At 43.4% G+C, this 58,418-nt stretch overlaps 1 protein-coding gene across 2 annotated transcripts; it reads left to right on the top strand.

The window, feature by feature from the left end:
- The first annotated feature begins 22,877 nt into the window (after positions 1-22,877).
- Positions 22,878-54,356, top strand: AGPAT3 (1-acylglycerol-3-phosphate O-acyltransferase 3). 2 transcript variants are annotated; one of them, XM_078878155.1, is made up of 9 exons: positions 22,878-22,904; positions 23,426-23,479; positions 24,830-24,999; positions 28,089-28,250; positions 29,197-29,350; positions 43,014-43,116; positions 45,057-45,132; positions 46,566-46,764; positions 47,304-54,356. In XM_078878155.1, exons 3-9 carry the CDS (start codon positions 24,838-24,840, stop codon positions 47,390-47,392), a joined length of 945 nt encoding a protein of 314 aa, XP_078734281.1. In that variant the 5' UTR covers positions 22,878-22,904; positions 23,426-23,479; positions 24,830-24,837; the 3' UTR covers positions 47,393-54,356. The 2 variants fall into 2 exon arrangements, with proteins under 2 accessions (XP_078734281.1, XP_078734280.1); XM_078878154.1 differs by having other exon boundaries at positions 22,887-22,904; positions 23,202-23,479.
- The last annotated feature ends 4,062 nt before the right edge of the window (positions 54,357-58,418 follow it).

Genomic DNA, 58,418 nt, shown 5'->3' on the forward strand with positions numbered 1-58,418 from the left:
ACCCCAGGTGCAGCAACTTTTTTGCGTGAACCTCCCACGTCAACTTGCCTCATACGGATGTGGATACAACCAGACATCGTCGTTGAGCGATCGCATCCCACCAAATCAATAATCCGTTGTGCAACACTAAGTGAGACCATGTTTGGGAGTTTGACTCGGACAGTTTAGCCTTTACTTGGCGGCGCAAGGGTATCAGGCTAGCATCGTCGGCCTGCAGCTGTCCCCATTCTGTAAAGATCAGGCCCAGCGCGTAGTCCCTGCACAGTTCCCTTGATGGTGGCTCCGTGGCCTGAACCATCGTTATCGTTGCTGGAATTTCCGGGACAGTTGTCTTATTTCAGCCCGTCCCCGATGTACACGCACACAGGTCCTCTGGATGTAGCCTTGACAATGCATCGGCATTTCCATGTTTTAGGCCTTTCAGATGTACAATTTGGTATGAGTACTCCTGCAATTTCTCTAGCGAGCACGCCAGCTGACCCGACGGCTGGTCTATGCGCAAGGAGTACTGTAGGGCGGTGTGATCAGTACGGACTGTAAATTTTCTTCTGTATAGGTAGAGTCTGTACAGCTGAATGACATACACAATCTCCAGCAATTTTGGCGAGTTACGCAATAACGTTGCTCCGCCGGCGAAAGAACGAGACAACCGTAAGCAATTACCACTTCAACCCTGTCCTTCACCTGAGAGAGGACAGCCCCCATCCACAGATCACTGGCGTCCGTGTCCAAGATGAAGGTCGGGAAAAAGTCTGGCTATGCTATGGGCGGAGCATCCGTGAGCCGATCGCGCAGCGTGACAAAGGCCGTTTATTCCTCTACCTCCAAATGAAACTTATGGATTTTGGCTGTCAACGCGTCCAGGAGCATTGCGTTTGTGGCAAAATTTGCAACAAATCGTCGATAATATGACGTGAACCCGACAAAACTGCGCACATCACCCACAGATTTGGGGGTTGGCCAATTTTGCACACACGTAGTTTTCTCGGGATCCGTGGCAACATCCGACTCAACACGTGACCCAAATATCTCACCGACGTTTGCATTAAATGGCATTTAGATGGCTTTAGTTTTAAGTTGGCTAAGCGTACCCTAGATAACACCGTGCGTTAAACCAGTTCCATTAGCCTTTGAAATGGTGCGGGACAGTTTGTTAGCCCATCAGAAGACAATTAAATTCATCCAAGCTTTGAGGTGTACAGAACACTGTTTTGGGCCTCGAGGTCTCATCTAAGGGAAGTTGCCAAAGTCCCGAAAGAAAATCCGAAGTCGAGAAAAATTTCACCCCTGACAATGCGTCTAATGAGTCGTCAATGCGCGGGAGCAGATACGCATCAGTCAACGTATCCTTATTTAGGCAGCGAAGATCGACACTAAACTTCAAACTGCCGTCTGGTTTTTTAACGAGTATCACAGGAGCCCGCCAAGGGCTGGTGGATGGTGAAATGATCTCCGCCACGTACATCTCATCCACCGCCTGCTGTACGTGTAATGTTTCAACGGGGCTCATGCAATACGAATTTTGGGAATCTCCTGTGTCGATGTGATGTTTAGCCAGTCGTCCATCCTATGTCATACTGCTTGTTGGCTTCTCTGCACTCCTGACAACTCTGCGTTCTCGTCACACAGTTAGGTGGTTTAGCCTACTTTCCTCCGTTGACGGAACATCGTTAGCAACTCCCGCTAGTATCGTTTCTGTCGCTTCCTCCATATCGATAGATACCGGTCTCGCATGTGCCATTTTACAGTCCCTGCCTGTACAGCGATCGGTCGCTCTCTGACATTTAATACTTGTGTGGTGACAACTCAGAGACTATACGACTTGGAGGCACTTCTTTATTAACAAGCATCAATTGTCGGTGACGCTACTCAGCCAGGACAGTTGGTAGGCTGCTTGACTAGCGGCGCCCCGAGATGGTGAAGATGGAGACGGTGACGAGAAGAATGGTGACGAGAAGAATGGTGAAGATGACGAGAAGAACGGTGACGAAGGACTTCAGCAGCACGACGGGGATCCCACTCCAACAACAGCCCCGAGGTCCCCCACAGGGGCCCATCTTATACTGTCAGCGTGGCCTCGCTCGCCCTCGGCCACGCCCCCTTTCTGGAACCTACTAGCGGGATCCTGGTGTGCCCCTTCTGTGGCCTTTCCCCTAGATCCCCCTCTCGCGTATATCCTGGCCTGCTGACATCAGGACTACCGTACGCCGCAGATCCCCTTTTCTGCCAGCAGCCAGCGCTATGCCACTACACTTGTATGATAGGAGCCTCTTCATTATGGACACAGCAACAACACTAGGCCTTGGCTTCGTTCTTGGTCTTGAAGCTCGTCCCTTCCCTCGAATGTCCCCTCTCCTCGCGCTCTTCCCTTTTATCCGTCTTGAGCCTGGTTTCTTGAACTTTCCCTCACTGTTTTTACGGCAGTCAATCCCACTCTTCCAACGGTTCCCAACCATCCCCTCCGGGTTCAACTCTGTTTCACGCTTTTTCCCGTTTGAATCTTTCCTACAATCTTTTCAAACCCTGCCTCCTGACCAATCATCGTGCAAGATAGTTTGGCTGCACACTGGGTTGGGGTGAGTGCTTTTTAATTTCAGTCATTACACGAGTACGCCATAAGGTAGGTGAATCTAGATAACTCGCCTTTTTCCCGTCCAAGGACGGGTGAATTGCAGTAAATCTGAAACTTGCAAGCGAAAAGCAGACCACGACGTGATATTCATTGCATCCATTCGTGTGCAATTTGTAAGTCCGCTGTGACACAGATTTATTTCATTTAAAGGTTATAAGCTCTTGTTCATCATGACGTCCATTGTACTTCTATGTCTCAATAGCGTTACGGAGATCGCGTGACGTGAGGGTTCTGCCTTTGTAGTGAGAGTTGTAAGTGGACGCTGAGGAGGGTGGAGGAGGCGCCCCCTTCCCTACCACCATGTTGAGCGGCGTTACCCGCTCATGATTATTGATGCGGGGGGGGTCTATTTGGAGGACATCACCTGGTCATGATTATTAATGAGGGAGGCTGTTTGATGCGGTATGATGTCACCCGACATGATTATTAATAACGGGGGGGGGGGGGGGGGTCCATGTGACGTCACGCGCGTGACACTGACATTCTTGGGTAAATATAGTAGTCAATCCGGTTTTACACAATATTCGGTGGGTGTGTAAATCCATTTAAATCGATAATTATATATAATCTGACGAATAGTTATTGCCAATGCAACAATATCAGCTTCCAAATTGCAATGTAGATTTTCACAAAAGACAGTTATTGCAAAATCAGTTTCTACTAACTTAGCAATCCTTATACTTTTTAGTGTATCATTTTTGTGCTCCGTTGTATTTCTTCAACAGCATTTCACTTGGCATAAGCCTACGATACACCTTCCAGTCAATGCATCCTTGTATGTATGTGTAGTGTTCTTCGGTGCATGTGTGTAGCACACAGTCGGAGACAAGGTAGTTGCAGGAGGCACCTTCTCGTTTATTTCCATTACACCACTCCGGCTGTTCACACTCACAGGCTCGCCTCCTCTCTCGACCACGTTGCCGTACAGCCCGGCCTAGATACAACCCTGACCGCGTTGCACCAACGGCGTCGACCGAGACAGCCAGCTACTGTCCGGCCACGCAATTATTGGGCGAAGGCGGCAACGACGGAAGGCGGCGAAGACGACAGCGACGACGAGACGAGTCCCAGAACCGGCAGCCCGGAGCTCTCCACTGCTTTTATTCTCCTCGGCTCGGCCTGGCTGCCTTGGCCGTGCCTCCCTTCTCGAACCTACCAGAGGGTTCCAGGGGCCTCCCGATGAGGTCTTCTGTGACCCTTGCCCCAGTTCCTCCGCCCTGCCGGCACACACACCGATGGCGTGTGCGCTAACTGTCCACCGCAGTTGCCGCTGCTGGACAGCAGTCGGCACTGTGTCACTACACATAACTTCTTTCGCACCATATGTAGCCAACCATGCTAATCGGAGGGGGAAGGACAACAAACTTGGAGGCAGCCCTTCCATATAGGTGAACGAGGTGATCGCCTAGGGCGCCAAGTTAAGTGGGGCGTCAAATTCGAGGAAAAAATACATAAAACAATACAAATTAAATAACGAAGATGTCTTTATTTAAATTCCCGTGCGCGTACAGAGGGTATATGAAATATAATAAATTTCTCAACATTTCTGAGTTTATTGGTTGGACAGACTGAATAATTATGCTTCTGGTTAAAATAAATACGCTTAGAAAACATTAAACGGAAAATAGAGACAAAACGTTTCCTAGTTTACCAAAAACCTCAGCCTAGATCTGCCCTTGGGGTTTGAGGGTGGTGGCACCGATTGCATGGTTTGCCTAGGGCGCCAGTTGCTGGCAGCTAGTCCAGGACTGCCCCTGAACAAACTGAAGACAAAAAAGCAGTTATAAAGAAATTAAATTATATTCATTATTAATACTATTAATAATGCAACTTGTAGCGTGTACAGATTCGCTAACAGACTAAAGTTAGTGTGACTCGGGAGGTACCTAATCCAGCTCAGAATTACTTAAGCTTTATAATCTGTCATACTTAAAATGAACAACAATTAATTAAATAATGATATGAACTAGAAAAACACAATGATGTATGTAATATGTCTGTCACACTATCAATTACTAAAGAAACTGTTTTCCAAAGCACGAATGTGTTGGGTATTATGATTGTATTAATACAATATATTTAAAGAATTGTTTATAATTTCCTATCTATGTTTATCAGTAAATACAATATGTTTATGTATAAAATTGGCAACTTTTATCACGATGTAATGATATTTAGAAAAACGGACAATTACATTATCCTGGAACCTTTAGCCATAATTGTTACCTTGTTGGTTCAAAATTCACAGATCGTTTTCTGTAATATTCTCAAGGTAGCATAGACTTGAGCCCTTGTGTTCCACTTTGTTGTGCTTTCTTAAGCGTTTGAACCATTTTTGTTTTGGCAAGTACCGTGTTTCCTACACTACAGTGCCATTTATTTAATGTATGCCATACTTTAAAATATCTAATCATAGCTGACACTTCAATATTCATGTAATAAATTGTAATTTATTTATCTGCAGTTTACAGTGCTGTAATCAATGTGCATTTATCTATTTGAAGTTTCAAATGCGGCCAGTGATCTCTGGCACATAGTTGAAAATAACTACTCTAACAATAGTAATAAAAGTGCACTTTGTTAACCCAGGAAATACTCTCTGTGTTAATGCTTCTTTTTCAGGAGGAACCTGAAATGCGATGATTGGTCAATTGCATTGTTTATTGTTTGGCTTGTGACTTTTGTGATTAAACCAATGCCTGAGAGGCAGTAACACTTATTATTCTGCACGGAATCAAGAATCTGTTGCTGTACTGCCATCTTCTGGTCACCACACATCCCGCACCTCCAATTAGCACGATAGGCTACGTATGGTGCAAAAGAAGTTCTACATACATACAAAGCCGACAACACCTCCTGGTATTCCCAGGCATTGTCTGATCTAGGTACGAACCAGGCTCCAACTTGGTAGGCTTCAGATATCTAATGGGATTGGGTGCATTCAGGGTGATTGGGTATTAGGCAGTCTTATGGGATTATTCACTGCTTTATGTGCAGCATATTGAAAGGATTTTAACATGGTATTGTGGTAATAACAAATATCCCATACAAAATTCATATTCAATAGTTTTTTCCAAGATGAAAATGTGAATAATAAATATTATTTGTAAAAAAAGAAACATTCATAAAGCTCTAGACTAACATGTAATAGAACCTTGAGATTTGCATATTATCATGCAGCCCATTATTGTATTTGACATACTTATGCAATCAATATTTATCCTGGAGGGTGTCATTATGTATTGGTGAAGGTTAATTATAATGGGGTGGCTGTCCCTTAACCTCTGCCCTGGAGGTATTTTCTTTTCTTATTTTCAAATGCTTTACTTTCACATTACAATTCTAATTTAATACATCTTGAATAATTCCATGTTTTCTTTAGTTCAACGTTTCAAAATAGTTTGGTTTCACACCAGCATGTGGTGTCTTATAAAATAACATGTTCTGTCTCTGTTTTCATTCATGTCTGCAGACAGTGAGGATGTCTGGTTAGCGAGTTATGTATTGGCGCCTTTGTTTTTGCGGTTCATTGGGTCTCCCCAATCACTCACTCACTAATTGAAGGGAAAGAGGCTTCTTTTGGCTCATTTCCGTGGTAACGCGCATTGCCGGTCGTGTTCCAGACTGGCCTCTTTACAGGGCCTGCTGAGCACAAGCCTGTGCCTGCTTTGCCGCTGGAATTTCTCGTCCTTAGCAAGGCGCACATGCGCGCGTCTGTAAGTATGTTGAACTTCTGTCGCACCGTAGGTAGCCAACCGTGCTTATTTGTACGAGGGAAGAGTGGATGATCGCAGTAAGTGCCACGTGGACGTGTATTACATGCCTCTTAGCAGCTGTCTTTTTGTATCGAGCCTCCAGATCGATCCGCACATCTTATTATCGGCGATTAGCGTGGATAAGAGGAGTTACATGGAATGGTGACAAATACATCCCTTTATCTGTGCTTGTATGCGGATCAGAAGAAATAGCTTATCACAGATAAGAGGAGATAACAGGTAAATGCGTGAATTGGAAATAAGAACATCCCTGGGCATGTCACGTGTTTTTATATGATGGCATTGCTGGTGCTGGTGGTGGATTTCACCTTGCCACAACTGACTTGAAAGTGGTGTTGTGAAAGTAGGTCATACGGCATTAATTCATGCTGGTGCGTGCTTACTTTTGGCCATATAAGAGGGAAATGTGTGGATATACACGGATAACAGGGTCCACCAACAGTACCCCCATAGCATTGCAGAAAAAAGTTATAATGTAGTGTGAAAGGGAGTGGCACGTTGGGTATTGCAATATGCTATGATCCTGGTGACTTAGTTGAATTCCTGACCCTGGTGAAGCAAGCTAATGACAATTTGTTTTTTAACTTTGTTAGGGCGTCTTTTACGTTCACTGAAAAAGTAGTGTATTTTCTACCGTATATTGCAGTAGTACTGTATTGTTATAGGAATTACTAACTATCATTAATTTTTGCACTCTATGATAGTGCATAACAGTAAATTACAATATCACAGTAGCAGTTAATTCAAATGATACTGCAGTAATTAATTAATGTTGCGATTGTAATCATTGTTGTGGGAGTTACATGATATAGTAGCTGTCATTGTCACTCTACTAAACTATAATTTGAGTGCTACCTGGGTGATAATGGAGAGTTTCCTGTTTCAGGTATTAAACTAAAACTATTTTTATTTACCAGGTAAGGCCCACTGAGCTACATAGATGATTTTCAGAAGTGATCTGGCCACAAATGATAGCTCAACGAAGTGGTTTATCATTTGTAAATGTATAGCAGCCAAATACTGTAAACGCGTGTTTCTAAATGTGGACGGAAAAACTGGAGGACCCAGAGAATAATCCATGCGACCATGGGGAGAACATGCAAACTCCAAGTATACAGGCGTCAGTGTCAGGATCGAACCCAAAATCTTCTGTCTACCAGGCGAGGTAGTTAATGTCTTGCTATGAACCCGTGGTTGATGGTGACAACCTGGGTAGGCCTTCATCTAGCAGGGTATATATCATTGCTGATGATGAACACAGGGGACACAGAGATGGCTAATCACATCTGGCGTTGTCTACGCCGCCATGGCATGTGCCCTGCCGGCCCTAACAGGTAATCAATTAGAGTCATTGCCCCAACAGTCCGAAAGACAAACTTGTAATACAGTGCACCATATATTTTTGTTTCATATACTGTACACATGTCAATGTAACTTTGTTTGAACAAAACTTTGTTTGAAGCAGATAAGAGCCCAGTGAAAAAAATACGTTATTATGTCGGCTTTTATGACCGAATATTATGATTCATAATTTATTTGTTGGTCAGATTGTATGAGGCAATGCCAATGTGTGTCGTGCACCCTCCTGTGTCGTTCCAAATTGGTGAATGTTGTGGATTGCTCTGCAGTGTACTAGTGTCATTAAGCAATGCGAATTGCCGCTGTTTGTTCACTTGACAAATTTATTTAGTTGATTGCGTCAGGAGGAGGAGGGTGAATGACACACATTGGCACTTGCTCACATGATCTGACCCAAAAACTATTTAGAATCATAAAACATTATTTTACAACAGAGACCTGGATCAATGGAGAAAACAGTATAGCCGTAAAGGCGAACAGAAAAAATTGATACAATATTATTTGAGATTGAGTTAACTCAGCGGAGGGAAGTCCAGATTTACTTTGATAAGCAAACATTTACGACAACCTTCAAGGCCATTAATTGAACCTTGACCACCCAGTAGATGTGTTCATCCGCCGTTCCATTTTTACACACGGCGGTTAAAGCTGGCAGCTGTTGGATGGACGATGGCGTTTTGGTGATGATGAAATGCGGTTTCCTTGTTTTGTTTTGCTGCCTAGGCTGAGAGAACGGTATTAGTTACTGCACGCTGCCATTGTGTGACTGTAACGTACACCTGCAAGAGCGAACTCGCCCATGTCATGACCAGGGCCCCACTGTAAGCGAGATCCCCGTCGCTTGTGCGCATCGCAGTTGCTCTATTTAAGCAAATAAGTTCCACTGCTTGAGCTTAGACGTAAAAAGCTCGGCATTGGACTTGGTGAGACCAAGATCTCTGATCAAGTCATTGAGGTCTTTTTGGTTGGGGTAGTATGGGTTTCTCTCCTCAGCTCCACCTCTGAAATTGTCATCTGGATCTACAACATCTTCCTTTTCTAAAGACGGCTGCTCTCTCTCCGGAGGAGTCGGTACGGTGAGCTCATGGCAGTGTGGCACTGGGGCGATGGATGAAGGAAGGTCCGAATACGTGATAGCAGGTGCATTCTTGCCAGTCTGATGTTTGGAAGGGTCCACCATGCAGAAGTAGCATTTGCTTGAGTGGTCAGTGGGCCTCGCACATCTTAGCAGATGCTTCCACAGAGTACTTTTTCGCTCTTGTCTTAATCAATTGGCCGCAGACATCGCAAAATGCGTCTGCCGGATGCTTGCAGCCTCTTGATGCCATCTCGGATAAATGCAGATATGTATCCACTTAGGCAGCTGGAACTAAACTGAACTGGCGGGCGTAAGGCTACTACTATTTAAATTACTGGAAAGTTCTAGAATGTTCTAGAAGTTACTCCAAGTTTACTCAACACTGAATATATCTGGAATGTTCTGGAAAATAGGTAAATGTCAAAATATCACTGTCCTGGTCACAAAAGCAAAGTGTGTGGGGAATAATAGCCATTTTCTGTACTTTGAGGCATAAACAATTAGGAAATAACACTTACTACCCAGGAACAAAAAAAAATAGTTACACAAAATAATTATTTGAAGTAGTAAAAGCAGACGACGCATTCTACGTCGGTCAACAATAAAAAAAAACATATGGTCCAATTCATTTGCGGTTGTATATAGATACTATATGAATCCCAAATGTATTGTATATATATTGCAATATATTGCACGATCTATCTTGTTTAATTCCTCTGCCGAGATTTCCCTTGAATAGAGGAAATCTCCATGTATTTAAAATCAGAAATGTGTGTTTTATCTTTACGAATTCCCCCCCCCCCCCGCATGCGATCGTTGTCGAGGAGAATAAAATGCTTCCGGACATGTGGCTGATGATGTCACATTCATAATCAGAACATTTATTTAAACTGGAGGAATCCGATGAGCTATGAAGCTCTTTTCCACAGATGTCCAGTAGGGGCGGGTCAGAAAGTTAAAAAAAAAACAATAAAAAAACGATAGGAGTGCAAAGTATAGGAAAGGTAAACAAGTAATACAAAAAATCGAAACAATTACGCTGCTCTTGGATGCGCTTGCATAGGGGGGATCGGGAACCAAATTACCAAGAGCCATTTTTTTCCAATTCGGTACAAAACTCTATTTCAAGAGCTGCAATGCATGTGAACATACGAGACGGTGGTTCTTAATGAATAACGTCACGAAGCAGCAGTCCTGAAAGAGCTGCATGCAGCTCCTGAGCCACAGGTTGCTGACCCCTGCGCTAGCGCACAGACGGCCGCTCTCACCGGCTCCGTCATCCACCTGAGTGCGCAAGTGACACGAGGTCCGAGGGAGTGGGCGCTGTTTGTGGTGGTGGGGGGGGGACCTGGGGCACGTGAGATGTGTTCCGTCGTTGTAGAATATGCCCTTGGATGTGTGCGCGAGTGCTCACTCACTCTCTCCACTTTCCTCTCACGTGCTCTCCCTGCTTCGTCTTTCAGCCATCAGCTGGCAGCCGTGCCTTTTATATGCAGGTACTTTCAAGTTCCCACCGTGTTGTTTGCATGTTTTTCTCTTTCTGTGGGGACATGCAAAATGTAGCACAATCTGCCAGTGCACTTTTAAGTTTTACGTGGATTCTAAATGCTTTCTGACATTGAGTTGCAAAAAAAAACAAGCTAAAGGACACGTTTATTGTTGAATATGGGCAGCCTATTAAAGTGGCTGAACGAAAAGCCACGTGCTGTGCCATCCAGGGCCGCTCCCTGACCATTGGCCGACTTGGCGTTGAGCCAACACGTTTGGCACTTGTTCAAGCCACGATCCCGAGAAGCCGAGTCCTCCCCCGCGTTTCTTCTTAAACTGATCATTGTTGTGCTACGGCCGTACATGAAATGTGTAGTTAAAGTTTTATTTACCCATAAAAGCCCCATAGGGTCAGAAAGCCCTTTTTAAGCAAGCACTCAAAACATTTGTCAATAGCACAGGGCTAAATGAATATATATTTGATAGATGTTTTACATGTGAACAAATTTGATTTTGATTGTCCTGAGAAACCCCATACATGGGAGAGGATAATGCTAAAATAAGTGAGAAACCTACTTTCTGTACAGTCCCCTTATCTTCCTTGCATACAGATGTTTTACACAATCTCCATCTGTGCATGATCCACCAATCCCGCCTCCCAACCCTACTAGAATGTCTGGTTTTATCTCTGGCCACAAAAGCCTTCGTGTTAAATTATCTCTGGAGGTTGAACTGAGGGTCCATTGGTACACAACCTGGTTTAATGAACCGATAGATAAGAGGCGTTTAACTTTGGCGCTGATACCCTCTAGACTGCACCGATCTTTGTCCTCTCGCACCACACATCATCACTCCAGTCCATGGAGAAATTATGCAAGGGGTAGGATAATGGAGAAATGTGTCGACAGTTGTGGCGTTTATTCCACACTGCTCAGTGGGAGAGCACGTCCCATAATTCAGTGTCGCCTCTGACTCTCCCGAGGCTCTGAAATGAGCACTCAAGGGATCCTTTGGATGGTGCGGTCCCTGGGTGGCTGTGGCTCTGTGTAAATGAGAAACATGGAGTGCAGCGCAATCAGCCTGTGTATCATAGCAGTGTCTCAATCGCGACCCGAGTCGTATGCTGACTGCACAGCGCCTCTCATCGAAAATTCCAAACAGAGATATTCACCTACAATACAGGTTTTTTGGGTTAAATCACGTAAATACAGGTTTTTTGGGTTAAATCACGTGAATAGAGGTTTTTTGGGTTAAATCACGTGAATAGAGGTTTTTTGGGTTAAATCACGTGAATAGACAATGTGTCGGAGATATTCACGTCGACAAGTGCTTTGGGGCATTCGCAGCAAGACGAGATGTGACTGCTGCTCCAGTGAGGCTGCGGACATTCATCTCGGTGCAGCAGTGATCTCTGATTGCATTACGCGTCAACTGTTGTGGAACAATCGCGTGGTTTACAAAAGGGCCCTGTCATGCAATCATGTTTGCTTTTTCAATTACTCGTTTTACTCGCCACTCTCCAGTTGTCTTTGTGGTGAAAGGAGTTGTCAAGCCACACACAGTGCATCTTTGACTGAGAAATTGGGTTTTTGTATCGTTTGTGCGTACTGCTCTGCACCCTGTAGATATCGGTATCCCATTACAGGCCTTTGCGCCTACCGGTAGCATTTATGTTTAAAGCATTTAGATTACAATCTTGATTTGAAGATTGTAATATTGTAATAATGGCATTACATTTTAAGTGCTGGGACAGATGAGAGGTCAAATCCATTTTGACAGTCATGTGCTCAGGGTGTGTGTGTGTGGTGTTAACCTTACAAAAACCTCTCTTGCACTGCTGCTCTTGAAGAGGGAATGACCAATGCCCATTATTTACAAACAAAAACTCCAGCGAGTCTCAAGACTCTCTTTTAAGGGCTGTCCTGCATTGTGATGTTTGAGCAATTCCGTTAATAACGCGTGGTACGTCGGAGGAAACCAGAGTACCTGGAGATGAACCACACATGCGAGGGAACAGTATCCGAAGCTTCACACAGGTCGATTTAAGAATCAGTTGCTACATTTCCTCTGAGTGTCCACCTCAGCCAAAGCCCACAATACAGTACCTGTTGTTTCCAAGTAGTCGTCCATGTGAGTACGAACCAGGTTACACCCTGGTCATGTTGATGGCGGCAGTCGTCTGTTTAAAATGTATTATTTAAATTCAAAGCCGTAGACTGTGTAAACATTATAATGCACTGTATTTTAAAGATAGCATAACTGTTACTAAAGGTATAATTATATTTCGATTTAAAGCTTTCGTGACTGCAGGGATTCATCTTCTTGGTTCTTTCGGTAAAGTCATGTAGAAGGAAAATAATAAAATAATCAAAATAAAACATTCTAAAATCATTCTCACGACGGTTCGGCCACAACGCAAGCAGCCGTCTTCAGGTGGAGAACAGGTCTGTCGAGAAGGCAGAGTCTGACAGTTTTATTTTATTATTTTCCTTCTACGTGACTTTACCGAAAGAACCAAGAAGAGGTACAATTATATCACGCTTTAAACAATGACTTGCTCATTATTTCAATTATGACCATGCTTTGAACTCGCATGACAGACCCACCCAATGTAAACGTCTGCACTTAAGTGGCAATTGAATTCAGTCGACCGTGATGGAAAAATCTGAAAAGTGGATCGTCGTTTCGGCCAACGGAACTTCACAGGAGACACTTTCAAATTGGCCCCGACACAACTGGAGTACATCCACTTGGAACAGTTTGTTAGTGGAATCCGATTAAAGATTACATCTGTCCTAAGCAAGGCATTACCCTTCTTTCAGCCTCTGTTTTTCAAAGGTCCTCCATGATATGCTGTCTTTGCTCATGGTTTTTGTTGTGAGTGGTTCATTATTTGCCCCTTAATCTCAGTTAATATTCAATTGAATGTTTAATGGTTGGTTTGGATACATAAAATGTAGTTTTGCTTCTGTTTCACCATAGGTGGTGCAGCCCACATTATATTTGTCTGTTCTAATGCTCACATAATCCTGCTTAGCAAAAAGCGGGGCTTTGAGGCACAGCTTGCACAGGTGAAATGTATTGAAGTCTGGTTCGGATTTTATCAAAAACGCAACACATTGCTCGCAGGGGAAGGATGCCGACTGGAAATGAAAAGACGCTTGTGTGTTTCTCGGGATTTTGTATTGCATTGGTTGCTGTGGTGCTTTTTTATTACATTTACTGGTGAGTACGTTTTCATTCTTTGCATTTACAAGTGAACACACATGCCGAATTTGCAGGGCATGGCCAGGATATAGCTCTGTTGATATAGCGTGTATGCTTCATTTTGTGAGGATCGAGTTGAAATCCTGACATGTGAATGAACCTTATTCATTACAGCCCCACCATCATGGGTACCATCAGCATCATCATCATCATTATCGTCATCTCTCCTAGATTGAGATATAAATGCCACTCATGCACGCTGCCAGCCAGGTGGCTCAGCAGTAGAGTGAGTGGCTCGCAAACAGATGGTTGCCACTTTAAATCTTTGTTGGTCATTGTTTCGGCCCATAATCCATCCAGGGTCGATACAATAAGCACTGCTCTGTAGGGAAGTGAAGAGTGGTTGCTTTATGGATGTACTTGTGTTTATTTTGTTGTCATTCCCCCGCACTTCCGATTAACACAGTTGGCTACGTACGGTGCAAAACGAGTTCAACCTACATAGTACCCCCCCCCCCCACCTATAAGAATGTGGAATTTCACCCGTTGGTAAACAGGAGATGGGCACCACCTCGATGCTCATTTGAACACGAAATCACTGTGACTTGTGCATGAAAGTCGTTGTCATCATCACTGTTTCACTGTTTCTTTGGGATTGAGAAAAGCTGACAACTTATTTGCCCTGCACACCTTGGAGCAGGAAAGTAATCAGTAATCGTCCTGTGGTGAGGTTGGTCTCTGCCCACACTGACTAGAAATGCATTTGAATGATGTGCAATACATGTGGCATTATCATTTTAACTTCATTATCCCGTATTTCTTGTATTTGATAAACAAATTAGCTTAATAAACTTATGCTATTTGTAATGCTTTTTAACTGCAAATTAAGATTTTTTTGCTTTAACTGTCCTTTAAGCATGGAGTTGGTAGTTCCTTTTAATATGTATGCATTTATTTTCCTGTATTACCCTTCAAATGTCCCCTTCGCACAGCCAATTGGCAATCCATCAAATAATGAATATCAGATGTGAAGCTAGTTTAGAACAGCCACTACGTGAATGTGTAGCAGGTGTGCTGTATTTGCCCTGAAAGACAAAAAACTGAACACATTAATCAAGCATTGTGTGTCTGCACTATAATGCTCAGTGTGCTCATTAGTGCTGATGTAAGTGAATCGATTTACTTGATCGAACGATCATAAAAATAACCGATCTAAAGAGATAAATTGATTAGTTTTTGGGGGGAGTTCTGGGGCCGGCGCACACGGCTGGGTCGGCATGGCTCTCGAGGGCTGGAGCTCGAGTTTACTGCTCAAGGAGGTTTCTGGGTTCGAAAGTCACAGGGAAGGAAAGTTATCAGATCCCAGCAAATTAACGCGCCACACTTGGGCTGCATTCGTGTACACATTGAATGCCCTGTTGGCTCATTGACATTTTCAGCGTGGCATTTTTGCGATAGGTTTGGACAATGTTGTGATTCTCGTGAATGTGTTTTGCGTTGTTCGCTCTGTGGGTGTCAGCTCTCTGCAATGGGATAAAGCGTACACTATTACAAATCGCATTCCCTTCTTCTTTGGGTCTTCTATCTACATGACTTTACCGAAAGACCCTAAGAATATTAATTCCTGCAGTCACGAAAGCTTTAAGTCAAGACACATACACATCCATTTATTAGGCACTCGTTGATATTGGCAGCATGGTATCTTGAGATATTTAGAAACAATATTTTGATTGCGTTCCCTCTGGTTTCACGAGTTATCTTTTGAATTATGTTCCCGCTCATGATGTCCTTATGTCAATGTTTGCTGTTATTCGCCTGTTTGCCTCGCAATTATTTATTTTTCATGAAAGTATATATTTTTTCCAATAAAAATAGATTAAAACATCGATTCATCAGCAGATATTTTTATATGAAGTCTGAAGAGATTATGTCTGGAAGTAAAAAGAAACTATTTTGATAAAGGTAAGAAAAGAAGACTACAGTGTTGCAGGAATGAGCTCGGATAGGATCCCGTACTTTGCGATGCAAACCCAAGTGGAAGAAATAGGAGCAGTGGAAGACAAAGAGCCAGGATGGAGAGACGCAAGAACAAGAGAGCTAGAGAAGAAAGAGAGAGAGAGAATGAAGCAGTAACACACCCACTTGGGAGAAATAAATGAAAACAATGTATTAGGCCTTATTGTTGATGAGCAGATGCAACGTACATACAGGGCATCTGGACTCTAAAACGCTGAAAACTCGCCGCAGTGCATACCCAAGCCACTGGAGCTATGCACTTTTAAATGTAGATTGGCAACTCATTTCTTTAGAACAGTTTGTATTTAGTTTGTTGTCCTTCACCTGCACCTCCGATTATTAGCACGGTTGGCTACGTACGGTGCAAAAGAAGTGCAACATACACATATACATATGTGACGCGGTGACTACAATGATGACATCGACAATCCCTGCCCACCAGGATCTCAGCTCCTGGGTCTCAGGTGCAGTGCCAGGAAAGCACAAGTTTTCATTCTTGGATGCGTGCATTTGTATTTATGGAAATAATATACACATTTTATGTTTTTTTATTTGATTAATCAAATAAATGATAGTGATACAAATCGATTATTTCAATAGTTGAAATCTGCACCTTTTGTGCTGATGATGTGGTATGCCTCCAAGCCTGTAATCCACAGTCATATAAACAACGATGATGCAGCAGCAGCATAGTCATTTATTATTTATACCATGCCTCCCACGTAGTATACTAGCGTTGCAACTATCGACCATTGATATAATCCATTAATAGATCCACAAATCCTTGCAGGCAGGCTTAGTGGATCAAGGGAAGAGGTTTGCTACATGAGTCACTTACTGCAGACCAAGTAGGTGCTACCTGTGTAAGGCAGTTCAGCACGTGCATTTCTCTCGAGATATCTGCGCGAGAATTGTGTGTTAACTTACTGCTCGTGTGGCTTTTCACCTGATACATGCAGTTTTCGTCCCACACGCAAAATTTATTGAAAAAGGACTTGGTAGAAATACACCAATCTTGATTTCAAGCTTTCGTGACTGCAGGAATCCATACTCTTTGGTTCTTTCCGTAAAGTCATGTAGGTAGAAAAGCGGTCGTCCTCAGGCGGGAAAAATAATCCAGCAGTGGCACTGCTGAAGGGTTCAGGACGACCGCTTGTGTTGCGATCGAAACGTCGTGAAATTGTATTTTTCTACCTACGTGACTTTACCAAAAGAACCAAAGAGTATAGGAACACACCAGAGAAGTACTGTACTTGGCTACTCAAGCAGCCTTAGATACTCAAAAACGATTTCTTGGATAAATGAATAATAATATTTTTATTACAGGAGATCGAGTATTCATTGGACAACAGGTAGCCGATGTAGCAGAAGGAAGCAATAGCAAGTTGCGTGATGGCATCAATTCCTTTGGCTGTAATTTTCCTTGATCCTTGTATATAATTAATAATAGCTCAAGACAATGTGACCTTGTACCTTTTTTTGGCCACATTCACTCACAATATATATAAATATTTTTTCAGTCCTGTGTCAGTCCACTGCTAGATGAAGGCCTTCCCACACCGTATCAATCATGGGGGTTGTATGACCATACTTCACCACCATGGTCAGTGTGGGTTGGTGCAAGAGGGTAATCGAACCAGTTAAGATGTGACGTATTACCACATATATATAACAAAGCAAAGGTGGTCTCAGAAGCAGAACATCATCAAGCTCTCGTATTATTCCACTATCTCTTATATGTCGTTTGGCAAAGAACGGTTTTAATTCATAACTGTATAATGAGTTTGTAAAGTATTTATGGAGGAGGTAACCACGCTTGCCTTGTGTAGTCCTAACACACAGAGTTAGGCACAGTCCATTGTCTTCAAGGAAAGGAGAAGCCAGGAAGGTTGGATCTTCAATAATTGGCTTGTTATGGACATCGCAGGCTGACCACTTATCTTTCCATAAGCTAGTGATGTTTTTTTCCCGGCAGACATAAGTATTGATGCATGTACCCAGAAGGATTTCTTGCACTCTCGGTGTCGGTGTATGGGTCAGAGAAAGCTGCTAAAGACCGTCCGGCACGGCTTTGGCTTTTTGCGGCCGTGTGCTCCACAGGGAGCGAAGAGGGGTAAGTAAGGAGGTGTATGGGTCGTGACGATTTGATTTCTCCATTTATGAGTAATTAATATCCACAGTGAACAATTCATATATTTAGGAATGTAGCTACACGGTTTTTGTTGTGCAGCATTCAGAGTGGCACAGTTTGTGCTTCAGCAGCAGCATGAGTGCAACCCACTCGTCAGGGCCAAACCCTTGGCCCAGTGCTTCGTGCCCCTACGTCCTACGAGGTCACGCGGAGGAGGAAACACCGTAGCCCTGGCTGGTTTCAGATCAATGAGTCGTGTTCTGGTGCCTTCTGTTATCTGTAGAGATACTGCACATGTTGTCCCCGCCAGTGCAGTGGCTTTCTCCCAAGTACCCCGTGTCCCTCCCAAAAGCCACTGAGGGGCTATGATCATGAAGTCTTTGGAAGCAGCTGCTGGATTTCTCTACCTCGTCTGATTTGAAATTGATACGATTAGTCTCCTCAGAATCCCCGCTCACAGATGGAAAAATACAAATGCTTTTTAGTGTTAGCCATTTTCTGAATAAAGTGCAGAGCTGGATTATGTGATTGCTTAAGTAATTGATTACTTTTTACGATTATTGGTTTGACTGATCGAAAAACAATACATTTGTTGGGGGGAAAAAAGTATGACTTTTGTTTCCACTTGTGTGGCTGGACAGAAAGTAATTGGTGGGACTTTACCACGTCATCGACATCAGCTTGCAGGCGGTTTCCTGCCTTCAGAAGGCAGGATCTGGGGGCCACCAACATTTTTAAATTAAAGTGATACTTTGGGGTATGGATATTTACCAGCTTCTACCTTACGATGATGTGAAGCGGAGATAAACATACGACCTGTTTTCAGGGAGTTTAATATAGGTGGATTTTCTTTTATAATTAACGAAACAGTTTAACTATATATATCATCGTGCAGCCCGGTGGGACTGTGGTTCAAGGACTCTACTGCTCTCCTATGCCTTGTACAGTAGTACTGTTTTACTCCATGTGCTGAGAGCTGCTTTAAGAACTATTCAGCTCAATTAACTTGACAGAGCAGAGCAATAGGCTATTGTGTGAATTCATTCAATAACCAAGACAGAAATGTTATACTTAATTAAAAGTCCAATTAAATTTAATTAATTAAGAGTCAAGGAATTCTTCAGCTTCTAAAGAAACTCCCAGCACATGCAGCGAAATGTCGCACATGGTGCCTAAAAGCGCACCGTACAACCTTACAAAAGAAAAACAACCTCAAACACCTAAGCACGTGTGGGTTCCAGGCTTAGCTGGCAGTCGATTCAGCCCAGTATCCATCCGGTGTTGACAACATAGACACCACTCTGTGGGATATCAGCAATGCTCTTTATAAACAGAGACAATTTAAATGTACAATGTCCTATCATTCTAGATTTGAAGCTTTCGTGACTACAAGGAATCATATTCTTAGGTTTTTTTCGGTAAAGTCACGTAGGTAAAACATCAAAATTAATGAAAATAAAATAAAATAAATCAAAAATCACGACGTTTCGGAGGCAACACAAGTCTCCGTCATCAGGTGGGACCGTCACAGCCGAATTAGCTGCATCAAGTGAGGCAATGATTCAAGATGTAATCCCTTATAAGCAAGTTGAAAGGGGGTGGAGAGGGGGGGGGAGCTCATCAGAATGTGGTAGCCAATGAATGGAACGTATCGGGAGGGAGGGGGGCGGGGCTCAAAGACAGCACGGAGTGCTAAGTACAATGCATCGGGAGGGGGGGGGCGGGGCCAAAAAAATGGACGACGGCTTGAACGCGGTTGCTGCTGCACACGCCAACACAATGGACAGAGAGGGGGAGGGGAGGTCTGATACACATGATAGACAAAAGAACGAAAATGCCCATGTTTATACCAATGCTGGCTGAACAATGAAGAGAGTACTGTTAAAAAATAACTGGGGATGTTAACACTCGGTAAAGTAAAGTAAAATAGTGCCTGTCAGATAAGATGGTCCAAAAAAGTGTAATTAAGTCTTTTTTGCGTGGTTGATAACATCTTTCCAATGATTACTAAGTTTGTACCCATCATCACGGTTGAAATTATGTCTGTGTTTATATATTTGTATGGCTTCGTGTACAAGGGAGGTTTGCAGAGAACCTTGGTCTCGGAAAAGACAATTTCATGAGAGCCCACCGAGTTGTAGCAATGATCAGCAACGGCAGAAGAATCAGTTCTGCCGTGTTTCAGATCTGACTTGTGCTCGCGGACACGATCAGAAACATGACGTTTCGTTTCTCCAATGTAGCAATCACCACAAATGCAACTCAATTTGTAGACTCCAGGATACTGTAAGTCAGGAACGACATCCTTCACAGATGGAATCAGATCACGGATTTTATGCACTGTACTGAATCGGACTTGGATCTTATGTTTGTTTAGAATTTTGGAGATCTTTTTGGTCACGCCTGCTATGTATGGTAACGTGATGGTTTTGGTCGGAGTTTCATGTGGCTGTTTCTGTGTGGTGGGAGAGACAGCTTGGCGGATAGTACGGTCAGAGTATCCGTTCATCCTGAGGGCCCGATGTACATGTCTTAATTCACCGGTCAGGTGGTGTTTGTCAGAAATGCCATGGGCTCTGTGGTATAGCGTTTTGATGAGAGAATTTTTTTGAGATGGGTGGTGGTGGGAATCCGGTTTCAAGTAGGAATCTGTGTGGGTGGCTTTCCTGTAGACAGAATGTCCCAAGGATCCGTCAGGCCTCCTCTCAAACAGAATATCCAAGAATGGTAGTTTACCGTCTTTTTCCACTTCCATGGTGAATCTGATGGATGGGTGTCTAGAATTGATGTGGTACAAGAAGTGGTTCAATGCTGGGAGGCCATGTGGCCAGATGACGAAAGTGTCATCCACATACCTCTTCCACAGGGAAGGACGCAGGGTGGATGTCTGGATGGCGTCTGATTCAAACTTTTCCATGAACATGTTGGCTATAACTGGTGACAAAGGGGAGCCCATAGGGGTACCCTCATTCTGTTTGTAGAAGGTGCCATTCCAGGTAAAATAGGTGTTGGTGAGGCAATGCCTAACCAGCGCAGGTGCATCAGAATTCAATCCATGTTGGACTAAGTCCTCAATTATTGTTAGGGTGTCCGGTACTGGGACTTTGGTAAACAAAGATACTACATCAAAGCTGACGAGGATGTCATCAGGAGATAGTACCATGTCCTTAACCATAGAGACTAATTGGGTTGAGTTGAGTACTGCCGAAGAGGTCTTGCCTGTGAAGGGGAGCAGAGTATCTGATAGAAAACGGGCTAGTTTGTACGTAGGAGAGTTTATCGTCGACACAATGGGTCGTAGCGGGGTGCCTTCCTTATGGATTTTGGGAAGACCATAGAGTCTGGGAGGTCTTGTCAACACAATGAATGGACACGTGTCGGGAGGGAGGAGGAGCGGTGATCAAAGACTGCACGTAGTGTTCAACACAATGAATGGAGACGTGTCGGGACGGAGGGTGAGCGGTGATCAAAGACTGCACGTAGTGCTCAACACAATGAATGGAGACGTGTCGGGACAGAGGGTGAGCGGTGATCAAAGACATCACGTAGTGCTCAACACAATGAATGGAAACGTGTCGGGACGGAGGGTGAGCGGTGATCAAAGACTGCACGTAGTGCTAAACACAATGAATGGAGACGTGTCGGGACGGAGGGTGAGCGGTGATCAAAGAACAATGAAGAGATTACTGTTAAACACTGGGGATGTTAACATTCGGTGAAGTAAATTAAAATAGTGCCTGTCAGATAAGATGGTCCAAAAAGTGTAATTAAGTCTTTTTTGCGTGGTTAATAACATCTTTCCAGTGATTACTAAGTTTGTACCCATCATCACGGTTGAAATTGTGTCTGTGTTTGTATATTTGTATGGCTTCGTGTAAAATGTATGGTAAGGTGATGGGTTTGATTGGGTCCTCAGATGGTTCTTTCCCAACGGTTGGGATGATAGCTTTACGGATTGTGTCGTCTGAATATCCATTCATCTTGAGAGCTTGGTGTACGTTTTGCAGTTCACTGGCTAGGTGATGACGGTCGGAAATACATCGAGCTCTATGGTGTAGAGTTTTGATGAGGGAATTTTTCTGGGCAGGATGGTGGTGGGAGTCAGATTTTAGATATGCATCCGTATGGGTGGCTTTCCTTTAGACAGTGTCCCATTGAGCCATCTGGTCTCCTTTTGTGGAGGCCGCTCTCCGATCTCACATTAACATGCTAATTTCTCACAGTAACATTACTAGCCCCGCCCACTTCGTTTATGACCAGTGGGCTACACCCATTTTAAACCTTTAAAACAGTCTGCCTCAACAGCTGTCCACCCTATTTTTTCTTACTGATGACGATCGCTTGTGTTGCGATCGAAACGTCATCGTCTTTTTGGTTATTTTATTTTTATTTTCTTTGAACCTATCTACGTGACTTTACCGAAAGATATGCATTTCTGCAGTCACAAAAGCTTTAAGTCAAGATTCATCCGGTATTGGTTTAGGCCTGCCTTATTATTCATTTGAGCAGAATATTTTGTGTATGTTGCTGTAAGCGGCGGAGTATTACAATCGTTAGTAAGTCTGAACACTTGTTATCACATACTCCTATGAGCTCAGTCCATCACGAATGTGCAATGAGTTTCATTATTACCCACAGTATACAGGGTCATTGATAATTGATATCTGAATTTCGTCTGAATTTCCATTAGTTTAACTCGGCCTAAATTGAGTACCTGATGTGATATATTGACATCGGCAAATGGGACACTACAGCAAATGGGTGTTGGGTGTGTGCGCCGCTGGTCACACCACTCGCAACTTGTGATGGGCTAGACTCAACAGCTCTGCTTCAGGCCCTGCTAATGCTACATCACCGGTGTCTGACAACACCGGTGATGGCCTGAAACTGAGGTAGTTTTAGACGCTTAAGGAGTTATCTGTATACATACTCCCATACTTGTGCGACAGACCATGAGTTCCTGAATTGCACAAAATTTGGCACAATCTCCTGCACCATCTGTAGGAAGCCTTTATTTGCAGAATTTTTTTCATCAACTAGCCACATGCCTGCTGATTTTGTTGTGTGTTTTTGCAAAGTCTGCCACTGTGCTTGTTGTTGGGGTTGTTTTGGTGCTGTGCCCCTATTGTGAAGCTGTATTCTTACGTCTCTCTCTCTCTTCCCACCATCCCCTCACCCATGTGTGCTGTGCTGGCAGGGAGGTCATATTAAGCGAAGGTCCGTGCAAGTATCCATAGTGCAACCCCCATCGCCATTCTGTTAATTCAGTGTTTTCTATAAGTTGCCCCTCTCTCCCCAGCACGCTGCTCTTTGCATCGATCTTTCACTCGCTATCAGCAACGGCGCCACCAATCTCCACTCCCAAGTGCCGCCGCATTCTCTCGCATGTCCCATAGTTTTCTCAAACGCGTGCTTTTCCCACTCTTTCTCCTAATCGTGGCCACACAGTCTACAACCCCTCGCGAGCTCACCAGAACATTTCCATAGGCGCTCACACCCTCCCGTGCTCTTCAGAAAACTGTCACACGCGCCTCAGCTCCGCCGAGCCGTCCGTGTGCTCCCCGTGCCGCCCTGCTCGCTCGTCCGCCTCCCCTCTCCCCCACCCCGCGCCACCATGGGCTTTGTGGCGTGGCTCAAGACGCAGTTCATCTGCCAGCTGCTGCTGGGCTACGTGTTCCTCATCAGCGGCTTCATCATCAACTTCGTGCAGCTGCTCACGCTCGTGCTGTGGCCCATAGATCGGCAGCTCTACCGCCGCGTCAACTGCCGCCTCGCCTACAGCCTGTGGAGCCGTGGGTTGCACATCCTGGCGCATTAATGCCGCACGACCAGGAAACAACACAACTACTGGCAGTATCACTACTGCCACAGCTAAGACAACCCCCACCACCTCCACCACTACTGCCACAGCCAACGCTGCCACCACCTCCACTGTCATCGCCACCACCACAGCCACCACCACTGCCACTACTGCCACAGCCACCGCCACCACCACTGACATTGCCACCACTACCTCTACTGTCACTACTGCCACCGCCACCGCCAGCGTCACCACCACTGCCACTACTGCCACCAGAACCACCACTGATGCCACCACTATCACTACCTCGGGGACCACCACAGACGCCACTGCCACCCCAGACAAATACTTACCGGTTTAATGGCTTTATGGGTGCTGAATCAGCACCTCTGATCCCTCTGGGTGGAAAAGATACATCTTGCTTAGTGGATTTTGTGTTTTCAACACAATGAACCGTGATTGGACAAATCGCTAAACTGCCATCGTATCCTGGAAGATCTCATTCATTCACACTAATGCAGGGGGGTTTGCCTTTGTGACGAGTAGAAAGATAGTCCTCTTGTGAATAATTGAAAGTTAATTGTGTATGTTTGCAAAAATCCAATTAGATGCAGGCGTATGAACACATCAAGGCCGAGACAGATAATTAGTCTCTCTATTCTGACAATGTGTTTTATATTTATTACCACAAGCAATACTGTCTAATTTGCATTTGTAAAGGGGCACTCGACAAGCAGGTTATTTGCAACATTGTATATGTAATTTTCTGTAGAGATAACATAGAATAGGTAAAAGATATGAATATAAAATAGTACGGATGAAACAACACATGATACATGCATCTACATATATTGATGACAGCACACTATTAAAGACCCAAGACTGGAGGACGTTTTTATATTTTTGGCAGCTGCCTGATGATGCTGGTTGTAACAGCAAAACGTCCATATCCAAATGTTGTGTGTGTGGATCGCTGTCAAACACACCAATGTGCTGAGGCTGTAATATATTGACATGGTTGTTGTAATGACAACTTCATTAATTTTCTGTGTTGGGTGGATGAAGCTGTACGATACACATTTTACTTGCACGATCTGACCCAAAACTGTATTGTGAATCATACTATAAAGAAATGTGTTTACAATTTAGATTAATTTTACACAACATGCTGATTTTACATTTAGGTCCATGGCACCAATACAACTGTGCAAACCCATTCTCACGGGCCACTGATTCCAGTGTACCTGCGACCTGGATAATGTTTAAAGAGTAATTCAGCCTTTGCACATCGAGCGCGATCGGAACTCACGCTTGAACTGCCATTGCTGCCGGTGCTGCACAGAGCTGGTGATGGTCCTGGAGCACTGGTCTGGCACGGAGTGCACGCTGTTTGCCGAACCGGGCACTGTGGACCAGTTCGGCAAGGAGCACGCCATCGTGGTGCTCAACCACAACTACGAGGTCGACTTCCTGTGCGGATGGACCATGTGCGAGCGCTACGGCGTGCTGGGGGTACGTGGCACCTGAGCCGTGGCAGTTGGGAGAGCAAAGTGTGTAATGCCACGGTGGCAAGATGTTACCTACCTTTCCCAGTATACAGGTCGTGGATTCGATCTCAACCCTGACGCCTGTTGCATATTTGGAGATTGTATGTCTTTCTCCCCACGGTCGCGTGGTTTTTATCCGTGTCCTCCACATTTATAATTGAGTATTTGGATGCTATACATTTCCATGAGATAAGCCACTTTGTTGAACTATCATTTGTGACCAGGTAGCTTCAGAAAAAGAGCTACATAGCTCAGTGGGCCTTATGTGATAAAATACAAATAGTAGTTAATCGTTAATATTGATTATTGCTAGAGCTAGGCTAACCGATTGTTTAAGTAAGTGATTACCCTTCCGATTATAAGTTTGAATACTGGATTAATCCTTTTGGGGGAAAAAGTATAATTTCTCCTGACACTGATTTATTGTAAATTCACGGAACCAAGGGGAGTGACTCGTGAGATGCTTACTTGGACCCGCTGGCTTACTGAATGTCCATATGTGGGGACATGGACATTCAGTGATGTACTCATTAACAGGCAACCATATGAATCAGAATATTTTCTGATATGAACTCAATGACCCGAGATTGATTGTCAACCATGGTTAACATCAGTCGTGAGTAATATTGGGACCCGTTATGACCAATGTGGTGGGGTGTGCTCTCACAAGCCACGTGATGGAAGGGCTTGGGGAGACTTTCATCGAACAGTGGATTGATAAAGAGCTTTACATAATAATCATGAATCCTGTTTCTTGAAGCAGAGTAATTAGCTAAAATACTTTTTTTCTGGTTCCTTGAGATGTACTGCATGATGATGCCCCTGCAAATAGGAATGTGGATATTCCACCACTTGCTCAGGGCTATTGATGCTTTGAATACCTCTCGGAGTTTTATTGAGCAGTCAGACCCCTTTTAATTAGTATTAGCTCGTATAGATGATAAGTGTCTGTAATAATACAGTGGCACTTGCTTTATAACATTTTATGTCGAGATTTAGTGGAAATCATTGCGTTCATTCTTTGTGTAGTAAATGGGTGTCATATTCTGTATTATTTTAGATATTTTGTGACTTCCCCTAATCTCTTTGTCTTTTCTTTAATCTTCTCTGTTCATCCGCTATTATCTCTGAATTGCCGTCTGTCTGGGACGATCTGGATTTTGAAGAATACCCGTAATTGACCAGCACTCCGCGAGAAAGCCCCATCTGCTGAATTGTTCACTTAAAAAAAAACCAATGCCACTACAGTGTCCCCATAGGTTGGTCACTAGGAGCCGAGATTCATAGGAGGCGTGAGTCAGAGAACACAGCATGGTCGTGAAAAGAATCGTCTATTTGTCCTCTTTGTTTTTGCATTCTGTGTTGGCGTTCTTTTTTCTCTTTGTGTTCTCACAGCTTTTCACTTCTCTCGTGCATCTGTCATTCTCACTCTTTATTTGTCAATTCCTTTTGTGTTCTTCCCTCTACGATCTATCTCTGTCCTTTAAACTAACACATGCAATGTTTTTAACATACAGTGCCCAAGACCCCAGCATTACTGTGAGATGGAGTATGACCTGATTTATTGATTGCATCCTCTTGAGATTTCTCTTGAGTGCTCCGTTCTGCTGTGATCAATAGGGAAATCGACTAATTGACAGATCAGTCTTTTGTTCACGCCCAACATGGGCGCTCGGGCTTTTTCATTTTGCTAATCAAATTTAACCAACTAGGTGGCTGAGCAGTAGAGCAAGTGGCTCACAATCAGAAAGTTCCAATCATGGTTGAGGATTGACTTCAACCCATTATCCCTCTGGGGTCGTTAAAATAAGTACCACTTTGTGTGGAAGTCAGAATCAGAATATTTATTTATTTATACTGGAGGAATATAATGAGCTATAATGCAAAATACAAGAAAGGTAAAAAAATCACCCTTACACATAAAACTAAATCATCCCCATTATACCAAGCAAAGCCCACTAAGGTATGAACTTCTCTTTCAGAAGCGACCTGGCCACAAATGATAGCTCAACAAAGTGGCCCACCATTTGGACATTTATAGCAGCAAATAATAATAATCATCTCAATGCATGGTTCTAAATGTAGAGGGAAAATCGTTGGTAGCCCTATGGTTCGACTCACGACTGTCATAGGAACGTGGAATTTCTACGACTGGCTCAGGGCTGTAAACAATAGATGAGGACTACCTCGATGCTAGTACATTCATTGCCTTCCCATCTTATTAAAATGCATATAACCCGAGCCCTTGGTTACAAGAAAATTTCTTACACTGCCTTTGATAATTATTTAACTGTGGAAATGTGAGGAGGTTCATTCGAGCTGGTCTGGTGGATATGGGTTTTCTCCAGATATCTAGATTTTATCTGACTCATCGCCCTGTCTCTCTTTAACTTTAAACTGTATCCATTCAGTTCACACAAACAATATTATGAAAAACGATGGTTAAACTATCACAGCTATTGTATCTCAAGATGGCATTGGGTAACTCTCGAACTATAATGCACATCTCACTGAACATTCTCCTTATGTTGTGGCACCACTACCTCTAAATCAGACCACAGTTGTTGGTCATATTATCATGAAGATTGTCGGAAAGTTGACCTTGCACTGAGCTTTGCATTAACAATGGTCATGACATCCTCCATTGACTCACCCCTGCTGAATATTTCCCTCTCATCTTGCTCTACTGCCCTGCACGTGCTCTCCTCACAAGAAGCAAAAGTTTTTGGTCAAAACCCCTCTAGTCGCCTTCCACTCAATTGAGATTACTCCTCCGCAGTTGCCCCTGTGGTCTAGAATTGTCTCCCTACGGTATTTTACACTACGATTTGACTCGCATTGTTCAATTCCAGGCTCGGGACCATCTTCTCTGCTGCGTATGAATAACTATCTCTCCTTTATGAAATACTTTCATTTGCACTCTACCACAGCGTTGTTTCTACCACAGCATCTTCTAAAATTTTCAGCTGGTCCCCATGATGTTCATGGACAGCATCTTACGTTTCAGATGCATTCAGACGTAAAAAATGTTTTGTGTTGAATGCCCTGGCCCAGGCCTCCAAAGTGCTGGCAAAGCGGGAACTGCTGAAGGTGCCCCTCATCGGTTGGACGTGGTATTTCCTTGAGATCGTGTTTTGCAAGCGGCGCTGGGAGGAGGACCGCCAGGCCGTTCTTCAGGGCCTCCACAGGATCCGAGACTACCCCGAATACGTCTGGGTACGTTCCCAGGACCGAGGCTCCCATGCCCGGCGGCTTGCCTTTGTCTGTAGGCTGGCACCATGTGTTTTACTGTAGGTAAGGGTGCCCTGGTGGTTCACGCATCATGGTGACTTGAATTCCGTTCGTAGTCGGGCTACGTAACAAACATCAGAGGTGTTTGCCGAGTGAATCTGGCCCAGACATGCGATATGTTTACTTCATCTAAAGTGAATGCACGGTTTGGGGTCATCTCACATACATCAGCACTGAGGGTGCAAAGTCAGCCAGGCATGTGCTCTGTTGGCTGTATATCACCAATCTCTTTGTGGTGATCCTGCCTGAATAAGTGTTTGTTCACAGCGCTTGCTTCAGCAGCATTTTAGGCTGAACTGCTTTGGACAAATTACGAGAAGGGGTAGCGGTAACCTAAAAAAGAAAATCAGATAAGGAGAGTGTGATGGGTGTAGGGGAAGGCCAACAACAAGGTAGGAAGGCATTGGTTAAATATAACATGAAATGAATGCAGCAGCAGGAAAAACGGCACAAGATTGGACGATGTGGAGGGTACCCATCCTTGATGCCACAAAGTTCCTCAGGGGATCTAGTAATTTGTCGTTTCCATGGACTGCCTAGTTGAGTTGACTCAAGTGCACTAGAATATAGGCCTGATTTTATATTTTCACTTTGCTAGAATTTACACTGAGAATTCAGTACAGCCCGAGCAGTGAAATCACGTGTGACCATTTGGGATTCTGCCCAAATTTGGCAACCAGCGTGAGTTGTCTATAAACATGGAAATGGGGTGCAATTTGGGTGGGACAGACAATTTTAGTCTGTACTCAAGTTCTGTGATTGATGGAAACGGAATATAAATAACGAGACTGGTGGCATCTGCAACTGTGCCTGCATGCACGCGCATGTGTGTGTGTCCGTCTGTCCGTCGGTCCGTCTGTCCCGGCGGCAGTTCCTGTTGTACTGCGAGGGCACACGCTTCACAGAGAAGAAGCACCGCATCAGCATGGAGGTGGCCAAGGCAAAGGGGCTGCCCGAGCTCAAGCACCACCTCCTGCCACGCACCAAGGGCTTCACGACAACCGTGCACTGCCTGCGTGGCATGGGTGAGAGAGATGGTGCTGGCTTGCGCAGAGCACGCGTCGCGTCATGTGGCCGCGTGACGACACGGAGAGGTGTCTCTACCGCTGTGCGCGCTGATGGACACGGTCCGCGCCCCGCAGAAAAGCAGCGACGGGCGATGACGCGTGCTGCGCTGTTCGACACACGACGAACTGAAATGCAACAGATGTGCGACGCTGTTCGACAGAATGCTTAAATCACACAACTTAGGACAGCACTGAAATGATACTCGCTGCGGCAGTCAATGGATCTTGATACAGAAATACATTGCACGTGCTCCACTACACTACTCAACACAAAGCGATATCGTAACACATTACACATGGCGCACCACTCCACACAGGATTATTTTAATACATACATAGTATACTACGGCATGCGGAGGTTGTTAGGAATTTCATGGAAGGCTAGGGTAAGCAACTTGGAAGTTTCTGAGAATGTGGCAGGAAAGTGTAGCACAGAGGTCAGAGCATTGAGCCAGCATTGTTGAGATCCTGGGTTTGAGTTCCGAAGTTTAGTGAGTTAATGGTGTCAGTGTGGTTACCAATGATAGCATACAGAGTCAATAATTATTTTTATTGCTTAGTTTGACTTTTTCCACCTCTGAAAATAAAATAAAAACATAGTTTGAGTGGAATGAGAACACTCTGTATGGCACGTTTGTACTGCTCGTGTGAATGAAGAGGCTTTTGAAGGGACTTAAAAAATAATTCCACGTGACATGATATGCTAAGGCCACGGGAGGATACACTACTAGATGCAAAAGTTTAATTGGAAATTAAAATGTTTTATGGCCTGATGCCAATAGGAAAATTGGAATATAGTTGGAACGTTTTTAAAACAAAATAATTGTAAACAAAAATAAAGCAGGAAGATGGTATTTGAATGGATGGGATACATTTAGAATGACATTGAACACGTTGCCAGGACGGTCATTGGAGTAGCAACCAAGGTGAAGACATAAAATCGGATGGTGGGATACAATGTGAGCTGATTTTGTAGGTCAGGCATTAACTTGGCAATGGCTCCAGAATGTAGCAATGGGACCAAGACTGCTCACTGTGTCACACTTCACAGAGGCAGCTGCACCACTTGGCTAAAAGTCGGCTGTCATTGTTGCGTCCAGAGACTGGTTGTTGCCATAGTAATGTGAAATGCCGGCTCAGGATCACCAACAGAGACAGAGCACCAAGTGCTCTATAAATGAAGGGGAAACTATTATTTAATAGTTGTCATTATACAAGCAACCACTCTGCACACTGGGTCCTTTGCTCACTACCCAACTCGGTACAAAGTTACAGGCTACTGAGCCTCCAAATTGCTGAGCCCCAGCGATAATTGGTGTCGGTATCGGTGAAGAGTGTGATTGTAATTGTGTTGGAGGAGTTTATTTTCCACCACATTTGACCGCAAATAGCATGAACTCGGGAAAAAAGCTGTGAAGGCGAGATCGCGCGACGTTATTTTAGAGTTACACTTTGTCCGTGAGCCAGCAGACTGCCACCGGAGCCCCTCTGGGGCTGGAGTATTTAAAACTTAATTTTCCACTGTGCCCAGTACGTCCATCAACGAGGCATTCGGTGCCCAATTACTGTTAGTGGCTGGGCTGGCGAGCACCCAGGAAAGAAAGGATGAGCCTCCGTCCTCACTTGAACCATAGCCAAGGGCCGTTATGCGGAATGTGAAGGTGTACATGAACGTGTAACAGTAATGACAATCCGGAATTTACCCAGGCAAGCCTCACCAAGTCTTAAGGACATTTTCCAGATGGGCCCTGCTGGCAGTGTTCGAAAAAATGAGTTTCAACTTTGTTGAGTGTGGGATGAGACTGCAATATACCGTCAAATCTCGGGGAGCCAGTCTCGAGTAAGCAGGAATTCGGGGGGAAAGCCAGAAGAAGGCTCGCCAGCCCAAAAGAAAGAAACCACAACTCCCACCGGAATGCAGTAACTCGTGCTCATTCAGCAGCATGTGGTCGGAGATTGCATGTGTATGTGGACTAGCAATTCTAAAGCTATGTTTATACTTGTATGTTGTTAGAATCTGTACACGTGGATGCCACGTGCTCTATTAGTTCCCTTTGGGTTGTTTTGTTCACCTTGACTTTGGTTTGCATTCGGTTTACAAATAACCTAAATATCAGCTTCAACAAGACTTATGAAAAAACACTTTCAGCCTTCCACATCCAGTTAGTCCCAGCCATCATCCTCTGATTTTTTTTTTACTTTTGTAAATACTAAATTGTTATAAGCGTTGATTAAATGTGGAAGTTGTTAATTACGTGTACACACAATTTAACTTGTTTAGCAATCATGTAGAATTTAATTATTTGTGTTATTCCAGATATCCCCCATAACCGGAAAGGCTGTTTCTCTATTAATCCGGCTACAAGAGATTTTACTGTACCAAAGAATACTCGCACATATGCAGTGACAGCACTCAGACTCTGCATATATTAACTTGTTAGAAACCTACTTGCTCTGCTGCCTTTTCCAGGCCTCCTTGCTTCCACTGCGGGAGGCTGTGTCACACGCATCATGGCAATAGCGAAAACCCTACAATCCACAAACCCTGAGTTCAAATGCTGGATCACAACCATGAACCAACTTGGCTGTCCCAAATGTTGAGGCAGCCAGAAAGTCGAGGCTACTTGTAATACGTTTTGACTGTGTTGGATGTTGCTCGCAGCAGCAACAGCACCTCTTAGATTGCGTTGAACGTAAGATGTCTTAGATTATAGTCGCGTCACTGAGACTGCCCTCGGCTTAGCGATCTTCAACAAGAGGCATGCTCTATCACCCTGTACTGTGACTGTATATAGTATATAACATCTATATAAAGTAGACTGGCTTGCAACAAAATACAGGATCACTATAAGACACCTTTAAGCTTTGTTATTTTGTTATTTTTACATCTCTGTTTTTAAAACATACACTATTTACTATTATTAGAAGAAAAACAATTGTCTTGTGAAATGCTTTGATTAGTTAAAACCAAATCACTCAGACTTGATTTGAAGCTTTCGTGACTGCAGGAATTACTCTTTGGTTTTTTCGGTAAAGTCATGTAGAAAGAAAATAAGTTAAATAATATAATAGATGTTTCGCACGTGGCCTGTAATCCAGCACTGTGTGGGCAGCGAGGATTGGTGGATCGCACAAATGTTGCGAAACTCCCCATGGTCGTTGAGGTGCAATTTACCCATTAATACAATGCATAGTTTCAATAAACACACCTCCAGTTTCATTTTAATCAACTAAAATTCCAATCGTGAACTGGGAATTGAACCTGGAGCCTCCAGATGACAGTTTTTACCCAGCGTGCTAGCCTGTACTGTGCAACATCTTGTAATACATCAAGGTTCCCTACCTATATTCGTTGTTCGGGTTTATCTTAGCGGTTGTGTATACAGTATAAGGACAATGTGGATAAAAGGCACAAACGATGAACGTGGCATAAAATATAATCGTAGGAAAAGAAAAAAAACTGTTTAGCGACCCCAGAAATCGTACGCCTTTGTTAGTCTCCATGAAACAGTGTGGCAGATGAAGGGCTTGTGAAGATCTTTCAAAGGGTTTCATGCAGAGCCACTTTCACAACAGATCAATGGGGAAATATATTTCACCACAAGGTCACGCCCTTTTGGGCCGTGCCCTTTATCCCAGTGCGTTCGCCACGACAAGGATGTTTCAAAGTGACTCCCGTTATATCCATTAGAGAAAGCGTCGTGCAGAGAGACGTTTTGGCAATGGAGCCAGGGATTTCAGCTCGGTGCCTGCAAGGGGCCGCTAACAGGCCCGTGATTTACACGTAAAAATGAGCAACGACACAGCGTCTGTCCCTGTGCAGTCGTGGGTTCTATTGAGACGCACTCTCGAGTATGGAGGCAACACGTTTTGTTCACTAACACAACAGGTAAGTCTCCACTCAACGGGATAACGACTATAGGTCGTGACCACCACAGATAGCTATGTAACCATACGGGAACACTAAATAATCGACCGGGTCAGCTAACACGCTGCCTGGCTCTCGACGGCTTGTCCGACGCCCGAAGACCGAGGATCGAAGACTCGGCTGGCGGATTCCATTCCTTGGGATGGCAACGATGATGACGGCGACCCTGCCTGCTCCTCCGCACCGGCTTTTACCCGCCACAGTGTGGCCGGGCTCCGCCCCTGGCCACGCCCCCTTCCAGATTCTTCTCAAGGGTCCTGGTTCCCCATCACGTGTCCCTCTCATCTCCTTTGGGGGGGGGGGGGGGTAGCCCCTTCCACCTTGTCCAGTCACATGTCCTCCCGGGTTCACCCACAGGCCATGTTCTCACGCGCCCTCTCTCCGTTACCAGGGCTATGCCCCATACAGGACCCCTGTCACTTGCTACTGTGGCTGCCCTCCAGTGACCTTTAGGATGTCACTACACCTGTGGCATTTGTGGTCAGAAAACTGAACCAACACCGCAGGGGTCCAGTGTACGCGGATTAATCCGAGCCCCCAGTGACGTAACGAAAATTCAGTTTATTCACTCAATTCGGTCCAACCCAGATCGGACAAAAATATAGAAAATATTACAAATAATATTTTGTGCTATTCACTGCTAGAGCGTATTTTGGCTAACTCTTCCATGATGACCAGACATTGGAAGTGTACCCACACTATACCCCACCACACGTGCTCTAGGTGGACACAGGCAGGGGGGCATTCAAGAAACCTGCACCGTCGTTTCAGGTGCCGTACCAAACGATCAAATTGAACCAGCGACCTCTGGATGGCAAGTTCAGCCCGCTAACCATCCTCTCTTATGTGGTGTTTGTAAAATGCTTAAAACATGCCTTTCTAGTTCTTATTTAAGTGTATGTTGGTGTCAACATCGTTCATAATGCATCTTTCATAATCTTCTTGGTTCTTTCGGTAAAGTCACGTAGAAGGGAAGTAATAAAATAATAAAAATAAAACATAATAAAACAATTCTCACGACGTTTCGGCTACAACGCAAGCAGCCGTCTTCAGGTGAAGAATGAGACACTGCCAAGCTAGGAGCTTATATATAAGCTGATTTGGAGGTGGAAGAAGAAGAGAGCCTTAACAAAAGAATGTGCATATCAAGAGGAATTTAGCATATTCATGGGAAATGCGTAGGAGGTGGGCGGGGGGGTTTCAAAGTCATATTATGCCCATGCATTATGCAGGATCAGCAGCACCAAAGGGAGGGGGGGTAGCATTAACAAAGGGAGGGCATGTTAATAGTATGTAGAAGTAATGAAACATGTGAATGGGAAAACGGTGGCAGGAGATCCACAGCGGAGCAAATAATGCATTCCCTGTGGAGAACACAAGATACACAGTTAATGCCAGTGAGTGGACTGCGGTCTAAAAGTCACCATAAACGTGAACAACAATCAGTTAAGATCCGAAGTGGTTTATTACGTCCTTCCAATGATTGCTGAGCCAGAATCCATCTTCTCGGTTGAAATTGTCTCTGTGTTTGTATATGTGGATCGCCTCATGAACGAATCTCTCATGGTAGCCAGATGGCTTGCAGAGAACCTCTGTCTTGGAGAAGTCAATGTCATGTGAACCCACTGAATTGTAGTAGTGATCTGCCACGGCTGAGGTGTTTGTCCTACCGTGTTTCAGGTCAGCTTTATGTTCACGGATGCGGTCCGAGACATGTCGTTTGGTTTCTCCAATGTAACTGCTACCACAGAGGCAACTTAGTTTGTAGACGCCAGGGTACTGTATGTCTAGAACCACGTCTTTTACAGACGGAACCAGATCACGGATTTTATGTACTGTGTTGAATCGTACCTGAATCTTGTGTTTAATCAGGATTTTGGAGATCTTTTTTGTGACCCCAGCAATGTAGGGTAAGGTGATGGTTTTGAAAGGCTCCTCAGCAGGATCCTTCTTGACGGTTGGAGTGATGGCCTTGCGGATTGTGTAGTCGGAGTAACCATTAGCCTTAAGAGCTTGGCGTACGTGTTTGAGTTCACTGGCAATGTGTTCCTGGTCGGAGATGCATTGGGCTCTATGGTATAGAGTCTTGATGAGGTAGTTCTTCTGGGATGGATGGTGGTGGGAATCCGGTTTTAGGTAGGCATCCGTATGGGTGGCTTTCCTGTAGACAGAATGGCTCATTGAACCATCAGGTCTCCTTTTGTGGAGGCCGCTCTCCGATCTCACATTAACATGCTAATTTCTCCATTCATGGATGTCCAGGAGCCAGCTGATGGCTTGTGAGGAGGGCTTTGTGTTGGCCATAGACAATGGTGGCTTTTGTTAGGGCTAATCCAGAGCTTCCTCAGTATTGAGCCTAATTACTATTACAGATGGCTTAGATAAGAGGTTATCTTCCCAAACTGCATTGATTATCATTTCTTTTCACTAAAACTGGCAGATTTCAGGTTTGAACCCTACATCGGATAGATACTGGTTTTCAAGGAGATCTTATTTTCTGATTTGGTAATTACAGACAGTCCCCAGGTTACGGAAGGGTTAGGTTCCCGAGAACGATCCGTAACCCGAATTTTACATATGTTGGAATCTGAACAATTTCCCCCCAAAATGAACGCTAAATTCACATAGCCGAAAATATTTGTGCCTCCCCTACCGTTTTCTCTCAGTACTGTATCACGCTGTCGTCCGTTTTCTACTGCTACCTTCATCGTATCGCTGTACATACGCTCTGCACTGCCTGTGATTCTTTAATTTGATCGAATATCTACCGAAACACTACCCTTAAATAAACTAATGGAACATATACTTTACTGCATCCAATTGTTTATGAATACATAAGTCATTATTGCAATGCAATTAAGGTTAATATTACACTGAAAGTTAGGAGACAATGTGGCGGGTCCATGATACTCATGGTAACAATGTAACAGCGTGACTCGGAGTTGCTCCACTGTACACTACCACCTTGGGGAATACTGTATGCTGCTAGTCTTACGCCTCGCTCCACGGCGCTCATATGCAACCTCACCGCGCTACATCATTTGTGCTTGCGTAACCAAACATTTACGCATACAGAATCTATATTTTTAAAACATAATTTATGGGAGCATTTCCGTAAAGTCGGATTTCTGAAAGTCTGGTCTCCCATAAACCGGTAACTGTCTGTACTTGTGTTTGTTTTGGTTATGACAAAAGCAGGATTCAGGTCTCGGAAGCTAAGCAGTTTTAAACCTGGTTAGTCCTTGGCTGGGTGACCACCAGAGCTTATCAGTCGTTGCAGACATGGGGCTATGAGATGTGGCCAAGAGAAGGCGGTGCTGAGTGTCAGCTCCCCGTTGCAGAGGAGTGTTTTCTCCGGGTTCTATGGTTTCCTCCTACATAAGGCCACACGCTCATTGATGCCCAAACATCCTAATACAAGATCTGGCGTGAAAAAAGTGTGAAGTTTATTTAATAAATAATATGACTTTTTATGGGTAAATAATTAGCAATATTATTTAATGATTCATCCCTCCTGCAACCCAATTAAGTGTTACAATTCACAATTGAGATTTGATCACGGAATCTACATGTTTGTCTTGTTTCTACTTTCTCATGAGTATTTCTAATTTGTTTCGTTTCATTTGTGTAGTGTCATTTGCTTCATTAGCCTAAATGTTATTTTCATAATTGGATGCATTTGTCATGAGTGTACAAATATATTTTAATCAATCAATCATGAATTTCGTAGTTTCTAAATGAGCAAAGAACAAAGATAGATGTAAATAATAGAGCTTTTTTTACCCGTAAAACCTGAACTGAGTATGAAGATTGTTTTCAGGAACGCCCTGCTTGTTCCAAATGATCTTTATGGCGGTACCCCGGGGTACCAAATAGTACAAAATGGCCGAGGCAAATCAATATTTTATTTCTGGGACACTTTTTTCGGGGAGTGGAGGGTGGGGGAGTAGAGTGAATCGTTACACCCCTGGGGATAGCGATTTTGTTTGGGTGTACTGTGGGCTACCGTGTTACAAGAGTGTCGCTAAATGCCCTTTGAAAGATTTGAGTGAAGCTCGCTGCCTGTTTGCCATAAACTGTGCGTGTGAAACGGAAAAAAATGATCTTTTGTTCCGTCCAATTTTAATTCAAGGTCGTAGCGCCATATGATGAGACGAAGAAGCCATTTGGAAGTCTCACAGTAGAATTGTTATTATTTTATGCAGGATGTCTCACAAACTCGTGGTCGAACTCTCTCATGCACCCTGCGATGAGTTTTTCCCATGAAAGTCAAACATTGGGGAAACTAAGCGACATGTCTCGGACCGTGTTCGTGAACATCAGGCAGATTTGAAACACGGCAGGACCAATACCTCGGCCGTGGCTGATCATTATTTTAATGCGGCTGGCTCACAAGAAATTGATTTTTCTAAGACGATGTTACTTTGCAAGCCTACTGGCTATCAACAAAGATTCGTTCATGAAGCCATCCATATATACAGACACAGACACAATTTCAACCGAGAGGAAGGTTCTAGACTCAGCAATCATTGGAAAGATGTCATCAACCACTTTGGGTCATGACTTGACTTGTGCTTTCTTGTCAATCAACCTCCACCGTCAGCAGTGTGGTGTGTGGAGCGGGGTGCAGTGATTTCCTGGCAGCCCTTTGCTGCATTGGCATTGCTGCTGCATTGGCATTGTTGCTGCATTGGCATTGCTGCTGCATTGGCATTGCTGCTGCATTGGCATTGCTGCTGCATTGGCATTGCTGCTGCATTGGCATTGCTGCTGCATTGGCATTGCTGCTGCATTGGCATTGCTGCTGCATTGGCATTGCTGCTGCATTGGCATTGCTGCTGCATTGGCATTGCTGCTGCATTGGCATTGCTGCTGCATTGGCATTGCTGCTGCATTGGCATTGCTGCTGCATTGGCATTGCTGCTGCATTGGCATTGCTGCTGCATTGGCATTGCTGCTGCATTGGCATTGCTGCTGCATTGGCATCACCGCCCATGCTCCTGGTGCTGCTGATACACTTGGGCTATGCCCATCCCCAAACCTTTTTAAACAATCTTGATTTGAAGCTTTCATGACTGCAGGAATCCATACTCTTTGGTTCTTTCGGTAAAGTAACGTAGGTAGAAAATAAACAGTTTTCCTTTAGAGGCTGACTTCTTTGCCTGGTGACGACCGTTTGTGTTGCGATCAAAACGTCGTGATATTTTTATTCATTTTATTTGTATTCTTTTTTTCTATCTACGTGAACCGATTTTTAAGCTTTCGATGTTTAAGCTTTCAATGCTGGAATATAGCCAAAGTAAGTGAAAACCAAATTAATGTGTTTTGTGTATGGGTGTGGTGCAACCATGAGATTTTTCTTATGACAGATCTGCTATTCAGCCAAATGAAAATTAACATTTTACCTGCAATTTTGAATACGTATATAGTCATTGGTGACTGGGGTTAGACTATCAAATGCACTTGAGAAACCAGTGAAATTACAAGTGGCTGTAACCTAGATTAAAACGCCATATCCCAGTGGTTCTGGCTTAGCTCCCTGACCGATGAAGCACCCATCATTTAGCAGTTGTACAGGAGAATTTCAACTTTGAATGGTGCATCGTGAGTACAGCTCGTCGAGATGAGTCGATTGCCGCATCACCGACCATCAACAGACTAAAAATGACTGCATCATGGACATTGTGCGAGAGCCGGGGTACTGCCATAAGGTTCATATAGTACGCTCTATAATTACTCGTTTTGAATGTGTGAGAAAATACAAGTGTCTGGAAAACAACCCATGCATACAAGAGGATTAACTCTCTTATTTCTGCAATATAACAATATTGAATAGCCTTGCTCAAAAGTGCAAAACAGTTTTTTTGAGTAGCCAAAGGTTTTTTTAATTTGTATACATAATATTAATGTTTTCATTCATCCAGAATAAATGTCTCCAGAGGGGGCAGGAAAATTAAAAGTAAAGCCAGAGAATTAAAGGTCACGTGTTCTATGAAGGACACAATGGGCTCTCTGTGGCCCCGACTCAAGAGAGCCAAGTCCAGAGCTGCTCCCACAATGCCAAGCAGCGAATGCGTCAATGTGTAATCCTGGCCACTGGGTGGTGGTAGATTGGCCAATCACCATGTGAGAGTCGGTGGCTCACACTTTGGATGAAAGGGTTGGTGGATCATGCAAATTTATAAAAATGCCAAACCCAATGAACCATAAGTGGCCAAAGTATGCCATTACATATAATGAGTTTTGTGAATCCATCTGTATAGAACTTTGAGTGTTATCCTCTCATATGTATGAATTTTCTCCAATTGCTCCAGTGTCTCCCACATGCAAATCACTCCTTAAAAACGAATGCGCTAAACGTCGCAATGCAGCAGACTTCTGAAAAGGGTCTTGACACTCAATGCTCAAGTCTTTACTGGATAAATACATATTATTATGATTGGATAGAAGACAGCAGAGCCAATTGAAAAGTTGCCAGTGTGAGTATAAGGGATTGCACTGCATGATGTTTTGTACCCATATATTTGAATGCGTTATGTTAATATTCCCCAGCATCAGGTTATCTGCTTTAGGAAAACCCGGCCTAAGGGGCGGCTGATCATGGCAGCAACCAAGGAGCAAAGCTGTATGGGAAACAGAGAAACAGAGGGAAACAAATACAATGATAGAGACACAGACATATAGAGACAGAGAGATACAGAGAGAAACTAAGAAAACTAACACAGAGACAAAGAGACACGAAGAGACGTACTGTATAGAGAAAGAGAGATGGAGAAAAACACGTAGATGGAGACGAGAGAGAAATGCACAAACATTGAGGGCAGCAGAGAAACATGAATATTGACAAACAGTGGGAAACAGACACCGTCAAACAAAAATAGATGCATTGAGAAACACAGAACCAGACACAAGAGTAGCATCGACCACCAGCAAGCCCCTTCGGTGGTTACCTCTCGAGACACGCACAAATGTTAGTTCATCCAAGGTGCTGCTCGAATTAAATCGAGCCCTGACTGCAGGTGCTGGAGAGTGTGAGAGTGTAAGAACTACCGCAAATGTGTGATTGTCCCGTCAAATTTGCGAGACATGAGATCTCTCTAAACCAGGCAAGCTACTGCGTAGAGATTTGTACTTGAAGCGTGTGGCTGTGATGTGGGAGCTTGCTGTTGCTTATCGTTGCCCGCACTGTATGTGCTCTAAGCCTCTGAACGCGCATGCCATGCCCAGCAGCTGGGAATGAGAGAACCCTTGACAACACTGCAGGGGTCCCACAGCTAATGTTGAACGTGATGAGATGTTTTGACTATAAGTCATGGTCATCAGTCTAACACACTCACGTGGGTTGTCGCCACCTAACTCATTATTCGCTCACCGTCTTAAATAAGCATGCACCGTCTGGATGTTTAAACTTAACTGAGACTTGGCCAGTGAGCTTTTCGAAGAGAGGCAAAGCAGGGCAGTGGGGTGATATTGCGCAGATCACGACCTTGCAATCGGCGCAAACGAATAACCCGCGGTTGCACTGTGGTTAGCGTGTCACTTATCAGTATCACGTCTGAGTTGGGCTGAACTTTTATACATTTGCGTAATATGTTGGGAATTATTAAGATATATTAATTACAGTGGTTTTGCTACGGTTGTGATTGTATGCTTAATACACAAGTTGTGCGACTTTCTAACCTAAAGAAACCGCTCTCTACTTAAATTTGTTCGCCCATGCTTGGCCTGAAAAGGACCAAATGCGTTCTCTTTAACTGAGCACCAAGATTAATTAATTATTATTTTCCCTTCCTGTTATATTTTAAATCCTATTCCACTTGGGATATCCGTGTCATGCCTTGAGACAAAGATATTTCTACTTGAATCTTTTACAGACAGCAGTTGTTGTCCACTATGTGTTTGCCCTAGATAGTTACATAATTACCGATATCCCTTCTTTGTCCACGTTAGAGGTAATCATTGTATATGCTCCGCAGGGAGTGGGCACTGCAGTGCGGTCATTGGTGACCGGGCTGACACCATTAACTCAGTCGACATGGGAGCTTGGTTGAAGTACAAGAAACTGCAACTCGGATTTGAGCCAAGGACCTCAGTGGTGGCGGTTCAGCGATTCTGTGTGGTATTTATTGCCATGAACCCCCACAACCTCCTCTGAGATTCATTGTTTCTTTTGCAAGCGTCATCTTATAGTCATATATACAAACAGGTATATTTAGTAAGATGATTTTGGCTGAGTGTACAGTTAGCTATGTGTACGCTGTGAAAGAAGTTGAACATACAGTTTTAGAACTAATGTTTACAAGTAACTTTTACATGTGTGGACTTTTCTACCAGCATATAAACCAATGTCACAAGGTCTTTAGTGTCTATTGTACAGAATTTTGCATGCTTTGATACTTTATTAAAATGTATGTATTAGGGAGGAGTGGAGTGGTGGCGCAGTGGTTAGATTGCTACGCCATGAACCCCAGAACTTGGGTTCGATTTCCGGCAAAGCTGGGCGCGCTTCCCTCGGCAACGTCCATTGACCAGTGCGGTGAAGTATAGTCAAACAAATTTCGATTTAAAGCTTGCGTGACTGCAGGGATTCATCTTCTTGATTCTTTCGGTAAAGTCAAACAAGTCCAATGACTAACATTGTGTGGGGGGACTTTCTTACAATATTGACAAAGAGCTCAAATTTTACATTGAAAAATATTCACTGGCCGACTGGTTGAACTGGCCCAGTGGGGAGCTCTCTGATTAGTCGGACCTTCAGCTTGAAGAGTCTCTCGCACAAGGTGGCCAGATGCCCCAGGCAGCTAATAACGTGTCAGCACTGAGCTGCCACGGGAGGCATCTGGAGTTGGAATCCAGGCAGCCATCTGTTGCTAGTCCAGGGTTCTCAAGTGTATTGAGTGGATGTATTCAGCCTGGGAATCGGTGAGTGCACAAAACTTATTTCATTTAGTTTTCTCTTAAAGTAGCACATTTCCAGCTCTAAGGCCTAAATATACGTTTGACGGCCACAAACGTCTCAAAGCATGGTAGAGTATAATTTTACTTTACCATGACAATGACATGTATGTATGGTTCAAATCCAGCAGCCGCTCTGATTATTACCATGGTGTGGAATAACAATGTGTGTCATCTGCATCACAATGGACGTTAAAGATCCCCCTGATGTCATTCACAATAGTAGGCCCTGGTGTGCAGGTGTCAGGGTCCAACTTTGTCAAATTCAAATTACTCAATTTGGGTTTATACACAGCAACCATCACCCTCTTGCTGGCAGATTAATTCCTCAGGTCAGAATCAGAATTTGTATTCATACTGCAGGAGCAATCCGATGAGCTATACATCTTCTTCACAGATGTCCAGCAGGGACACGGGGTCAGAACGGTACAAAAACAAACAATCTAAAAACACAATAGGAGTGCAAAGTATAGGAAAGGTAAGCAAATCACTAAAAAATATATCCATAAACTCAACTTTTATTTAACCATGTATAGCCTAAAAGCAACCTGGTCACAATGATAGCTCAACGAAGAGGCTTATCACGTGGACATTTCTAGCAATCCAATAATCTAAACGATCTCATGTGGTTAAACAAAACAAACGTAATGGTCATAGTAACCTAAGGCCCACACAGCATGGGGAGGTCCTGGTCCACCTCCATCCCATCTTTGCATGTGCCCGGTTTTTGTGTTGCAGCCGGAGCCGTGTACGACGTAACCCTCAACTTCAAGGACAACAAGAACCCATCTCTGCTGGGGATCCTTTACGGCAAGACGTACCAAGCCGACATGTGTGTCAGGTACGAGGGAGGGCAGTTTCTAGTCCAGTGCGTTTCACACTCCAGTGCTCATAACCCTCCACGGTGGACTATGGATTTTTTTATCCATTGTCTGGAATTTCAGAATCAGAATATGCATTTATACTGGAGGAATATGGTCAGCTATAAAGCGTTTTTTCACCAATGTCCATTCGGGGCGGGTCATAATTTGCGCCTGTGCCAGAGAGATGGCACCTGTTACAGTAATGAAACATTTCTAGCCACTCACCAACATATGCTCATTATAACCAGGGAGATCATTTGACTTTTAACCTAAACACTAGCCTGATCGTTTGTGTATGGTGAGCAAGATAATTAAATTCACCAAGAGAGGTCAGAGAAGTTTTATTGGAACCAGGAATGCAAAGGGACATGGTAGACTTCATTTTAAGGAAATTATTATTCGGATGGAAAAATACAATTGTCCCAACTTCCTCCTGTACAGCCACATTAGTGAAACAAGCACTAGAGGTTATTCGAGTAAACAATGGGTGGTCGATACCATTAAACAAGATTAACTGGATCTGGGAATCATACTCAAAAATGTGTGGATAAGCTACAACATTGGTAACCAACCTGTCGTCTACAAACGACTGGTGGCCCACAAAGTTGTGGGAAGTGGCTCGTGGAACTGCTGCAGTTGGTACAATCTCGCGGTGGCGAGATCTTAACTCCCTCGCCTGGTATGCAGGAGGTCGTGGGTTCTATCCTGACCCCGACGCCTGCTGCTGTATATTTGGAGTTGGTATGTTCTCCCCGTGGTCACGTGGATTTTCCTCCGGGTCATCCAGTTTTTCCCTCCATATTTAAAAAACATCCCTTTTAGAGTATTTGGCTGCAATAAATTTCCACATAAACCACTTCATTGAGCTATCATTTATGGCCAGGTCGCTGTGTAGCTCACTGGGCCTTGGTTGGTAAAATAAACATAGTTTATTGTGTAATGTTTGACAGTGGTCTGCAGGTCCAGAAAGGTTGGGAACTACTGGGCTGGAACATTGCTACTGTAACTGGGAGACTCCCAGACACGGTTTGGCTAAAGCCAGAGACGGGCACAGTTGGAAGTCGGCCATCACTGGGCTGCTAGAGCACGCTGACCTATCACTATGACCGAGACATGTTACAAGTTAATGATTACAATTTATAGGAATTTATTTTTACGGAGATGCTGTCAGTTGTTCTGTGTGTAAGCGAATGGGTGCAGTGTTTCAAGTGTTTTTACGAGTTCTCGTCCTATCATAATTCCTTTGTCTGTTTCTTAATTCCGTGCATTCATCCGTTGAATTTAATTAATTTGCATTTGCCTTTTGAAATGGAAAATTTGGAAAGTTGGGTCATTCGTTGGCTAAAACAGAATTTTATGCTCAGAATAAATGCATGTAATCATGTGCGCAAGAATTGATGTGTCAATTCATATAAATATACTAAACATTTTCATTAGAAGAATAGTTGAACGAGACTACATAGCACATATGAGACAAATCATAAAGTACAAAACAGTGTTCTCATTGACATGGATTTTTGTGAAAATTACCTTTCCCTTTGAATTCAGAGAAAATGGTGCAGTACATCATGCTACTGAAGCGACATCAATTCATTGTGAAACTGTCTTACGCTTGCTGGAATATTTGCTGACATCAGTATGTGCTGCTGTGCTCATCTGAAATGAACCCCTCTTAACCCAACTGCCACAAGGCGGTACTTTTCAGATGGATAACGATGATTGTTATCAGCTGTTATTTTTTTTTCATGAAATGTTGATGCTGATACATTTTGATGACGACTTTGCCAATGGGACGATCCTAAACCAAAGCGCGCTCGCGACAGTGTGATATGATTGTAATCGTGGTGATGCCATTAACGCAGCTTGTTCAAGCCCAATGACGACGTGTCTTCCCCCGCTGTGTGTGTCGCGTGTGCAGGAGGTTTCCTCTGAAGGATCTGCCTGAAGATGAGAAAGAGTGTGCCATGTGGCTCTACAACCTCTACCAGGAGAAGGTGAGGCGGCCGCCTCCTGAGCACGTTTCTGCCCCCCACGTGGAGGGGGTCTTCGTAAAGGCTCTCCACTCCTGATGTCATCATCTTTGAACGTTACCGACATCTTTTTTTCAAAAGTGTAAACAGCGTTTACGCCCCACTGCCAGAAAGAGCTCATTAAAATGTTCGAACATATTAGTTGGTGATGCTGCCTTGGCAACTATTAACACAAAATACTCAACAAATTCGTCAGTGTGAAGGACTTTTGCCTAAAAAGTCGCTGATATTTTGCTTTAAAGGCAGTGTAATTGACACATCTTTTAAAAGAGAATTAAGAACATTTTACAGATTTTAAAAGTGTACAATGACCCTATTTACATGCACAGGTGACAAGTTGTATTGTTAATGTATTCAAAGTTTGCTAATCCCAGCACGAGTTTATACAAAGCCGGTTTTAGAACGTATTACCTGCGGACGTCAGAATGCCATGATCACCGGCGCCGCCCAGTGGTGAGGGTGAATCGTTGTTATCCGTGGTTCCACGTGGAGACACACAGTACACGTGCGATGTTACCAGGCCATACGTTTTTTTGTAAACATTTTCTTCAGACAGATTAACTTCATTGTTTTACTCTGGGAATAAAGTTAGAGGAAATGCCAAAAAAATATATAAGTTTTAAGCACATACACTTTACCTCATTTCAGTAAAAATACATTAGAAATACATTTTCAACTTACTGGTGTGTGAGTTGTGTTAACCACACCATGGGAGAAAAGACACCATAGCCAAATTATATATGCGAAGTAAAGTTGAGGCTGATGCTCTACACATGAGACAACATTGGGAACCCAAGAATTCACAGAAAATGTCTTCATACATAGCTTTAGAGTGGGGAAATTGGTGATTTGATGTATGGGATTGCATTGATAATACTTTTACAAATTAGAGATAAAACAAAAACGAATGAGTAAGGAATGAGGCAGACAGGGATTTGTAACCATGATCGCCAAATTGATTATTTATACTTGGTTGCTATACGTTTCCACATAAGCCACTTTGTTGAGCTATCATTTGTGGCCAGGTCACTTCTGAAGGAGAAGTCGACTTGACTGGACATCTGTGTATAAATAAAGATTCTGATTTTAATGAATGTGCAATTGCGTGATTGTGTAATTAAGTGCTTATTTAAATATATATATCGATCATTTAATCGTGTCTCGCTTTTCTTGACAATCGTCTCAATGTGTGTATTCTTAGGTTTTTTCGGTAAAGTCACGTAGGTAAAACATTCAAATTAATGAAAGTAAAATAAAATAAAAATCACGACGTTTCGGAGGCAACACAAGTCTCCGTCATCAGGTGGGACCGTCACAGCCAGATTTGCTGCATCAAATACTCAATGTGTGTGTCGCTCAATGTCCTTCTCCGTCCATGCTCTCGACGTGTCACGCAGGACGCGCTGCAGGAGGAGTACAGCAAGACGGGCGTTTTCCCGGGCGAGTGCGTCAAGCCCAACAAGCGGCCTTGGGCCGTGCTCAACTGGCTCTTCTGGGCCACGCTGCTGCTCTATCCCCTGGGCTGCCTCGCGTGGAACATCCTGACGAGCGGATCCGCCCTCGCCATCACCGCGCTGCTCATCGCCCTCACCACCGGTAACAAACGCGCGCAAAGTTGTAATGAAAGAAACGTGTGCGTGGGTTCTGTGATTCCTTTCAACTTGCGTTTGTCCTCACGTGTTGATTAGCAGTATGAAAACCGATGGATAGCTGTCAGAACAAGACACGTTTCCATATTTGCGAATAGCATCACATTGTGCCTACGAGTTTCTGCTCAGCCCTCTAATCAGTGTGGACGATTTTCTAAAGGGTAACCTCCAAAAACAACACCACTTCATATGAAATGTAATTTATATTGGCTCATCTATACTGTAATGATAATTCCTAACAAAGATTAAGCCACTATTCAGATGTCTTATTGTTTTGTTGGTGTCTAAGATATGGCCACGATTGTGAATGCTGGTGTTCTAAATCAAAACGGTTGTCCATTGTTCGTGCGGTATGGTTACGTCTTGTGACATACAAGGCATCATGGTAGGACAGATCTTCTAGTCAACTTTTTGCATGTATTATTATTCTTGTGGGGCAGTCGTGGTGGCGATGACAGTGTGACTGACTTGTGTTTACTTTTGCAGCTTCCTTGGGTGTGCGTCGTCTGATACGAGTCACGGAGATCGATAGAGGATCCAACTATGGGAACCAGGAGGTGAAGAAATCCGACTGAAACAGCGGAATGTGAGTGTGGATGTGCAAAATCACAGCTTGTCGTGTACCATTGTTGCTAGCATATCTATTTTTAAACAATGACCCGACAGGTGTTTTGCATATTATGAAAAAAAAAACTGTGAACTTCAAATGTGACGTAAAAAAACTAACTATTAAGTTTTTTTTCTTTTATCATATTTGTACCCACATCTGGTTGGAAATCCACATTATTTGTCTCCTCCCTTAGGGGACAATGGTATATTCAAAGGCTTGCAATCTCTCCGTGACTTTAGTGTGCGCTGGGTTGACAATGCTTGGAATGTTCCATTTGACACAGGGCGGTGGAGTACAGCATGGATTCAATCCCCAGTTTTGGTCATCAAAAGTGCTCATCAAATCCACACTTTCATAAACGATACTTTGATTAGTAACATAGATGAACATCTTACATTTTAATCATATGAAAGGGGGGATGCTTGTTAACACTTTTCTTTTAAACAAGTAATGAAATAGAGTTCTTTACTGCTTTGTTTGAAAATCCTCTGATTAGAGAGGTTTCTTTTTAATCGTGTTAAGTTACCTTTGTGTACGTGAATGGATTTGTCGACAACTTGCGCATGTCCTGATTATTTGCCGTTCATTTGGTCTTGTACAAAAAGCCATGCCTGTATTAAAATTCAACTTGTAGAAATTACACTTTATGCCCAGTATACCGAATGTGTTGCTATCCATTAATGTGTTGTCCCTGTTGTCCGATTTGCAAAATTGAACTGCACATCCAGGTCATGCGCAAGTCCTAACCGTAGGAGTGTCTGTAAACGATGTTATGTGTACAGAATGCATGAATATACATAGTACCTGATTATAAACTGAAATCCCTTTCATATGGGTGATAAATTATGTTTTGTGTATGGTTTTTATTGTTTTTGGGTTGGAATTTTGAGGCAGGGAGGAATGGGTGCGGACAACAGAGTCGCTTGCTAACTGGAGTCGGACTTGGTGACATCCGTGTTAGAACCTTCATGTAGACAAGACTGCATAGCCATTCGAGCTTGGTCTCTTGACTGCAGTGCTGATAAACCCATCCAATCGATTTGTCACAGGACATGCTTATTCTGCCAAACTCATTTTAAGGTGTGACCAATGGAATTCCAGCAAACTCCCTGCTTCACTATCAATGTATGATTATTTTGTGTGTGATGTTTCTGCTTATGAAAATAGGTTTTCCCCTTTTTTCTGGCAACAAAACAGGTGTTAAGATGTTAAAACACCAAACTGAAACCTTTTATAAGGAATCATGTCTGCATTAACAACAATACTTGTGGTCAGAATGCAGCAAAAAAAACGTACTCCAAGGACGCCTTTTGACGTCCTCTGGTCTAACACCGTTTGAGACGAGGCTCAAAAGAAATCTGTCTCTGGTGTGGACCAATCAGTTTCAAAGACAATGCATTTATTATCAGAGTGTGTTTTTTGTTTGCATTCTGACCACAAGTATTGTGGTTAATGCAGACATGATTCCTTGTAAAAGGTTTCAGTTTGGTGTTTTAACATCTTAACACCTGTTTTGTTGCCATAAAAAAGGGGAAAACCTATTTTCACATTTTGGTACTGGCAAAGGAGGTCCCATGATGTTTCTGCTTGCAAACATCTGCCATTTGAAAACCTCACGATTTCGTATCGAAAACTGGAGTCTTTGCCTGTCGGGGAAGATACTTTCACGAATTCATATTTTTGCGTCATTTTAGTTCGCCTTTTGTTTTATGATTTCTAGTTAACAGCCATAATCTTATCCGCTGATAGATGAAGGCCACTAAGTTTCTGATCCATATTTTATCCATCCCTAAACAATGGCATATAGCAAAACATCTCAAAATCTCATGTTTGGTCAGTCACACCTTAGTTTAGCAGAAACATTCAGTTTTCCGAAAAAACTGTTTTCAAATTTCAATACTTGATGGGTATTACAATTAAAGTAATGAATGTACCTATCTCACAGCACAATATGTTATTCCGCTAAAGGACATAATTAGAACATTTCAATTAAAATATAAACGGTGGTAATTATGGATTATAATTTAGAGCTTTATTTTATATCCACTGCTGGATCAAGGCCTCCCCATGTGACGTCAGTCATGGATTTATCTGACGAGGCTTCAACATGTAGGGCACTATGAGTCGGTCAAGGGGCAGGCCTATGACTGTATGAGATGTCGCTTGCCACTGAATTTTGCCATGGCTCGGACTAAAACTCGGATCGCTGGCTTCAGAGCACGGTATGCTAACAAATCCACCGCTGCTCTGCACTTTGTGCAATGAAAATTGGTGACAAGAGTTGGATTTGAGTTCCAGCCACGGTTAACATCAGTAGCGAGTGATATCTGAACCAGTCCTTGCCTCCTCTGCTACCAACCCACACTGAGCAGCTTGGTTCAATATAGTCAAGTAACCAAGATGACCAAATGCCTGCATTCACCAGTTGAAAAAAATTGCTGTAAATTCTAAATGCTGAAATGTAATCATGCTATTTTTTTAAAAGGACAATTAAGCATTGATCAAGTCCCATTGTTAATAATCAAGCTTTTAATTTGTAATTACTTTTTCTTTAATGACTAATATATTGGTGTGTAATGTGACACGCCAAAGTAGTGGTTGGCATACAGTTCCTCTTGAGCCTTTGGAGATTACATTTGGATGGAACGTAGTTTTATCTGGAAGGGCTCAATGTTGCTTTTCTGACAGCTTAATTAGTTTTGGAATGTTTCATTTTATCCAGTTTTCATGGCTCATAGAAGTGCAAAGCCTACATATGAAAGGAGTAAAAAACACAATGCTATGTTAAAAGTGTGTACTCCGTGCCCAATGAACGGCATTTTTCATTTCAATTGCTGGTACTTGGTGTAGCCAGATTAACTGTGTCATCCTCAAAACACATGACACCAGGTTTTTGACCCCAGTCTGTATAGCCCACCAGTGTTTTACATCTACCAGTCTTCAACATTCACATGCAGAGCCAACTGTGAGTTGGCGTACGCATCGGGCAATGTGTATTGCATGTGTTTGTTCATTGGTAACTTGACAAGGGCCAGGAGTGCTGGAATTGTCTCGTAATACACTCTTATGCCTAATCATGCACTGTAGTGGATGTGTGTCCCACCGTTCTCTGTGATGTTGTCACACGAGGTAAGAGCGCTGGTCTATCTTCCTTGCCTCTCTATACAGTATTGTCAATCTTGATTTGAAGCTTTCGTGACTGCAGGAATTCATACTCTTTGGTTCTTTCGGTAAAGTCACGTAGGTAGACAAAATAAATAGATCACGACGTTTCGATCGCAACACAAGCGACCGTCTTCAGGTGAGAGAGAGAAAGCTGCTGAGACGAGGCCTTGTGTAGGCCTGAGATGGTGCAGTCTCAGGGTGAGATGGCGGGGCTAGAGATGGTCAGCCTGAGGCTGTGGAAGTGGCCATTGTACTGAGAGATTAGCACGTCAATGTACGAGCTTGGTATGTCGCAGCGTCGGTGACTTGCCTAGTATGTCGCGTAGATAGATAATAATGCAACTCTCTGAGTTGCATTATTAGGTTGGATGTCTTTATATTGACGGGCTTGGATGTCCTTCTCGCTCAGTCACCGATGCTGCGACATACCAAGCTTGTACATTGCCATGCTAATCTCTCATAGTACAATAGCCACTTCCACAGCCTCAGGCTGACGATCTCTAGCCCCGCCCTCGCACCCTGAGGCTGCACCATCTCAGGCCTACACAAGGCCTCGTCTCAGCAGCTTTCTCTCTCTCACCTGAAGACGGTCGCTTGTGTTGCGATCGAAACGTTGTGATCTATTTATTTTCTATCTACGTGACTTTACCAAGAGACCCAAAGAGTAGTGTCAATGTTGTGATGTCATAACGACTCTTTTTGATGTTACTACTAAACTACTTTGCAGCACAGGGTAAAGGTTTATTCATGGTGTCTCAGTGATCACATCACTATAAGTGCGTGAGTTTTAAGAGTCACATCGGGAAGAGGTTTGAAACAATGTGCACTACACTGAACGCAAGAGTGAACAAAATTTTCTTTTACCACTGTAAAACCACTGATTTAAACAAACGTTAATTTGGATAATTCTGCAAGGTTACATAAAAACCACGTGTAACATCTTCCTGTGATGTTATGTTATTCCTGGTCGAAATAGTTGTCAGATTTAATTCACAGATTTACATTGGATGAAACGAATGCAGTTCAGAATTTCCCAAAACCAGATGTTTCCAAAATCTGCCTGTGATATTGTCTTGCAATGCCGCATTTGCAACAGATGTCATGAAGTGAATAATGATTTTTCACAAGCTGGGGTGATATCATTAGTGTTTTTACGTAGTGGTCAGTTATGAGAATGCGATGCTAAAAAATCCTACCAACAAAATAGTGTTAAGCATATATTTCATAATAACGAGTTGGATGCATAAGGTGCCCCTAAACAATGGATCTCACCGCCATGCATATAAAGGATGAAAATAAATCAAAGGTAACCTGGGAGAAAAAGACTTGGAGAACTCGAAAGAGGAGGTCTTTTTAAATAGGGGTTAGTCTTCAGCTGGTACTTAAAAGTCTCCAACAACTTCAAATTCCTAGCCTCAATTCATCTTGTTTTTATAAACTAATCATGTTATGGGAAAAGGTGCCTTTATGTTAAGAGCCGCTGTACAGTATTTACAAATAAAATACAATGCTGAGTGTGTCGACTCAAGGGGATTTTTTGCATCTTGTTCTCAAAACGTTCTGGTCGGTCCAATTTATGTCCGCTGCTGTAAAGAGATGGTGTGGTATATGTGGCTGGCTATTGCACATCGCGATCATGGAACACACCGCAGCTGCAAGGCACTTCAAACCAGGCTCGTGTGAGGCTATCATCAAAATCAGACCTCTATAGGCCACCGGATTGGAGCTGCACTTGCTTGCACTGGTCACTTGTACAAGTCCCTTAACATAGACAACTGTGAAAAGAGCTACATAGCTCATCGAATTCTTCCAGTCGCAATACATATTCTGATTCTGTTGGCAACCTGCCTCCAAATTCAGTTGCATCTGCTTTAAATCCACCGAGTGTTTTCCTATCGACCACTTAGCTGATTAAATTTTTTTATACTCGTATGCTTTAGTTTCCTCTCAATGGAGACTCAAGTGGTATTTTCTCTATTAATGGTGGTAGGGGCGTTGCCCCGAGTGGAAATGTAATCGCTTTTGGAAGCAAAGCAGTGCTATGCCTAAATTCTGTGGTCTCTGTCTGAATTTGTTCCAAATATGAAAAGTACAGTTAACTCTCGGTCATTCATGGGCATAAAATCCAGGTTTGTGGATTATCAATGGGAAAGTGTAACAATATCGTACATCACACACTCATTCACGCCTTTTAAACAAGTGATGTTTATAGTATTCACTGCAGATGACTCGTGGCTCAGTTAACAATAAAAAACACAATGAAAACAGGTGTTTTCACACTAATTCTACACAAGTAAACAATAGATTTTTGTTAATGGCCTATTTTGCATTCAATTTATATTATGCATGTTTTTATGTCATGTAGCCTTTCCCTTCCCCCTATTACCCTGGATAATCGAGAGGTGACTGTCCTGTATTACACATAGGCTTTTGCGACCATGTTATCATTCATTATTGATAGTTTGGTTCAGATCATGTGCGTATAATGGCAATGTGTGTTATACACCCTCCTCCACCCGACATTGGCTAATAAATAAAGTCACGTGGACAAGCCCGCCATTTTCTTGCTTCAGCACACCACCAGTATGTTGAAGAGCAATCCACAAAATTGAACAAATAGGTACGACGTTTCACTGGCAATTATATCCAGCAACATCAGGTTTGAGAAACACATCCTCCCTATAGAGGTTGGTAAATTCTAACATGGAGAGGCTTTTGCGACTAATTGTTTTGTTTGGTAACATTGTGTGAGTGAAATGCCAAAATGTGTCATACACCCTGCTCCACCCAACACAGGATGACGACTGCATTCTGCTGTGTCAGGTGGGAGTTGTATGACACACATTGGCACTGGACTCACGCGATCGGACCAAAAAAAAAAATCTGTTATAGATCATGACGGTTCTGTGTTGAAATATTTTAACACTCAAAATATAAAATGAATTCCACCGGAATAAAAGCTTTCATTTCAAATACCTTTTGCCATGGCAATGACCTTAGCCCTATTTTATGGCATTCAAAATGGACTTCAAATCTATAATTCTATACTCTTATATATAGTAAAGTACATATACATAATCAAGAGCTGGGCAAAACCTAATAAGAACATGATATTCCAACTGTCACACTATTGATGTTATATGAAACCCCATTTAAATGTACCACACTATCTCATGATAATAGAATATGTGAATTGGTGCTAGGGCTAACAGTAGCAGGCACCAAATTGCCTTTTAATGTCTTGTTCTCAATATTTGTAACGACCATCCCATACACAGTGTACGGGCACATGACGTGGCATGGATGGCAGGCTCGAAAAGGTAATCCAGATACATCCAGAAAAGCAGTGACTTGTGCAAATGATTGCTCACCACTGCACGGCAAAAGAAGCCAGAGCGACACCAGGCTGGAGCTGTGAAGAATGTCCATCGAGCATCTGTCATCGTTTGTAATTAACTCCCCATTACGTTACACGCATATTTGATAAACCCGTGTCATATCAATTTGCATATGAATTACCTAAGCAAGGAAAAACGTGTTTTCTGATATCAAGGTCAACATTTCTTAATGAATCTCATAGTGGGATGTTTGCTTCATTATTAAATTGCATTATTGAACACATGATTGTAATGTTAATTGAACTGTAAAAAAAAACTGTTCAGTGTGTGCATGTATATATAAACCAATATGTCTCTTCACTTGTGGAAGTTAAAGCAAATAAAATGATGAGCACCACACTTACTGGTTAAATGTGGAAGAGCAAACTGTCTTTCCCTCAATGTTAGGAGTTACTGTTATTGTCTACAACAGTGGTCTTGCTCTGAGTTCAGGTCGGCATTTGTGCTTTATACAAACCCATGAAATCCGGTAAACCCACTGAGAGAAATCCATCCGGGTGAATTTCTGATGGGCAGACGTAATTTACATAGACTGCTACGACCCCCACACATGGATCATGCAATGTGACCACACACTGGCGCAGCTCGCATACTGGGCTGCACGATGCTTTATCTCTGAGCCTTAACTCACAGTTGCCCTCTGTTGTAGACGCGCTGTTATTGGAGAGTGTGAATCGATTGTGTGGGGATGAGACCACTAAAAACTGTTCGTATGCTGTTAGAGCTATCTTCAGTGTGGGTGCAGTTCGGACCGACCACCAGACGCCAGTGTCACCTAAACAACTGCCACCTTAGACCAGATCCTGTCCTGTGCAAGACGTGCTTCAGTTCCCCTTCACGTGTCCAGTGTCTGGAGATGTATAACGACATTGATCGGAGGCACTGGTGTTGCCAGATAGCATGTTCCACCTCTATACCTAAAGGGTCACACGGTGTTAAGAAGTTGTAGCGGTGTCTTCTTGACGTGGACCTCAATTTTGATGATTCAGGGCTTCTGCCTTCTGCAAGAATATCCTGTTCGTGCACAGCTTATGTAACGGCTGCAAGTGACCCCTTGCAGCCACTAGTGGCTGCTACATTCACCACAATGTTGAAATAACCTATCCTTGAATCGAATCGTTATTATCTGTACACCTCTGGTAGCAATTATTGTATTTTGGAAAACCTGGAAGTTGTATCCATGGTACTGTAGAAAGTAGTCCACAATTTGTGGTTCCGCAGGCCACCGTGGGCCCTAGGCTGTGGAAGATGTGAAGTGCACTTGTTTCAGATTTTGTTCTCAGAACATTTCTACTGCGTGGTGGTCTGTGGATATCTCTTTAGGGCTGGCGGTGGTCTCGAGGTCCAGATAGGTTGGGGCCCACTGCTTCACAAGCTATGCTTTTTCACATCTGGCAACACTAACCAGTACTGTTTAGATACTGGACACGGCACCATCTCTTCTGTCACCGTGTGTCCCTGTTTCGTATAACGCAAATACAGATTTGTACAAAAATTATGTTAACAAAGCAAAAAAAATCATAGAAATTATATGTATAGAGTATGCGATAGAGTTACTATGCAATGTAAAACTATAATTGTTACAGAGTTACACTATACTGTATTGATTGGAGAGCGTGTGAATGAGCAATTAAAGCATTCATACTGGTGTCCATTACGATTAATCTAAATATTTGTGAATTAACGCAGCTTGTAACATTTCTTAAAACTTTGCATAAATAATTTACCAAATAAAATGCAATAGTATGAATCAATAACAAGTGGGCTGTCTTTTTTTCAATGCCAGTGTCGATTTGCTCACGAGGTTAAAGGCACAGCCCTGCAACATCTTGCGCTTCACACTGCTGGTGGAAAGGCCGAGAGCTCGGTCTTGAGGGCCTCTCTGGAGGGTATTTGGCCTACTCTTCTACACTGGCCAGACGTCTTGGAAGAGGTGCAAGTCCTCACACTTTGCCCCACCACAGATCGACAACGGTGTCACCATTTATACTGATCTGTGGGGAAAGGTGGTGGAATTAAGAAACTTGAGCATGTTTTAACTATATTCTTATTATTTTCCTTCTACGTGACTTTACCGAAAGAACCAAGAATATGAATCCCTGCAGTCACGAAAGCTTTAAATCATGTTTTGACTGTTACGCCGGGATATTGAGCCGGACCAGAGACCAATGACTTACAATTCCAGTGTGTTAACAATGACATAATGGCAGCATCTATTCGTGTATCAGTTGAAAGGGTAAACAATGTATTATACACTGTATTGTGCATGCAGCATGAGTTTATTTGTTTAACCAGGTGAGAACTCGAGACCGCCTGTGAACATGAAAAACTAAATCTAAATAGAACGTCTGTTACACGAATATATGTCACAAACATAAATCCGTGATAGCGTAAGTTGGCTCGGGCAGATTCACTTTATACTGATCATCGTACAATTAGGCATAGTCCAGTGTCTTGAGCAATATAATGGTTAAGCCTAACATAAGTGACGTGTGACATCTGAACCATTGGGGAAAAGTTACAAGTGGTTGTCATTAGTATACTCGCATTCGGCACAGGAATGTGGAATGTCGACCGCTGGACAGACCAACGTGAAGTATGGGCACACCACCCCAATAACCAACAGTATGGGCACACCACCCCAATAACCAACAGTATGGGCACACCACCCCAATAACCAACACAGTATGGGCACACCACCTCAATAACCAACACAGTATGGGCACACCACCCCAATAACCAACACAGTATGGGCACACCACCCCAATAACCAACACAGTATGGGCACACCACCCCAACAACCAACACAGTATGGGCACACCACCCCGATAACCAACACAGTATGGGCACACCACCCCAACAACCAACACAGTATGGGCACACCACCCCGATAACCAACACAGTATGGGCACACCACCCCAATAACCAATACAGTATGGGCACACCACCCCAATAACCAACACAGTATGGGCACACCACCCCAATAACCAACACAGTATGGGCACACCACCCCAATAACCAACACAGTATGGGCACACCACCCCAATAACCAACACAGTATCGGCAAACCACCCCAATAACCAACAGTATCGGCACACTACCCCAATAACCAACACAGTATGGGCACACCACCCCAATAACCAACAGTATCGGCACACTACCCCAATAACCAACACAGTATGGGCACACCACCCCAATAACCAACACAGAAACGGGAAGCCTTCATACAGCAATGAACGAACATTATTTTTTAATCCTTTACATTAAGTTCACTTGCTTGCTTGCTTGCGCGCTTACAACCATGCAAATCTTTCGGTCGTTTTTTAACCCACTTCCCGTGATCCAATCGAGCTGACATTTTGCACACAGACTCGTTGTGCGTGACAATTTCTTTTCGTGAAATTTTTTTCCCAAAATTTGACTTATTAGGTAAAACAAATTATATTTAATTACCAATTGCTTAATGGTGGCAGGCAATCGTCTGACCCATAGGTGGCAGCCATCTCAAGCCAGAGGACGAGAGGACTCTAGCCGCCCGTTTCAAAGACCAATGTGGGCTGGGTTGTGGCCCATTGAACACGCATATAAAGGATTTATAGTGAAAAACTTTGTTTTTACGGGTTAATTTTTTTAAGTGTACATTCTGGAATTAACAGCACGCATACTGTTTTTTTTTCAAGCAGGAAATTATGTTATTATGTATTATTATTTTATTATTTCCCTTCTATGTGACTTTACCGAAAGAACCAAGAAGATGAATCCCTGCAGTCACGAAAGCTTTAAATCAGGAAATACTCATTTCAATCAGTGATTCTAAACAATTGATATCAATTTACCCACCGCAGAATCATCTCCAAACCAATCTGCAATCACCTTCCAAATGAGGTGCGCGTTCTCACTGCACTACCATCCAACCAGATGTTTCAGTAGCCATTGTCTCTCCACTGCTAAATGAAGGCCTCCCCACAACGACATGTATTGTGCATGGAAATATTATATCTGTAATGTAGTAACTCGGCGGGAGACGACTTCACGGGTAACACACTCTTTATTTTACCAAACTCGTTCACAGGTGACTAACACCCATATAGTATCTCGGGTGACTAACACCCACTTGGTTACTCGGGTGACTAACACCCACTTGGTTACTCGGGTGACTAACACCCACTTAGCTACTCGGTGACTAACACCCTCTTAGCTACCCTGGCGACTAACGCCCTCTTAGCTACCCTGGCGACTAACGCCCACTGAGCTATTCTGGCGACCAACGCCCACTGAGCTACTCGGGTGACTAACACCCTCTTAGCTACCCTGGCGACTAACGCCCTCTTAGCTACCCTGGCGACTAACGCCCACTGAGCTATTCTGGCGACTAACGCCCACTGAGCTACTCGGGTGACTAACACCCTCTTAGCTACCCTGGCGACT

This window comes from Lampetra fluviatilis, chromosome 50 (genome assembly GCF_964198595.1).
Source record: "Lampetra fluviatilis chromosome 50, kcLamFluv1.1, whole genome shotgun sequence".
In the NCBI taxonomy this organism is placed as follows: domain Eukaryota; kingdom Metazoa; phylum Chordata; class Hyperoartia; order Petromyzontiformes; family Petromyzontidae; genus Lampetra; species Lampetra fluviatilis.

Bases quoted from the DNA above. Each gene is read 5' to 3' on its own strand.
- AGPAT3 (XM_078878154.1), top strand. From the start codon at position 23,302: ATGGGCTTTGTGGCGTGGCTCAAGACGCAGTTCATCTGCCAGCTGCTG. The intron at 25,000-28,088 runs GTACGTGGCACC...GCCCTGGCCCAG, and splicing joins AGCGCTACGGCGTGCTGGGG to GCCTCCAAAGTGCTGGCAAA. The intron at 46,765-47,303 runs GTAACAAACGCG...TTACTTTTGCAG, and splicing joins GCTCATCGCCCTCACCACCG to CTTCCTTGGGTGTGCGTCGT.